The sequence below is a fragment of the Trichosurus vulpecula genome, chromosome 3, assembly GCF_011100635.1.
Source record: "Trichosurus vulpecula isolate mTriVul1 chromosome 3, mTriVul1.pri, whole genome shotgun sequence".
NCBI classification, from domain to species: Eukaryota; Metazoa; Chordata; class Mammalia; order Diprotodontia; family Phalangeridae; genus Trichosurus; species Trichosurus vulpecula.
This window is the reverse complement of record NC_050575.1, coordinates 161032906-161101688: the sequence shown is the minus strand read 5'-3', so window position 1 is coordinate 161101688 and position 68783 is coordinate 161032906. Positions and strand designations below refer to the sequence as shown.

The 68783-nt window shown below is 48.6% G+C and overlaps 5 protein-coding genes across 7 annotated transcripts in view; 3 read left to right on the top strand and 2 right to left on the bottom strand.

The window, feature by feature from the left end:
* Positions 1–8222: 8222 nt before the first annotated feature.
* Positions 8223–37059, top strand: SH2D3C (SH2 domain containing 3C). 3 transcript variants are annotated; one of them, XM_036752530.1, is made up of 12 exons: positions 8223–8259; positions 11691–12228; positions 20387–20426; positions 24909–25037; positions 26310–26758; positions 28389–28513; positions 30759–31327; positions 31808–31923; positions 32413–32584; positions 33889–34000; positions 34898–35104; positions 36212–37059. In XM_036752530.1, exons 1-12 carry the CDS (start codon positions 8223–8225, stop codon positions 36385–36387), a joined length of 2670 nt encoding a protein of 889 aa, XP_036608425.1. In that variant the 3' UTR covers positions 36388–37059. The 3 variants fall into 3 exon arrangements, with proteins under 3 accessions (XP_036608425.1, XP_036608426.1, XP_036608427.1); XM_036752531.1 differs by lacking the exons at positions 8223–8259; positions 11691–12228 and adding an exon at positions 13299–13423 and having other exon boundaries at positions 36212–37057; XM_036752532.1 differs by lacking the exons at positions 8223–8259; positions 11691–12228; positions 20387–20426 and adding an exon at positions 22128–22397 and having other exon boundaries at positions 36212–37056.
* A 4982-nt stretch (positions 37060–42041) lies between these two features.
* Positions 42042–48884, top strand: TOR2A (torsin family 2 member A). The gene is made up of 5 exons (XM_036750257.1): positions 42042–42291; positions 45324–45589; positions 46518–46693; positions 47374–47501; positions 47837–48884. Exons 1-5 carry the CDS (start codon positions 42138–42140, stop codon positions 48085–48087), a joined length of 975 nt encoding a protein of 324 aa, XP_036606152.1. The 5' UTR covers positions 42042–42137; the 3' UTR covers positions 48088–48884.
* A 36-nt stretch (positions 48885–48920) lies between these two features.
* Positions 48921–62131, bottom strand: TTC16 (tetratricopeptide repeat domain 16). Its single transcript, XM_036749861.1, has 13 exons — positions 61647–62131; positions 61193–61283; positions 60648–60791; positions 60107–60207; positions 59881–60007; positions 57877–58091; positions 56446–56693; positions 54814–54955; positions 52484–52649; positions 51852–51991; positions 51355–51566; positions 50475–50606; positions 48921–49230 (listed from the first exon to the last, which is right to left on the bottom strand). The coding sequence occupies exons 1-13, from the start codon at positions 61811–61813 to the stop codon at positions 49190–49192; spliced, it is 1926 nt and encodes a 641-aa protein (XP_036605756.1). The 5' UTR covers positions 61814–62131; the 3' UTR covers positions 48921–49189.
* A 1332-nt stretch (positions 62132–63463) lies between these two features.
* On the top strand, positions 63464–67963 carry PTRH1 (peptidyl-tRNA hydrolase 1 homolog). Its single transcript, XM_036751739.1, has 5 exons — positions 63464–63559; positions 66013–66232; positions 66459–66558; positions 66870–66915; positions 67443–67963. The coding sequence occupies exons 1-5, from the start codon at positions 63464–63466 to the stop codon at positions 67632–67634; spliced, it is 654 nt and encodes a 217-aa protein (XP_036607634.1). The 3' UTR covers positions 67635–67963.
* Positions 67907–68783, bottom strand: part of LOC118842282 (cilia- and flagella-associated protein 157-like) — a 9248-nt gene continuing 8371 nt past the window's right edge. The window contains exons 8-9 of the mRNA XM_036749860.1: positions 68228–68396; positions 67907–68092 (exon numbers count right to left, since the gene is read on the bottom strand). Of these exons, the coding sequence (XP_036605755.1) occupies positions 67907–68092; positions 68228–68396 (355 nt within the window). The remainder of the gene's footprint in view (positions 68093–68227; positions 68397–68783) is intronic.

Genomic DNA, 68783 nt, shown 5'->3' with positions numbered 1-68783 from the left:
ACTTACTAAAGTTGAACTGTTTTGTTTACATTCCTACATGGAAAGATGATGTGTATAATTCATGAGACCTCAGTATCAGGGTAGCTGAAGGGAATATATATATTATATATAATATATATATATAATATATATTATATATATTATGTATATATTATACACACACACACACACACACACACACATATATATATGGACAGAAGGCACAGGGTGAGTTGAATATGAAGGAATGGTATCTAAAAAAAATCAAATTAAGGGATGAGAAAGGAATATATTGAGAGAGGGAGAAAGGGAGAGATAGAATGGGGTAAATTATCTCACATAAATGTGGCAAGAAAAAGCAGTTCTGTTGGGAGGGAAGAGGGGGCAGGTGAGGGGGAATGAGTGAATCTTGCTCTCATTGGATTTGACCTGAGGAGGGAGTAACATACACACTCAATTGGTTATCTTACCCCACAGGAAAGAAGGAGGAAGGAGATAAAAAGGGGGGATGATAGAAGGGAGGGCAGATAGAAGGAGGAGGTAATCAAAAGCAAACACTTTTGAAAAGGGACGGGGTCAAGGGAGAAAACTGGATAAAGGGGGATAGGATAGGAAGGAACAAAATATAGTTAGTCTTTCACAACATGAGTATTGTGGAAGGGTTTTGCATAATGATACACATGTGGCCTATGTTGAATTGCTTGCCTTCTTAGAGAGGGTGGGTGGGGAGGGAAGAGGGGAGAGAATTTGGAACTCAAAGTTTGAAAAGCAGATGTTCAAAAAAAAAAGTTTTTGCATGCAACTAGGAAGTAAGATATACAGGCAATGGGGCATAAAAATCTATCTTGCCCTACAAGAAAGTAAGGGAAAGGGGGATGGGGGGAATGGGGTGACAGAAGGAAGGGATGACTAGGGAATGGGGCAATCAGAATATATGCCATCTTGAAGTGGGGAGGGAGGGTAGAAATGGGAAGAAAACTTGTAATTCAAACTCTTGTGAAAATTAATGCTGAAAACTGAAAGTATTAAATAAATAAATAATGATTAAAAAAAACAAAGAAAAAAAGAAAAATGAGTATGGATTATCATGGAGGAAATAAAGCAGAGGTGCACTTTAAAGGATAGATAGGATTTCTGTGGACATATTAAACTCAACATATCCAAAACGAAACCTGTTAACTTTCTCTTCCTCTTTTCTCAACTTCTCAATTACTGTTGAAGGTACCATCACCCTCCCAATCACCCATACCTGGGTGTCATTTTCCACTCCTCTCCCTCATCCCCCATATTTAATCACTTTCCACATCCTATCATTTCTGCCTTCACAATGTCTCTGCTATGCTCTGGCTTCTCTCCTCTCCTACCCTGGTGCAAGCCCTCATCACCGAAAGCCTGGACTATTGAAGTGACCTCCCTGGTTTGTCCCTCTGCCTCAAGGCTCTCCCCACTCCAGTCTCTCTTCCCCTCAGCTGTCAAACTTCCTAAAGTGTAGGTCTCAGCTTCTCACTCCCCCATTCAATCTGTTACCTCTAGGGCCAAACATAAAATCCTCCCTTTGATTTTTAAGGTTTTTTCACAACCTGGTCCCTTTCAGTCTTCCAATATTTTACTCACCACTATGTACCCAGTGATTCGGTGACACTGGTCTCCTTGCTGTTTTTCTGCACAAAACATCCATCTCTCAAACTCTGGGCATTTTCTTTATTTTGCTATTTTAAAAATAAATTTTTATTGCTGTTTTCTGGTTTTTACATCATCAAAGGTATACCCAGTGTCCCTCCCCCTTCCCTTCACCTCTGGGCATTTTCACAGGCTTTCTGGTCCCTGTCTCTGCCTCCTGACTCTTCTGGCTTCCTTCAAGTTCCAGCTAAAATCTTGCCTTCTGCAAGAAGCCTTTCCCTGATCCCCCTTAATGCTAAGGCCTTCCACTTGCTGATTGCCTCCAGGTTATCTTGTATAGGTGTCCTTTATACATGGCTGTTTGCCTATTGCTTCCCCCATTAGACCATGTGGTCCTTGAAAACAGAGACTTTTACCTTTCCTTGTGTCCTCAACACAGCACGATGCCTGACACATTCCCTGTTCTGTTTCTTTTTCAGTCATGTCCAACTATCCATAATCCCATTTGAGATTTTTCTTGGCAAAGATACAGGAGTGGTTTGCCATTTCCTTCTCAGAGATCCTTCTCAACAAGGTTGAGTGACTTGCCCAGGGTCACACAACTAGTAAGTGTCTGGACTGGATTTAAACTCAGGAAGAGGAGTCTTCCTGATCCCTACCCCTGTGCTCTATCCACTGTGCCACCTTGCTGCCCACAGGACCCATAGTAAGCTCTTATAAATGCTTGTTGACTCAACATGAGGAACAAGGATGTTCCAGGCAGGGCAAATAGTCATAGAGGTAGAAATGTCAAAGCATATTAGGAGAACAATTAGGAGGCCAGCTTAGCTCGAGTGAAAGCTGTAGGCAGATGAGTGGGAGAGATGGTTTCAAAGGTAGGTTAGGCTATGGAAGGCCTTGAATGCCGGGCTAGTCTGTCTTGTGCTTAATTCTGGGTTTACACTGAAAACCTGGAACATGTCCAAAGCAGGGTCACCGGGATTGTAGGGGAATGAGGGAGCATCCTAGACAAAGATCTACTGAGAACTGGTGAAGTTTGACCGGCAGAAGAGAAAACTTAGGGCAAGGATTTTTAACCTAGGGACCATGGATGGATTTCAGGAGGTCCATGGATTCAGATGAGGGGAAAAATACATCCTTATTTCAATATAATCAGTTTCCTCTGTAATCCTGTGTGTTTCATTTCTACATTTTAAAGCCTTATTCTGAGAAGGGACTGACAGGCTTCACTGGACTGCCAGAGGGGTCCATGACACAAGATGAAGAACCCTTGACCTGAGGGGACACCATTAGTATCTTCAGGTAATTGAAGGGCTGTCATGTGGAAAAGGTAGTAGCCTTGTTCTGCCTGACATCAGGGGGCAACGCTAGAAGCAAGTCAACAACAGTTTATTAATTGTTAATTATGTCCCAGGAAATATGTTAATTACTGGGAAGAGAAAGAAACAAAGGGGGGGAAGGGAGGGAGGAAAGGAAGGAAGAAAGGAAAGAAGAAAGGAATGAAAGGAAGGAAGGAAGGAAAGAAAGGAAGGAAGGAAGGAAGGAAGGAAGGAAGGAAGGAAGGAAGGAGGGAAAAGGAAGGAAAGAAGGAAGGAAGGGAAGGAAAAGAAGGAAGGAAGGAAGGAAGGAAGGAAGGAAGGAAGGAGGGAAAAGGAAGGAAAGAAGGAAGGAAGGGAAGGAAAGGAAGGAAGGGAAGGAAGGAAGGAAGGAAGGAAGGAGGGAAAAGGAAGGAAAGAAGGAAGGAAGGGAAGGAAAGGAAGGAAGGAAGGAAGGAAAGGATTAACAGTCCCTGACCTAATGGGCCTCACAGTCTAATGGGGGAGTCAGCATGCAAGCAATATGGATAAACAACATGTATATACCAGTGAGACTTTAGCTGAGACCTCCAGGAAGCCAGGGAACAGAGGAAGGGGGAAAGAGTTCTAAGAATGGGCAACAGCTGGTACAAATGCCAGAGTCAGGAGCTGGAGTCCCATTGTCACTGAATAGTGGAGAGTAGAATATAAGCCTGGAAAGACAGGAAGAGGCTTAAGGTCATGAAAAAATCTTTAAGAGCCAAACACTGCCCCCCCACCCCTCCACCCCCACCCCCGTGGCCTCCGCCTGCCTGCGTGCGTACACAAGCCTGGCTCCTGTAACCACCAGCCGGCTGTTGGAGGCAAGGCTGCTGCCGGCCTGCTCCCAACAGGTACATGCATTGAGCCTCGCCAACGGCCACTTGAGCCCAAACAATGAAGGCTCTGAGTGCAGCCACCTCCCCAGCACTGAGACTTCATTCATCCTTCAAGAGCTCCAGACAGCTGTGGAGGCGCCTGCCAGTAGCCAAGGGACCAGGAACTCAGGCTCAGCTGTTTCTTCTTCAACATCGAGGGGCCCTTTGGGGCTAGGGATATCAGGGACCCCCATGTCTTCAGTTAAAAGTTAGAAGTGAGGCTGTGTCCTTCTCGGGGGTTGATGCAGAGGGAATTTTGAATTACAGACCAGTGCAAATGGTGAGAATAAAAGTAAAAAATCTGAGCTTATCAGGGCCCAACAGAGCTGGAATAATAAAAATAGCTCGCATTTATATAGTGTTTTAAGGTTTCTAAAATACTTTATGTATATTATTGTCTCATTTGAGCCTTACAACAGCCTGTGAGGCAGGTTCTGTAATTATCCCTGTTTTACAGTTGAAGAAACTAAGACTTCTATAGGTCAAAATATCTATGATCATACCTCATTGAACTTTTTTGGGGGGCGGGGCAAGGCAATTAGGGTTAGGTGATTTGCCCAGGGTCACACAACTAGAAAGTGCCAAATGTCTGGGACCAGATTTGAGCTCAGGTCCTCCTGACTCCAAGACCAGTGTTCTATCCATTGTGCCACCTAGCTGCCCCCCATACCTATTAAATTTCTGAGGCAGGATTTGAACTCAATTCTTTATTCCAAGTTCAGTCTGCTGAACAACGAAACTTGGAGAACATTGAAGAATGTACGTTGTAGTGGAAATAGTCCTAGATTCACAGTCACAATCTCACCTCTACTACTTTCTAACCTGTGTGAATTAGGGTAAAGTGATTTAATCTCTCTGGGCCTCGATTTCCTCACCTCTTAAGGGAGGTTCCTTCCAGAGCTATGTTTTTTGATTCTGCCCAAGCCACTCCTACATCACAGACCTGAGGATGTAGAAAGACTTGGGGTCACACCTGAGCTAGGTATAGAACTAGAGCTCCAGTCACCTGGTTCCTTCCAGGGTTTCTTCCTTTCACCCCTTTGCCAACCACCCTCCTACTGGCAGTGCCCATTCCCCTGCCCCTGTCCTCCAAAATGCCACTTTAGAAATTTAATTTAATTTAACAAATACTTATTAAGAGCCTGCTATGTCTTAGGGTCCTGTGCTAGATACTGAGAATACACAGATAAAAATAAAATTGTCCCTGCCCTCTGATGGTTTATGTTTTGCTGGGAATATAGCATATGCCCTGATAAGTAAATACAAGATAATTTAAAGAGAGGCAGAACACTAAGAAGTGAGGACTTCAATATATTTATACAAAGGACATGATGCTTAAGCTGGACCCTGGAGGAAACTAGGGATTTTTTAAAAATTAATTTCTATTGATTTTTCTCTTTTGCTTTTGAACCATCTACATTTCCCAAAGCATCTCTCCCTTCTCCCCATCCCAGGGAGCCAACCCTTACAACGCACAATAAAAAGGACAATTTTGAAAAATCATCAAAATTAGCAAACTCATCAAAAAAAATTTCACATTATTTATGATGTGGTCCACACCTATATATTTGCCCATCTCTGCAAAAGGGGAGAGTGTTGCCTTTTCAAACATCTTCTTTGGGGCCGAGTTTGATCGTTATAATTTCATAGCATTCAGCTTCGACTTTTTGCTATTAGCCTTTCCACTTTATGTGGCTGTGGTCATTATGTATGTCATTTCCCTGGCTCTTCTTCGTTCACTTTGGATCAGTTTGTATAAGTTTTCTTAGGCTTCTCTGTATTCATCATTTTCATCAGTTCTTACACTATAGTAATAGTCTATCACATTCACATACTATAATTTGTTTAGTCATTACCGGGGCATCTACTTTATTTCTCGTTCTCTGATACTTCAAAAAAGTGCTGCCATAAATATTTTTGGTGTCTCTGGGGCCTATCTTTTTGCCATTGACTTCCTTGGGGTATATGTCTGGAGGCGGGATTTCTAGGTCAAAGGGAATGGATATTTTAGTCACCTTTTTAACATAATTCCAAATTGAAAGCAAAGAATTTCTAAGAGTCTGAAGTGAGGAGGGAATGCATTCCAAGCAAGGGGCACAGCTTGCATACATGCATGGAGATGAGAGATTGGGAGTCAAGATCAGGGATCTCTAGGGCAAAGGGAATGAATATTTTAGTCACTTTCTTAACATAATTCCAAATTAAAAGCTAGGAATTTTTAAGAGTCTGAGGTAAAGAGGGAATGCATTCCAGGCAGGGGGCACAGCTTGTGGAAATGCATCGAGATGAGAGATTAGAAGTCAAGATTAGGGAACAGCAGCAAGACTCGGTTAGTTGGAATGTCAAGTGTAAGAGGGGGAGTGATATCAAATAAGTCTGAAAAAATAAGTAAATGGGAGTCAGATTGTGCAGTGTCAGCCTGAGCAGGTTGTATTTTCAATAGCCATTGAAGATTTTTAAGTCAGGAAGTAAAATGGTCAGCTCTTTGTTTTAAGAAAATTTTGGCAGCAGTGTAGAGGAAAGATTAGGGAGCATTGAGCTGGAAGCAGACAAATCAATTAGTAAGCCAATTACCAAGAGCGCCAGGCTGAGAGTCAGGACTCCTGAATTCTATGCTTCAATGTGCTTGTGGTGTGTTGTTTTACCTCTTTATGGGACTCAGGTACTTATGTCCCATGCCTAGACTACCCCACCCATTCCCTGTCAAGACAACAATAACTACCCTTGCTCTGTCCTTAATCCTACCCCAAAACCCAACCTCCTAAGCTGGAACCTTGGGAAAGCCATGGTGTCAAAAGCAAAATCTAGCATCACAAAAGAAGAACTCGGTCAGGATTCAGAGGACCTGGGTTCAAAACTGGTCCTCCCTCTTTATATTGTCCTTCGGTAGGTCCCTTCCTTCCCTGTGATATTAGGATCTGATTGGCAGGTGATTGGTAGGTTCAGGTTCTCTCCCCAGATGTTTTTTCCAGGCTCAAGTTTTAGTTTCTGTTGAGCTGTTTGCAGTCCAGGTGCATGCAGGTGATTTTGAGAAGCAAATGGTGGAAAGTTTTCACTTCTTCATTTCTGCCCTGTCAAAGGCCTTAAGTTCCACTCTGGATGGGGAAGAAAGCTTCTCATGTTGATGGGACCAGAAGGCCAGGCCACCAGGTAGAAGTAATCTTCCCTCTTTAGGCCTCAGTTTCCTTATTTATAAAAATGAATGACTTAAACTAAATGATTTGTGAAGTTTCTTCAAGCCTGATGACCTGGCATAGTGGAAAGGTGATTGGATTCAGAGTTAAGACCACCTGGATTTGGAGCCTGGCTCTCAGTACATACTACCTATGTGATCTTGGGCAAATCATTTCAGTTTTTCTGGACCTTGGTGGCCTCCTCTGTAGAAGCTGGGGGTTTGAACAAAGGATCTCAAAGGTTCCTCCCAGTTCTTAAATCTATGATTCCATAATTACAAAGCAGCTTTAGTTCAGGGAGTCTTAACCTTTTTTACATCATGGACCCTTTGGCAGTCTGGTGAAGCCTATGGACCCCTTCTCAAAATAATGTTTTTAAATGCATAAAATAAAATAAAATATATAGGATTACCAAGAAAATCAATGATGTCAAAAATAAAGATGCCTTTTTTTCTCCAAGTTCACAGACCTCCCCCACCCCAAAATCTAACCACAGATCCCATGGACCCTAGGTTAAGAACGCCTGGTCTAGTGTGTGTTACTTCCCAGGAGGTGAACCCAAGTTAGCTTTGAGAACGGGGCTGGGAAGGCAGAACACCTGGGTTTTCATGCCATTTTAGTTAATTCTGAGAAAAAGAAGCTATTAGCTTCCTCCCTTTGGGCTTCAGATATCTTCCCATCAGATGAAACTGCCAATCCAAGATTCTGGCCGTCTGGTCCTTTCCCATGAATTCCCATGAGTATCGGGGGGCATCTGAGGAGCCCCCTCCTCCTCTTCCCAGGGGTTGGACACTCCACCCCCCTGACCCCATCCCCAAGAGCAGGACCAGGCGAGCTAAGGATACCAAAGCCAGGTTCCCAGACCCTGTGGTTACTCCTGGGTCCTTTCCAGGCCCTGAGGATGCTGCGGTCTCTTCTACTCCCTCCCCTTCTGCTGGCCCAAGCCGAGGAGGCTGCCCGGGGGAGGCGGGCAGGGGCCAGGGGCTGGAGGAAAGGTCTAACTCCCCTCCCCCCCTTCCCCTGCTGAGAGGGTGAGGAGGGTGGAGCTGTGGGAGTTTCACTCTGTTTAAAAATACACAGAGGAAGCGAGCTGAGAAAGTGAGAGAGCCGGAGAGGGGACGGGAGAAAAAAGGGGAAGGGGCTGGCCGGAGGGGGCAGGGGGAGGTTCCCACGAGCTGATGTGAAGACATTCAAGAGAGGTTTCTTCTCATCTCTTCGGCTCTTCTCGGCCTTCCAAAATGACTGAGGCTCCCAAGAAGACGGGGAAGAAATTCAGTGAGTGTTGGGATCTTTCTCCTTCCCCACTTTTGGTGTTCAGGGAGGGGGAGTTTGAGTGTGTTCATTCAGTTCCAAACACTACCATGGGTTTCCCCCATAGTTGTTTGCATGAGGCCTGCCTCCCTCACTCCTGGAAGAGACAGAGGTGGCTGTCTCACCAGCTGCCTCATGGCCCAGGTCACAGGAGCCTAGATCTAGACCTGGAAGCGATCCCAGAGGCCATCTGATCTAATTTCCTCATTTTACAGCTAAAGAAACTCAGGTTAAATGACTTATCCAAGTTCACACTGATAATAACTGGTAGAACCTGAACCCAGGTCCTTTAGCTAACAAGCTATTTCCTTTTGATTGTGCCATGCAGGGACAGCAGAGGCAGAATGGAGAGGGAGTGGATGGCTCATGGAGCCAGATTTGGGGAGAATTCTGTTGTAAGCTTTTCAGTTCGACTCTATAAACTCCTCGAGGGCAAGGATGCAGTCTGTTTCTTCTCTGCATCTCGAGGGGCCCTAAAATGATGTCTTGCTAGCAGTAAGTACTTGCTCAGTAAATAAAGATTGAACTTCAGTTCAGTTCATGTTACTAGCCATACTCTGAGTATCTACTCTGTCCCTAGCACTGTGCTAAGTTTTGTCAGGGATATACAGATTGTTAAGACTTGGTCCCTGCTCTCATGGGAGGTAGGACATATCCTCAAATAGCCAACAACAACCTGGGAGATGCCATGAGACGTAACAGCAGCAACCACTACCATCAAAACAGCAGTGATAACAGCAAAGTCCATGCCTTCCAAAGCAAATGGGCTTGGAGAGCTTAAAGGAGGAAGCGCCCTGATTCGGCTGGCAGTGCTGGGGAAAGTTTCAGAGAGAAAGTAGCCTTTGACCTTGACCTCATAAAATGTGTAGGAGATAGGGGCTGGGGGTACAGGATTACAGAGACAGAGGATCTCCTCTCCCTTCTAAGGCTATAGTGGCCTTATTGTAAGGTAGTGGAGGGCTCTCTCCCTCCGAGCCCCAGTCCCCTCTCTGCCCAGGACTAGATTCCTAGCCTCCTTGGCTTCCTTCAAGTCCCAATTAAAATCATACCTTCTTCAAGAAGCTCCAGTTCCACTTCATTTTAAGCCAGTGCCTTCCCTCCATTGACTATTTCCAACTTATTCTGCGTGCATCTTGTTTGTACGTAATTGTTTGCACGTTATCTCCCCCATGAGACTGTGGGTTTTGGTTTTTGCCTTTCTTTGTAACCCCAGAGCTCAGTATAGCCTGGCATACAGTAGGCACTTAAATGCTTGCTGACTGATTGATGGATCCCAGGTAGCAAGTACCCTCCCAACATTCCCATTCCCTCCCCCTTGGTGGATGACCTCTCCCATCCCTGGGCTTGTGCGTCGTGAGCCTCCAAAAGGTCATGGATGCCTAGCTCCCCCTGTGATAGACAGGACCATCAGGCTCACAGGGCCAGCCTCCCTGCAGGGTCTGGCTGGAAAAGATAACAGCAACAGAATCTTCAGCCTGGCAGTAATCTGATTGAAGTGTGTGTGTGTGTTTGTGTGTGTGTGTTTGGGGGGGGCAGGGGGGGGGAGAAGGTCAGAGACCCCTCTTCCCACCTCCCTGTAGTCTTATTGGGAGAGTTTGGCCTCCATTGGGTTAATTACCCCTCCCCCACTTTGCTATTTCCCCCCCAAATCACCCTTCACCTCCTCCTCACAGAGCTCTTTACTCCCTTGGTGCTCTTATAAACACTGTCTTCCTTCAAGGTCCCCATGGTCTGCCACTTCCTCTGAGAAGTCTTTCTTGGTTCTCTCCAGCTATCAGCACTCTTTCCACCCTGAAATAACTTTATATTTACTTATCTCTGTTGCCTGTCTTATCCTCTCAGCAGAAAGTAAGCTCTGGCAGGGCAAGAAGTGTCTCTTTTTCTTTGTGTCTCTCTAGCACCTAGCATATGGTCTCATGTGCAGATAAATGTTTGACAGAGTAAATTGAATGAATTCGCGCAATAACCTGGTGAAGGAGGCAGGACAGACCTATTTTACAGATGGGGATATTGAGATCCCGAGAGAAGTGACTTCCTGAAGGTCAAATAGGGATCTTCTTGGTCATGGGCTTTTTATTTCTTCCCAATCCTCGAATGCCTGAGGAGCTGGGTTGGCTTGGTGTAGATTGAGATGAGTGTGTGTGTGTGTGTGTGTGTGTGTGTGTGTGTGTGTGTGTTTGGTTTATGATGGTTCTTGGACTCAGGGTGTGGTCTGGCCAGTGTCATCCCTGCTGAAGACTTGGAAGGCCAGAGCTGGGGATGTGGAGGCCTGTGAGAACCGATCAGCTTGGGTCATTCTTGGCGCTCTAGGGAGGGAAAGGAAGCAGAAAATGAGGAGCTAGCCTCTGGCCTAGATTTAGCGATGTGGTTGTGAAAAGGGACAGCCTGGGAGCCAGAGGTCTGTACTCACATACCCCAGGATGTGGGGAGATGTTATCACCCCAAAGCAGGGGTTGCTGGGTGTTAGTGGCCTGGGCGGAGCCTGAGGGGCCCCCAATAGCAGGAAAGGGAGAAGGGCAACCTTTGTGTTCATGAGTGGATGAACATTTAGGCACACCCACGCATCCCCTCAAAACCTTCTTACTCACCCATAACCAGGTGTACAGTCTCCCACACACAGACACTAGGAATGCTCCCACCAACACAACACACTTCCGAGCAGCGCGCACGCAGGCACACACACACACACACAGGTTTTTCACCTACACCCATGGCTCCCCCCTCTTTTTCCCCAGTGAACATTTCCTAGAATGGGGCTGGGACCTTCAGTAACCAAGGCTGTATACTGACATTCTCATCAGGACTTGATGCTGAGATAGGCGGCATTGTGGATAGAGTATTGGACCTTAAGTCAGGAAGATCTGAGTTCAAATCCTACCTCAGATACTTTCTTAGCTATGTGACCCTGGGCACCCAACAGCTGTCAGCCTCCATTCCCTCCTCTGTCGAATGGGAACAGTAACAGTATCCACCTCACAGAGTTGTCATCAGGATCAAACGAGACAGTGCTTATAAAGTGCTTTGCAAACTTTGAAACTATGTAATAGCTAGAGTTTCACTAGTATTCTCTCGGCCCTGGGAAGCAGGCACTATTATCAGGCTCCTTTGTGTTATAAGACCAGCAGGAGTCAGATTGAAGGTAGAACGTTAGACAAGCTGGAAGAGGTGCTGCTATTAGACTGCTTTTCTGGAAGAGGCGGCTGAGTCAGGCAGAGGCTGAGGGCCTTGCCTGGGGTCACATAGCCAGGAAGTGTCTGGGGCAGATTTCGAGCCTCCGACCTCCATCCTCTCAGCACTGTACACACAGGACTCTCGAGACACATACAGGCTAGCCATTATCATAGACGCCTACATTTCAGACACTGACACCTCTTTCATTTATTCACTTCAACCAGAGTTCTTCAAGTTTAAGGCCTTCGGAAGCCTGTCTAACCTTCCCCGGACGTTTACCCTCCGTCGTTCCTCGGCACCGGTTAATAACCAGCCCCGCCTGCAGCCAGATGCCTTTGAGAACACACAAGATGACATGGGCACTGTACCCAAGAGCCCCGGGGCGTATGCCCGGTCCAGTGACATGTACAGCCACATGGGTACCATGCCTCGGCCCGGCTTTAAGAAAAGCAACAGTCGGCGGCAGGAACGGCAGCCTCCCAAGGAGGAGGGCTCCTCTGCTCCTAGTCCGATGTCCCGGGAGCTGCCCGAAGTCCCAGCTCCCAGCCCCTTCCTGGAGTACCGGGAGTTGCCTGACATCCCAGCCCCAGCCTCCCCAGCAGAGGAGGAAGCAGGTACTACCGAGGGAAAGGTTGCCCTCTGTCCCCCAGGGCTCTTGGAGGGCTCCCCAGGAACACAGCACATGGGCACCGGATCCAAGGCTGGACAGCCAGTAGGAGAAGCTCCCCAAGAGAAAGCCCTTGTGGATATTCCATTGGAAAGGTAGGTGCCTGGCCAGAGAGAGGGCAGGCATAAGAAAGGTGGATCCACCCCTAGAGATGCCCTTGTTGGGCCTATGAGGGACAGCTCGGTGTAGTGGGCAGAAGGCTTGCCTTAACCTTGGAGATGGAAAGACCGAGTCCACAGACCTGTCTGCTCCTTGAGGGGATTTGTTCTGTGAGGTTTGGATTCAGTCAAAGGGCTGCACTTGAGGACCTAGAGGGCCATGTGTGGCCTCGAGGCCAAAGGCTCCCCACTCCCGATAGGAGGAGGTCAGGCAGAAGAAATTCTGGGAACTCTATTCATTCACTAAATATTCCTTGTGCATTGTTAGGGAGGGGCCTCAGGATGGTAAATAAGAAGGGGTTCCTTCCCTCATGGAGCTCACAGTCTTGTAGGAGCAGGAAAACCAGCAGCACCAGCCATGTCTGCTAAGGGCCAGTGAGTGTTACTGTTTGGGCTTGGAGAGTTCAGGTGAGGGCACTTCATTCACTTATTTGGTCGTCAGTCAAAACACATTTATTAAATATTTACTATGTGCCAGGCACTGTTCTGGGGATGTGAAGAAAGTTTAAGAACCACCAAACAATGGTTCCTGCTTTCAAGGAGTGTACTTTCTAATGGGGAATGCAATATGTATGTACAAGAGATGATGCAGAGTATAGGGAGGTAATCAGGGTGGGCTTCACTGAGGAGGTGGGCTTACATAGAAAGTGAGAAATGGCAAGGGCCTTAGCAGCCATCATATAGGGCCTCCTCCTTTGAGAGAGGATGAAATTGGGAAAGGGGCCAACCAGGGTCCCGTAACTCCTGAGCCCAACGTCCGGGGCTTTCTCCATTACTCTGTGATTGCTGCCCTAATCCCCTCAGACCTGGGGGATGGGAGTGGGGGATGAGGGTCTGAGGGGGCTGACTGTTTCCTCCTCTTCTCAGGCTTCAGGAGTCAATAGCCAACATCCCAGTGTTCCAAGAGCGGGGAGGAGGTGAGGGGGAGGAAGTGTGGGCAGGCCAGCTGGAGGGGAGGGCTTCCTAGCTCCAGCCCAGCCTCCAGAGTTCAGCCCAGCTGCTCAGTTGCCTGGGAGAGAGGGACTTGAGCAGAGGGGCTAGAAGGTTTCTCTGGCTGGCGCTGGAGAGCCAGAAACCCACAGAGCCAGATGACGGAGGTGGGCAGGTGGTACCACACTATGGGCCACAGAGGGTGAGTAAGCTGGACCCCCCGGGAGTGAGAGGGAAAGGGGCAGCAGGAGAGAACCAATTCCTCTGTATGACAAAATCAGCAGGACTCAGATTTTAGGTAGGATGCTGGGGGAAGCTGGAAGGGACACTTGGGATCAAATGGACCAACCTGCTCATTTTAGAGACAGGGAAACTGAGGCCCAGAAAGGAGAAGTAGTTTCTCCAAGGTCACACTGGAGGAAGAGAATAGTGAGGGGGACAACCTGGGCAGAGAAATCTGAGAAGTAGGTAAAGACGGACAACAGAAGCAGGCATCCAGACATGCCTGCATCTGCCCCAAGAGTCCAGATGTACCAGACACCTCTCCTTTTAAGAGGTGACAGTCCCGCTGCTAGATCGAAGGGTCTCAGACATTCACTCGAACAGGAGAGTCTCCTAAATAACTGGGAGTACCCCTTCTTCTGGCAGCAAGGGTCTGTAGCGAAAGACTGGAGGGCTTCCTTGCAGGACTGGCAGGGTCTTGAGCCCCAGGGGTGTCCTGTTCTCAGGCTCCAGCCCAGGTCCTCATTTCCTCCTCTACTTCCCAGCCCTGCCCCAAGATCTTATTGGTCCCAAGAGTGTTGAAAATAGCAAACTCACTTTAGTTTCCTGTTGAAGCTGGGGAAACCTGCACAGCACAGAAAGCTGGAGACCAAGGCCTTAGGATAAGATCCAAGGTCCATGGTCTCTGGAGTCCCGGCTTTAGGAGGCACCCTGGGCTCTCTGACATTTCTGATAGCATTCATCCTCCCCCACCCCCACCCCCACCACGTAATAGAAAGAGTCAGGGCACTGCTAACATCAGTGCGTGATCTTGGATAAGTCACTTCCCTTAACTTCTTCATCCGTAAAAGGAGAGGTTTAGATTAGATGATTCTTAGGTCCCTTCAAGCTTTAAAATCCAGTGAGTCTCACCCAGAGTAGATATCCTTGTTCTGAGACCCTCAGGGTACAGTCTCAGACTCAGGTGTGGTGGGAGGGAGCAGGGGAATGGGACCCAAGTAGTGGTCCTGGTCCAATGAGTCAGATCCTGCCTGGCCTCGGAGTCAAGGTCCCCAGTACGGATCATAGGTTTTAGACCTTAGAACTCAAGACCAACCAGCTATGAGAAGAGAAAACTGAGGTGTAGAAAAGGGAAAGAACCGGGCCAAGGTCAAACAGAGAGTTTAGTTAGAGGCAGTACCCACCCTCTGTCTCCAAATCCAATACTCTTTCCATTTTATGTCAGCCTTCTCCATCCTGGGCTTATCCCCCTGCATTCTTCTCCTCCCCTCTCCTCCTCCTGCCCCCTCCTCCCCCGCTTCCCCCTCCTCCCTGAGGCTGGGCTGCACCTGGTTGGGAAGGAAGGAAGGTGAAGAGGTGAGGGCTTCAGAGGTTCCTCCCTATCCCTCTCCATGAGTGTCCCAGCGGAACTCGCTGCTGAGGTCACCCAATGAGGAGGGGGCAGGGTACAAGGGAGGCAAGCCTCCAAATAGAAGCAGGCTCTGGTTCGTCCCTTTAAGGAATCACCAAAGCCGAGGATGCCCAGGAGAAGAGAGAGCAACAGGAACAGGTCCTAGGTATCCTTTAAGAAGAACATTTTAGATTTTAGAATGCCATAGTTCGAAGATTGCTCCCATACAGATAGGCCCAGAGAGGGGCAGTGACTCAACCAAGGTCACACAGAAAATCACTGATAGAAATTGGACTTGAACCTTTGACTTGTGACCCTTATCCAGTGATCATTCTATTATACTACAGATCTCAAAGTATAGTCTGGAATCTAAACTTAATTAAAAAAAGGATTTGTTCTATGAAATTTATATTCAGTCAAAGGGCTGCACTTGAGGACCTAGAGGGCCATGTGTGGCTTTGAAGACTCCAGGCTCCCCACCCATGGTCTATACCAGGAGTCCTTAACCTGGGATCCACAGACAGATTTCAGGAGTCTATGAACTTGGATCAGAAAAAAATGACATCTTTATTTCAGTATAATTTAATTTCTTTGTAATCTTACAACATTTATTCTACGCATTTAAAAATAATATTCAGAGAAGTCCATGGGCTTCACCAAAGGTGCCCATGACATAATTTACTCCCCACAATCGCTCCGAGGCTGAGAACCAGGGTAGGATAGGTGACCTACTTGAACTAAAAGTGAAATTAGGGACCTATAGAAAGCAGAGCCATGCTCAGGGTCATCCGTAGAGTGGGGAAAGTGAACGGGACCTGGGTATTCTTCATTCCCTGGTCTATTGTGTCAGACCCTAGCTGGCCCCTAAGAAGAGGTCCAGAGCCTGAGTTACAGCTCCCACCTCAGGAGGATGGAGGGGTGGGGGTGGGGGGAGCTCTGGTTCCCCCTCCCTCATCACTATTTGGAATGTTGACTCCTGTCCAAGAATTCCCCAGCCCCGTGGAGTCCCACGGTCCTGACCCTCTTGGTCTCTTGGGATGACGTCAGTAACAGGGCATCTGTTAGCGATTACCAGTGAGGGGGGGGACTGAAGAGGAGGGTATATTTCCAGCCATCCTGTCCCCAGGCTGTGAGTGTTGGGGGGGGGGTGACACTCCAGAAGGAAGCCGGCAGCCCTCTTTGCCTCAACCCCCAGCCCAGGGCTCAGGGGCATGACGGCTGGGGCCTGTCAACTGGAAGGCCACCCCTCCTTCCCCACCTCCCCAGCCAGCTGCCCTCCTGCTCCCAGCATCCTGCCTCAGCTCCCTCCTCAGCTTTCTCACAATCCCTGAGACCCTCAGACAGATCTGACTGTGGGAATCTTCGGAGCTGGGGCTGGGGGATGGGGAGGAGTTGTCTTGCTTGGAGAACTCTGGAGTCAGATTCCTTGGCATTCAGGCTTCCCATATCCCTGTCTCCACTTAGAAGCACTTAAGCGGGTGACACGGATCCCAGCCTCAGGGGACCCAGTCTTGGTCAGCTTTCTCCTGATTCCTAGTAGGGCAGATACCCTACAATCTGCACTTCTCCCCCACACACACACCTTCAAAACACACAGACACATACTTACACTGCTTTGGCTGCTGCTACATCCAGACCCATCTCCCCTCTCCCATGGGATTTGGAGTTGATGTGGGCTCCAGGAGATTGGGCCTGCCTGAAATCTTAATACATTGCATAAAGTGAAGGAGCATTGACCTGACAGGAGAACAGTGTAGGGTAGTGGTAGGTAGAGGGCTAGATTTGGAGTCAAGAAGATCTGGGTTCAAGTCCTACCTCCAAACCTTACCAGCTATTTAACTCCTGGCAAGCCTCAGTATCCCCATCTGTAAAACAGGGATATAATACCATATAGCAGTGGTATCAAATTCAAATAGAAAGAGGAACCACTAATCCATACATAAATATCTTTGAAGGCACATACTGACTTGGTTTTAAAATGTAATATTATCAGTGCCCTGTTGTATTTTTATTTATTTTGTTAATTATTTCCAAATTACATTTTTAATCTGGTTCAGGTTCATTGGAAAGTGTTGCAGGTCATATGTAGCCTGTGGGCTCATGTTTGACCTTCCCGGGATCATTGGGAGGCTTAAATGTGATCATCTATGTAAAGTGCTTTGCCAACTTGAAAGCATGAAATAAATGCCAGTTACTGCTATTCGATCCTCAGTTCTGCCACTTATGTGTCCTTGGGATCTCTGAGCCTTACTTTTCCCATCTTTAAAATGGGTGGGTAACCTCTTTTGAGCACCAACATTTACATGTCAGCCCCTAATGGAAAACCAGGGGAATATAAAGGAAGGACATTCCTGCCTACTCAGAGGCTGCCTTCCATCTCTACCATTCTATAGTCATTAGTCCTCCATGTCTATGCCATCTCTCAAATCCCATCTGGCCCGGCTCCAAGAGCTTTAAAAATGCAGTTGGTACCTCTCTGGGCCTCACTGTCCACATCTATTATGTGGCACCAGTAACACTTGCTCTGTTGACCTCCAGGGATCTTTGTGAGGGTCAAATGAAATAATGGATACCAAAGTGCCTGGCGAATTTCAGAGTGCTAGGCAGACTAAGGCATTTATTATTGATAGTCTCTCCTGGTCTCCTGCGGTGCTGGGAGACTGGGATCTGTACGGATGGCAACTAGAACTTCATCCATTGGGAGTGGTCGCTGTTCTCTGGGTTCTGTTCTCTAAGGGTCATGGTAGTGAGAAAAAGGCTAGGTGGGGCTGAGCAAGGAACACAAGGAGCTGCAGCTCTGTGTTTCTCTGACCTCACAGGGGAGCCAGCCACCTGTGGGGAAACTGAGCTTCCTCTCTCTTTCTCTCTCCCTCCCTCTCTCTCTCTCTCTCTCTCTCTCTCTCTCTCTCTCTGCTAATCAGCATCATTGATTAAGTACCAGGCACTAGGTGGGGCAGTCACAAAGACCAAACAAGAACAGCAATAATCCCTCTTCTTAAGGAATTTGGATTCCCTTGGCCTGTGATGAGTTCAGCATCCGGTCTCCCTGGTGATGGTCAGACTGAACGTCTCAGCTGTCAATCCTCCAAACTACAAAGGTCCCTTACAAACCCCTAAATACAAAGGTCTCACAACTTTTGATACAGACAGACCGGAGAGCTGAGGGGTTGACAGACCTAGTTGTGTCCGACCTTGATACACTCTTTACGGCCAAGCCCTCAGCTCCCAGTGTAGCTGGGAACAGGGATTATCCCACAGATACACACTTACACAGCACTGATGCAGAGGAAGTCACCCAGATTGCCAGGGCCACACTAATCTGCCTCAGAAAAGTTCCCCTTGCTCTCTTTGCTCTGGGGTTCTCCTGTGGATAACTGGTGAGTAGCCCAGTAAAGGGAGTGGCCTGTATGATAAACACCAGCCCAGAAGCTTCTTGAACATTGAAGTGGCACATACTCTATGGTGCTCAGATGAATGAATGAATGAGGCATCAGATTTTCCAAGAGAAAATTTCCCTTCTGGCTTTTCTTTCTGGAAAAATACTTGATAACCATTTCAAAATATTGGCCACCACCACCCAGAATCTGGTGGATGGGCACTAGGAGAAACCTGGAGTTTCTGGGATTCTTTGTTTCACCAAAAGGAAGATCTCATCTTGGCTGTTCCCAGAAGGCTCTGGTCTGTCCCCTTCACTAATTTTTTGAGATGTCCTCCCTCAGTCTTAAGAACCTAATAAATACTCTCTAGTGACCCTTTTCCTCAAAGACTAGGGACAAGAACAGGAAGTGGCCAGCCCTTGCCATCCTTTGGCATAAGTCCAGATGGGACAAGGACAGGAAGATCCTCTCTTTTCATTGTCTCCCTCTTCCCCAGTCAGCAGCTAACTTGCTGAAGGAATTGAGGTTGGTTCCTTCTCCCTTCCAGGCCTCAATTTTTCCCTTCTCATCCATGTAGAGAGCCATCTCACTCTAGAAGCTGACGGAGGAACATCAGATTGAAAAGTGCCACGAACTCTCTAAAAAAGGGGGAAATAGGTTATTAAAACTATTTATTAGCATAATTATTTAAGCTAATGAAGGAATTAACAAACATTAATAATAAAAATAGATTGGCTAATGTGATCAATTAATGTAATTAATGCTGATTAATCAAATAATTAATTGAACAGATTTATCTCAATCTTTATTACTGAATAATTGAGCACCTTGTGAGTCTACAAAATAAAAATATAAAAATAGATGAATAGAGCCAGCTATTTTAAATAATTGCTATGTTTAATTACTGGAACTGATTTAAAAAAAAACCATGATTTTTTATTATTACTGCATTTGATAATGCTGGAGAAGAATCAGGTGAAAATACGGCAACTGAATTAATCTGCATAGATCATATTAGTGTTTGAGCAAAAGGAGGCCTTGGGGTTATCTAGTTCTATCATTCTCTTTTTAAAGAGAAGAAACTGAGGCCTAGTGAGAGAAAGGGACTTACTCATTGTCTCAAGGCCAGTGAGTAACCAAGCTGAGCCTGGAAGCAGGTTTCCTTGCAGGATGCAGCCCGGAGTTGGTGCTTCTGGACTTTCTGCCTGCCTCACACTCATTCTACAGCCTCATGCCTCACCAGGCCTTGGCCCTCACACTTGACAACTGTTTCTTGGCCCTGTCTGCCCTTCTGCCTTCTTGAACTCCCCAGGGCTTTGCCCTAGAGCCACCAGGCCCTAGGTGGGAGGAACCTAGGCAGGAAAAGCAAGAGGAAACACTTGTGTGATCCCAATGTCCCAGGCCCTCCCTGTTCCCAGAAGTGGAAGGATATCCGGACCTGAATGGCCGGAAACTGTAGGATGAACCACCTCACCCGGGAAAAACAGGGTGGGGTTGGGAGTGATGGTAGAGGAATGCATCATTCTATCTCCCTGCCATATACCCTTGACAGGGCATTTGGAACCATGCAGGGCATTCCTCTATCTACCTTAGATGGCCGTCTGTGGCTAAACTATAGGATGAAGAATTGGGGTCAAAGGTTGGGAAGGACTTCTGCTGCTGCTCATGGGTAGTGGTAACTTGAATCATAAAATGATAGAGCAGAGAGGGAATGTAGCTATGAACCAGGCCAGCTCCCTCAGTTCATAGATGGGGAAGGGGGACTAAGCGGGTACAGAAAAGGATGGAGCCTTGCCCAAGGTCACGTAGCATGTGAACAGAATCATGAGATTCTAGAGTGCTCACAAAGGCAGGACTAACACCCAGGCGTCTTGACACCCAGCTTGGTGACATTACACCCCTGTTTCAAGAGAGGTTACTGAGAAAGGTTCAGAATGCATCTATTCAGTACCTTCTGGCTCAGACCTAGTCCTGACCATAGAGGGAGATATTTTAACCCTTACCTTCTTTAGCCCCTCTCCTTGCCTTCAGTCAATTAATAAACATGTATTAAGTGCCCACTGTGTACCAAGCACTATGCTTCAGGGGGGTCCTCCAGCTGGGACAGCTCGGTGGGGTCTGGGTGGATGCACGAGTGGTGATGTTTGGGAGACTCACTTTCCTCTGTTCTTTGCAGTGTCCTTAGTGGTCTGGAGTCAGGAGGGGACTATGTGAAGGTGAGTAATCCTTTGTCTTTCTTTCTACTTTTCCATCAACTGAAAGGTAGGGTGGGGCTTGAGGAAGTTGTATAGGTCTTAAAGTGGGTTACCCCTTTCCAGCATGGTGCCTCAAAGAACACTGGAGGAAACACAGAACACAAGCCCTAGAGTCCGATCCAGCCTCTGAGATTCCCTGTGTGACCTTAAGCTCCCTGGGCCCCACCTCTCAGTGAGGGATGTTAGAGGAGATGATCTCTGAGGTCCCTTCTGGCTCTAGATTTATGGCCTTCTAGTGAAATCTCAGAGCTGAAAATTAGAACCCAGATCTCCTGACTTCTGGCCCCTTTTACTACCTGCCAATTGCTCCTTATACTTGAGATGAATTGAGGGAGGAGGGATGACAGGATGGTGAAGAGTCTGGAAGATATATATGAGCAATAGTCTGGAAGAGGGAGATGGCTTCATCACATGAGAGAGAAAACAGAGGGCAGGATGAACAAAAACTACGGCAGAAGTTACAGGGAGGCAGACTTCATTCAGCTCAGTAGAGGGAAGGATAATTAGAGCTGTCCAGCAGAGGAAATGGGCCACCTCACTGGACCTTACTGGAGGTAATGGGATCATGGGTCTGGAGTTGGAAGTGACTTTAGAGGTCATCTGGTCAAACCCCATCATTTTTGCAGATGAGGAAACGGAGGCCTAAAGGAGGGCAAATGACTTGCCCAATGTCACATGGGCAGTGACACGGCAGGAAATGAAATTTGGATCCTTTGACTGAGTTTCTTGAAAGCAGGGGCCATCTTTTCTTTTCTCCTCCTCCTTCTTCTTCTTCTTCTTCTTCTTCTTCTTCTTCTTCTTCTTCTTCTTCTTCTTCTTCTTCTTCTTCGTCTTCGTCTTCTTCTTCTTTCTTGGTATCCTAGCACTTAGCACAGTGCCTAGAATATAGTAGGTGCTTAATAAATGTTTATTGACTGACGGACTAACTCCAAATCCAACATTCTTTCCATTGTAACCTCTGTTGAATGTCATTTGTCATTGAAGGGCTGCCACACTGAGAGGAAGCTCAAATAAAATTATTAATATTAATAATAATAATGATAATAAAAATCACAGTAAAAGGGAGGTTTACTAAGTGACCTCTACTTAGTTCTGGAATTCTAAAATTCTATGCTTATAATATTCTAAAATTCTGTTGAAAAGGCCTATTGTGAGTCCCTTTGTAAGGCAAAGAGTTCCTTAATTTATTCTTTTAATGCAAATAGGATTTTTTTTATTCATTACATTTGATTTTGAACTCACTCCTTCCATAACATGTTCAGGGCCAGAAGTACGTTTATGTAGGGGAATCTTTAGCGCCGCCCCATCCCCCCAACACAGAGCACGAAATGCCCTTAGCCCGTTCTTCCACCAGGACCCCAGTATAAAGTTCTCTCTGGGGGTTCTCTCGTCAGCTCTCCCAGAGCCCTCCCCACATGGTAATTCCTACTAGGGGCATGACCCTTTCTTTCTCAGACCTTCCTACTGCAGAGCCTAGGAGACCCGGGATGGAGCTGGCCAGCACTCCGGGAAGGAGAAAAAGGAAGGGGGATGTAAGAGAGGGAGGGAGGAGGGGGCGAGTCTGGAGGCAGGCTGAGGGAGGAACAATAGCCCCCTCCCCTCTCCCTGGCTGGCTAGGGGGGTGGGGTCTCCCCGCCCCTCCCTCCCTCCCCCCACCTCCCTGCTCCTCCCCTAACAAGGAGATGAGGTAATTGGGGAAGAGGCACAGACCCAAGCTGAGCGGCTGCTGGTGGCCCCAGCCCTGGTCCCAGCCCAGCTCAGCCCCTCTCAGTGCGCCAGCCCCCTACCACCTTGCTAACCCCAAGCGAGTCCTTGGGCTCCTGCTGCCCCCGGGCCCAGAGCCCAGAGCGGCCAGCGATGACGGAGCGCTGCAGCCTGTGGAGTGCCCTGTCAGCAGCGGCATGCTGCTTCTACCGGGGCTCCTTCGTGCAGGTGAGGGGCTGGGGGCTGGTGGGAGGGAGGCAAGAGGATGCCCTTTGCCTCAGGGCTGCAGGGGGTCAACTGGAGTAATATCTTGGGCCAGGGGCCAGTTGTCTAGGAACCAAGGCAGCTGGGTACACCTCAGGGTTGTTCTTATAAGGGGACAGTGGCGGTAAGCAGGGGACCATGTCAGTCCTAGTCTGTGTTGTGGGGCTTGTGGCTGGTAGGGACCCCTCTTGCCTATTGGCTTCATGTTTGGGGTCAGAAGAGACAAATGGGTGCTGCCCACTTGGAGTGTAAGGGGGTGGGTGGGTGAACCTACTGCGGGGCTGACTGGTCTGCCGCAAGGTGAGGGAAAGGGGGAACCTGCCCCCACCCAGAAAGGAGAGGGTGCTGCTCTCTCACTGACCCCATCACCAAGCTCAATGTCCTTGTCACTTCTGGGTGACAGGGGGAACACCCTCCATTCCTTCTGCCTCCCCTCACCCCCTTCCCCTGTGGATGGAGGATCTGGAGGGAGCAGCCGCATCTCCAATTCTGGTTTCAGGAAACTGGTCTGTGCCTCCCCCGGTGCCAGCTCATCCTGCAGAACTAGAGCTCTGTGGGTCAGAGGGAGGCAATGGGGTCACTGTCTCCTGCCAAGTGGCTCTTGATGCCCAGAAGGAGTTCCCCTCTGCCCCAGCCCCGTCCCCTCCACAGCCAATCTGGAGCTCTGAGCCCCTTCAAACTTGGGGAAAGGGAGTACAGTAAGGAGGAAGGGGGTTGTTCTCATTGTATCCAGGAGACTCTGATCTCTGATTTCTGTTCTGTGGCCATGCTGGGGGCAGGAGGGTTGGTGAGGAAAAGCTATGGGGCTTTGGACTGGGCTGGTGCTTAAGTGCAAACCACTTACCTGCCCTTTGGAGAATTGCCTGGGGTCGGAGTAGGGCTTGGGTTTGGACTCTTTCCCCAATGGCACTGTCACATTTGAGGCAGGGATCTCCGAACCCAGCTTGGCAAGTGCAGGTGTGGGACTAGATCCTGGCACTGAAAGAGTTAACCAAGAGCCAAGGAGGCAGGGGAGGGGGAGGACCTCAGCCTCTCTGGATGAGCATCAATCTTGGATATGTTGGGCTTCCATAGGGTTGGGAAACTGAGGCACAGGAAGGGTTAAAAGAGAAACCAAGTAGAAGGGGGGGGGCTAGACAGGAGGAGACTAGTCACACACCCCCAGTCATTGCTTTGCCATCTTCTCTTCACTTTGCCATTTAGGCTCCAGCCTCTTTCAGGGAGACAGAGAGCTGATCATTTCTCCCTTTCCCCCTTTCCCCCTCTCTCTCACACACGCTCATCCCTGAGCCCTGCATGAATGACTGGCCCCCATCCAGCTGACAACAGCATCCCTGTGGCCTTAGCCAATCACACACCAGCAAGCTGGGAAGCAGTGAGATCATCTCTGGCCAATGACAGGGCAGAGAGCGGATGCAGCACCGGGGACTCTCCTCTATCCATCCAGTCAGGCCTCCAGCATCCCCTCCTCCCCTAGACCCTAGGGGCATAAACCCTCTGGGTTTAATGTAAGGACCCTTAAGGACAAGGAGGTGATAAGGACTCAGGTGTCCTCTACCCTAAGCTTTAGGGGGATCTTTTCAATTGTAGTCTGCATGGGCTGGGTCTGTTAGCCCCCTTCAAAGTCTTCACTCAGAATGTCAGAGCTGGGACAAGCTAAGGTTCAGAGTAGAGATGTGACATAAGGTGATACACCCCATCAGTAGAATAGACCCTGTCAGGGGCTCATTTCCACTGAAACACATCGTCTCTCTTAATTCTCTGGGTCTTGAATTTTGGAATGGAGTTGCTTAAAGCAATGACCAAGGTAGGGGCTAGAGAGGGGAAGATTTCAAAGCACAGCTTTCTCTTGCGTCGCTCCAAGCTAAGTCAGAGCAGCTGCTTTTCTTCCTGCCCTATCCTGGTAAGGGAAATAGCAAGCCCTCATCTCCCTCCCTCCTGGTGCTATTCTCCCAGGCCCTGGGTCTCTCCAGGATTCCGTCAGCCTCCTGCCCGCTGGGGATGGAAGAGCCAAGAATAACCTGTCGAGTTCACACCTGTGGCAGAAAAAGAGGGAGGAGGGAGGATGGGGCATCAGGTGTCCAATCATAATGACAGGAGAGAAGGAAGAGGCATCTAGGTGTAGTGGGAAGAGGCTTGGCTTGTGGTCAGGAGCTCTGGGTTTGGAAAATCCTGGCTCTTCCACTAACTCTTCACGTGACCTTGGGAAATCCCTTTCTTCCTCTGGGCCTCTGCTTTATCATCTGTTAAATGTGACTCCTCTTTTCTGCCCTGCCTATATCACAGGGTGACATTCTGGATGGGAAAGCTCTGTCCAGAGACAAGCAAGGGATTCTCCTTGCTGGGGAAATCACCTTCCAGACACTGGGCCTCTGTGCCTCCAGGGATGGGGGAAGCCATTTGCAAAAGGCTCAGATAGGAGGATGTGAGGAATTCCCAATCTGTGGCTAACACCCCCTGTCTTCCTTTTCCCAGTTCTCAAAGGAGAAGTACATATTGGACTCTTCCCCAGAGAAACTTCACAAGGAACTGGAGGAGGAGCTCAAACTGAGTAGCACTGACCTCCGAAGCCACGCCTGGTACCATGGCCGCATTCCCCGAGAGGTGAGTGGGGATCCACATGCCTGGGGCCTGGCTCCAGCTCTCAGTGCCCTGTGTCCAAATGAGCCCAGCTTCTGGGGATTCCAAAATGATTCTTGCCTCTGAATCTGACTGGATGCAGGGGAAGAGAAGAAAGTCTGAGTGTGGTGATTGTCAAAGCTGTGTGGAAGGGATCTCAGAGACCATCCAACCTCCTTATTTTAAAGATGAGGAACAGAGACCCAAAGAGCAAAAATGACCATGATCACATGGGTAATAAGTGCCAGCCTCAAGTGAGGCCTTTCCACTCTGGAGCAGGTGGGATAGATGGTACGTTTGGTCTCTTCACCATGTGCCTCCCCTGGGAAGGACTCTGGTTTTGTTCTCCAAAGAGAGAGCCAGACAGATCCCCAAACCCAGGGGTCAAAAACTGTGTTATCTGGGCCAGGAGGTTTTATTTGTGACTTGGGTATTATTGGCTTTCTAGATGGTGGTTAGAGGCAGAAAGGGCCTTAGTAATCCAGTATTTCCAAAGGCTTAAGAATCTCTGGAAGGGGCTAGGCTTTCTGTAACTGATGCTCCTACCTCCCAGCCTTCTGCTCCAGCCCTGGTCCCAGCCCACTGTATTTATCAAACTCACAAGATAGAGCTTACCTCTGTACTCGAAAAATATAGTTCAATAGTATAATTGGTGTAGACTTGCTAGACTAGGAAGAAAACTTCCATGTAGGCAGAAGTGAGGTTTCTGTGAGCAGGAATCAAACAGTTGCTTCATACAGAGTACCCCGAAGAATGCTCTCTCTGGAGAAGTGTTTGAATACTATTTGGTAGTGGTTATGGTCGTTTGTGAAGAGGATGGTGATTATGATGTTGGCAGTAATGGTGGTATAATAGTGGGGTTGGACAGTAGATGGTGATGATGGGGATGGGGATAACAATAGTGACGGTCATACTTATGGAGGTAATGGCAAGAAGCCTGATGATGGAGGCGTGATGAGGTGGTGAAGTGGCTGCTAGCAGTGATAATGAGGATGGTGGCCATGGGAGTGATTTAGTGATGCTGGTGAGATAGGAACAGGGATGGTGATGATGGTGCTGGCAGTGGTGACAGTAATGTTGATTACGATGAAGTGACTACGGACGTCATTGACTTTCTCCCTTCTTCCCCCAGACACTTAGATCTGAAATGAACTTGCTCGGCCCCTTGTACAGTGGGTCTGTTATCGATGTGCCCCTGCCCTTCTCCCCTCTCTTCCCTTTTCCCAAATGCCCGGTTCTGAATACGTTTCTCCACAGGTCTCAGAGAGCCTGGTTCAACGGAATGGTGACTTCCTCATCCGCGACTCACTAACTAGCCTCGGTGACTACGTCCTCACCTGTCGCTGGCACAACCAGCCCCTGCACTTCAAGGTCAACAAGGTTATGGTGAAGGCCAGTGAGAACTATACCCATATCCAATACCTCTTTGAACAAGAGAGCTTTGACCATGTGCCTGCCCTGGTCCGCTATTATGTGGGAAGCCGCAAGGCTGTGTCTGAGCAGAGTGGAGCCATTATTTACTGTCCCATCAACCGCACCTTCCCCCTGCGTTACCTGGAGGCCAGCTATGGGCTTGGTCATGGCAAGTCTGGGGGCCCCGCCAGCCCCTCCAGTCAGAAGGGAGGCCACATGAAGAGGAGGAGTGTCACCATGACCGACGGACTGACAGCAGACAAGATAACCAGGGGCGAGGGCTGCCCCACCAGGTAGGGCGCCTGCAGCAAATCTCTTTTTTCTGTTTCTCCCTCTGTAAAATGTAGCAGTTGAGCCTGGTGATATCTGAGGATCCTTCCAGCCTTGGCATTCCATGTTCAGTGGCTCTATGCTGCCCACCAGTGTGCCTACTCTTTTGAGGGGAATAGGAGAGGTTCCTTGTCTGCCTGGAGTCTAGGCCTTACTGAGCTAAGATGAGAGTCTCCTTGATCTCTCAATACCCTGTATCAGGGCTGTCCAACCTTAGGTTTTTATTGAAACAATAGACAATATATTTTGATTTGCCATTTTAGTGAGAGTTCTGTGATAGCTTGGCTTCATTTACTAAAGCATTTGTGTAAATTGCTATGCTTGTAGGTGGGCCGTGGGCCACATTTTGGACAGCCCTGCCCTATATCACCTGGTGGCAAAGCTAGGAGGAGGAAGTAAGGTCTTCACAGTGAGTCTGTACACACTCCCGTTTTCCCCAAGGAAGGGACTAACAATGCCCAGGACATTGGGCACGGATATAACTTTATCCTAGGAGACTCTTATTGTGGATAGGACCCAGGCACCTGGATCCTAGGACCCCCTTCTTCTTCCCTGATATATTTTTCTTGATCTCTTCTCAAAGACCTTTCTATAGTTTATCAAAGAACCCCAGAATCCTTACTCCATGGGGACTCATCCCATGGCATGCATGAGAGAAAGACGCTGCTGGGTCATTTCCTCTCTGTGCCCCCTGGGCAAGGAGGTACCTCTTTTCATCCTTGCCTGAGAATGCTGGAAAAGGCCTGGTGCTGCTTGAGCCTGGATCAATCCTGGGTGGGCATCAGCAGAAATGCTTGTGGCCTGGAATCAAAGGCTGAGGCTTGTGCCAAGAACCGCAATGCATGCAATGAAGCCAGGTGCCAGAGAGCATGGAGGCCCTGATGGGCTCAGGGAGCTCAGAGCTGTAGCTTCCTCATCATCCCTGCCAGCCTCTCTGCCTTCTCCATTCCAAAGGAATGGAGTGAGGTCTTTCAACCCTGAAGCTGGTGGGATAGATTGTGCATTTGGTCTCTTCACCATGTACCTCCCCTGGGAAGGACTCTGGTTTTGTTCTCCATAGACAGGGCCAGACAGATACCCCAAACCCGGGGGCCAAAAACTGTGTTATGTGGGCTGGTTTCAGAGAGAGAGGTTCTGTGGGTGAGGGGTTAAGTAAAGGGAAGAAAGGGAGGGATAAAGGGATTATGTCAACTGGGATTCACTCTGAGGAGTAGAAACTCAGGCACATGATCAGGAAGAAACCTTGCAGCCTGATCCTAGAAAGGGGTTCCCCGCTGCGGAGGAGAGAATCGGTTGCAGACATGCTTCTTGTTTCACTGGTCCCTGAATGAACCAGCCTCCTGATCTCAAACCTCCAGTGTTCAGAATGATGGGTCTAGACTTCATAAGGATAGAGGAAGGGGATGTGGGGAAGGGAAGACATCCTAGGGTTAGGTAACCTGGGCTAGAAGGATGGGGAACGGTGGAGGGCAGGGTAGGGAAGGTCAGGTTGAACAATGGAGAGGCCCAGGACAAGAGGACAAGAAGTGGGGATAACCAATAGTGGAAGACGTCCAGCTGAGGGGATGTGCTCTGCTCTTCTCTGGTCTACAGTGTGTCTCTTCCCCCTCACCGGGATGCCATCCGCAACTGTGCCCTCAGCATGGACCAGATCCCAGACCTGCACTCCCCCATGTCTCCCATCTCTGAGAGCCCTGGATCACCAGCCTATAGCACTGGTATGGCCCTGCAGGAAGGGCAGGGAAAGGGAGGGCAGGCTGCCAATAGCTTCTCTGGGCATCTGACTGTGTGTGTGTGTCTGTCTGTATATCTGTATATGTGTGTATGTATGCGTGTGTGTGTGTGTTTGTGTGTGTGTGCGCACTATTGTTTCAGTCCCGTCTGAATCTTTTGGTCAGAGCTTAGATGGGTCTGTCTCTAGATCTGCCTCTCACATGAGTTAACCTTCCTTAAAATAGCTGATGTAACAAAACGACTTATTCTTCAAGCTCTCTTAGGACTCCAGAATGTGTGCACTGACCAAATCAACAAACTTCTAGTGGGAAATAATTTAAATCAATAAGTAAGATGCCCACAGGAAATGGAGAGGTGTTCAAAAAAGAAAGTTCTTAGAGGTACACATGTTGGGGTGGATAGGGGGCCAGGCCTGGAGTCAGGAAGACCCGAGTTCAAATGTGACCTCGGACACTTACTAGCTGTGTGACCCTAGGCTAGTCACTTGACCTGTTTGCCTCTGTTTCCTCAACTGTAAAACAGGAATAACAGTAGCACCCACCTCCCGAGATTGTTGTGAGGGTCAGATGAGGTAATATTTGTGAATCCCTTAGTGCAGTGCCTGGCACATAGTAGGCACCATATCAATGCTAGCTATTATTACTTCCAGTGCATTACACACAGTCAGGCCTTCATTGTGCCATTTTTTTCAGGCTATGTGGCAAGCCTGTTCATTTTTATTGGGCATAACTGTCTGTGACTCAGGATGCACTAAATGGGACCCTGCTCCTTGAAACATGGTCCCTAGGCAAAGGGGTTCCTGTGAGTAATTTTCAATGCAGAAAAGTTTGGGTTTCAAAAATGCATTCTTTCTTTATTGAAGTCTCTAGAGGATTGTTTGCCTTCAGAGTCCAGTAAGGGGAGGCAAAGTCCTGCGGAGAGAACGTGCCTGGGGACCAAGGGTCTAAGGAGGCAGTCTGTTTTTGGACAAAACCTTTGGTTTAATCAGTGTTTGCAGTTCCTGGTGAGGAATTCCCTCTACCGGTGCACGTTGGAACCTTCTTGTCTTAGGGAGTTAATTGACTAGAGCAGGGGTGGGGAACCTGAGGCCTTGAACGAGGCTGGCCACACGTGGCCCTCTAGGTCCTCAAGTCCTCAACTTTAAGTTGGATTCAATCAGAGGGTCCCACTTGAGGACCTAGAGGGCCACGTGTGGTCCTGAAGCTGCAGGTTCCCCACCCTGGACTAGAACAAGGAAAAGGTAGGCAATTGAGACAGAGCTACACAGACACGCTGGGTCAGAGGCAGCAGCTAAACACAGATCTTCCTGATTCCCAAGGGCAGCCTTCTGGCTACCTACCCACTCTGTTTTTGTTTTTAAAACCTTATTACCTAACTTTGTTGTAGATGATTACACTGTGCCTTATGCAAAGCAGACAAACTTCCCTTCTGAAAAACCCTCATATGTGAAAGTTTATTTATCTAGACGAGATTTCATTGCTATGGGGAACTACCAGTAGGAAAACTCCCACCACTATCTGTAACTTAGAGTCTTCAAAGTGTTAGTTGCCTGGGGAACTAGAAGGTCACGCGATTTCCCCATGACCACACATCTAGTTATGTTTCAGGGCCGAGTCTTGAACTCAGGTCTTCCTAACTCTTAAGTCAGCCACACACTAAGATCTCTCCACTAAACCCATCTCTCAAAGCCTCTCTTAGAGATTACATGACTCGACAAATAATATTGACTATTTTTAAACAAGCCTCCAAAAATAATCATCGGTGTTTTAAATACCAAACAACACAAAGTTGCTGAGTGGTCTTCAGTCCTGCTGCGGCTCCCGGGGGTACCATTAACAACTCACAGGTTATGTATTCTGAATGTCTAGGTTTCAGGGTGTAATGCCAGGCTTGGTCTCAGTCACTTGGATCAGCATCTCCCTCTTCTGTGTTGGAGACCTCGGCCACACCCATGGAGGCAGATCCACCAGGATAGGATGAACCAAAGTCAGCTTAACCAGGGTGAAGGGAAGGGCGCCGGGTCCCAGTGTCTGTACCTAGGGTTCTCAGCCTTAGTAAGTAATGTAAGGAAAAGAGTGTGAATTTGGAGTCAGAGGACCAGGGTTCAGATCTTGGCTTGCTGCTTATTTCCTATGTGAAGCATTTTCCTAATCTGGCTAATTGACCTCTAAGGTACCTCCCAGCCCCAAACCCTCTGATTCTACGAGTTTTTCCTTTATCTCCCTACAGTGACCCGTGTAAATGTTCCAGGCATTCCATCCTCTGGCATGACGCCTGCTTCCCCTGTCATCCGCCGTTCCAGCGAGCCCCAGCTGTGCCCAGGAAATGGCACCAAACCACCTAATGAGCCAAGCAACAGCGTCCACCCCACCCCTTGTCATAGCTACCGCCAGGCCTCCCCATCCCCATCCCTCAACAGCTACAGCGACCCGGACTCTGGCCACTACTGCCAGCTTCAGCCACCCGTAAAGGGCAGTCGAGAACGTGTGGCACCTGAACCCCCAACCCGACTTGGTGGGGTCAAGAGCTACGTAGAACGGCTGAAGGTGGAAGAAGGACAGCACTTAATGGGTGGGCGGGCAGCGGAGAATGGACCCCATGAAGGGGACCAGGGCGGAGGCTTCGTACCGCCCGTCATAGAAGTGACTTCTTCCTTCAACCCCACCACCTTCCAGTCAATATTGATTCCCAAGGACAACAAACCCTTGGAGATGAGCATCCTTAAGAAAGTGAAAGAGCTGCTTGCTGATGTGGATGCCAAGACGTTAGCCCGGCATGTCACCAAAGTCGACTGTCTGGTACGGGCTTGAAATGGGACAGGAAAGGGGCACAGCCTGCCCTACAGGCTACACCCTGCTATCCCCTGGGGGGCTGCTCAGAGAGGTGGTTTATTCCACTTCCCCTCCTGCCTCCCCAGGTTCTGCTACTTACAACCTATGTAACCCTAGGCAAGTCACTTAACCATTTGGGACCTTAGCTTATTCATATATAAAATGAGGGGGTTGGATTGAACAACCCCTAAGGTCCTTCTAGCTTAAAATCCTATGACCCTGTGATTGAACAGGGACACCCCAGCTCTGCCACTAACTAGCTGTGGGACCTTGGCAAAGTCTTTTTACTGTATCACCAGTAACTTATTTGTGAAATGAGGGCTGTGGACTAGATGACCTTCCAGCTTTCATATTTTATAATTCTACGATTCCTCTTCCCCTGACCCCTTGCTTCTGGCCCCTTCCCCAATGAGAGGAGATTAATCAGCTCTCTGGGCATCCCGGCAGGTTGCTAGGATACTGGGCGTTACCAAGGAGATGCAAGGGCTCATGGGAGTCCGCTCGGGCATGGAGCTGCTAACACTCCCCCATGGTCGGCAGCTCCGACTGGACCTGCTGGAACGGTGAGAAGGGGCCTCAGAGGCTGGTGGGGAGAGGAGAGGTTGGGCACACATGGGAAGTCCCTGGATCTGGTATCCCCAAGATCATTTACATGGAGGTTCCCCAAGATACAGATGGACCTTTGAGACTATTCACATCCCAGAGTATTTTCAGGAACAGGTCACTTTTGTCCATGGTATGGTGTCCAGAGCACTGGGTTTGAATTCCAGCCCTGCTCCTTACCACTTGGGTGACCTTGGGCCAATCAGGAAACCCCTCTAGTTTTCACTTCATCTATAAATGATTGGTTTGAACTATATTAGCTGTAAGGTCCTTTTCCAGAGTTTCTCATTTCCCTAGTCCCACCCCTTGTGCTCAGTTGACCAATCTCAGTTACTCCCAACTCAGTCCTGGCTTCCAAGCAGCCCTTCCTAGCCCTCCCCACCCCTCCCCACCCCTCCCTATTCAGCCCCTCCCTCTTCTCTGAACCACCCCCTCTCATCCTCTGACAGGTTCCACACCATGTCCATCATGCTGGCTGTGGACATCCTGGGCTGCACAGGCTCTACAGAGGAGCGGGCGGCCCTGCTGCACAAGACCATCCAGCTGGCGGCAGAGCTCCGAGGAACTATGGGCAACATGTTCAGCTTTGCTGCGGTCATGAGTGCCTTGGACATGGCCCAGGTAGAGGGATCCCCCTCCCTCCCTGCCCCACAGTAGGCTGGATCACTGTGTGAGGGACTCACTTAGGTCAGGGCACTCTAGGGTCCTCAGTCTGCCTTGAGCAGGAACAGCTGAGTGGCTGCATTGCCTAAGAGAAGCACACAGCTAGCCAGGAATCTCAGTGTAGGTTGGGGGGCAGACCAATTCCTCTGCACCATCTGTAAATCGAATGAGACCAGTGGAGAGCAGGGGAAAGAACAATTGATGTGGAATTAGAGGAGCTCAGTCATTCTAGTTCTAAATCCTATTTTAAAACAGCAACATTTTAAGTGCAGTGAAAGGTGCTTTAGAGAGGCAGCCTGATATAGTGAACAGAGTCAGGTTCAAGTGTTACTATTTGACAGTGGGCAAGTCCTATTCTTGGACAAGTCACATAACCTCTCAATGCCTCAGGCAGTTCCTCCAAGAGTATAAAACAAAGAGCAGAATGCAAAGAGCAGATTGGTAAAGGGAGTTAGTTCCCTATCTCAAAGAATTTACCCCACAGACAAGTCTTATTGTTTTAAGGAAATTTGAATGGGCATCTTCTTGTCAAAATGAAAAATGCTTTTGTAATATAAGTAATGAGTAGCCTTCCCTCCCTTTCCCCACCCATCCCCACCCTTCTCCTGCCAAATTCATCAGTTTTATAAATTTGGATTTCATAATATTAAGGACTTGAGAGGCATAGCTGGGTAGGGTGCTGGTCTTGGAATCAGGAAGACCTGCGTTTGAGTCTAGCTTCTAAGATATGCAAGCTGGGTGATGTGGAGAAGCTGTATAACCTGTCAGTGCCCTATGTCCTCCTCTAGAGCAGTGGCATCAAACTCGAGTAGAAACAGAGGCCACTAAACCATACACAAGGATCCCTGTGGGCCACACATTGACTTAGAAAACCACACGTTAACATTATCTATGTCTTAATGTATTTTTATTTATTTTGTTAAATATTCCCCAGTTACATTTTAACCTAGTTCAGGCTCCGGGTTCCTGCTCTAGATGATAAGGTACAGGGTAGTTGTGGCCCTGTATCATGAAAGAACTGCCCTCTACTGGTGGAACCACAAATATGGACCCAAAGTAGTGGCAGGTACTCAATGGGAGCTCATTGAATTAAAAAAAAAATCATGATAAAATACTGAGGGCTTCCTATGTCAGGTTTTCTGAAAGCAAAAATCCACCTACAACTGGCAGCTGCCAACAAAGACCCTTATCCCTTCCCTCTCCTCTGACTCGTCTACCATTCCTTGTGTCCTGTGTCCACTCCCCCCTTCTCCTACACCCAGATCTCACGACTAGAGCAGACCTGGATGACTCTGCGGCAGCGGCACACAGAAGGGGCCATCCTGTATGAGAAGAAGTTGAAACCGTTCCTGAAAAGCCTCAATGAGGGCAAAGGTAGGCTGCTTCTGGGTACCTCCCTGCTCCCACTCCCATTCCAATGGGCCCGAGCTGTCACACGGTTACAGGCATAGAACTACTCAGGCCTCAGAGAAGGGCAGCCATAGACCAGGGTCAGACAGGGCCCAAGTCAAGGGGGCCCAGGAAATGAAGTAGCTTTTGGCCTTCCCTCTTCTCTAGCCTGTGGTACCCACGGCCTATTTAGGTGCAGATAATTCATAATAATAACGAACATTTACATGGTGCCTACTATGTGCCAAGCATTGTGCTAAATGCTTTACAATCATTATCTCATTTGATCAAGGTTTGTAGGGTATAGGGAAGGAAGCTCCCACGATACTCCCATCTAGTGCAGTGTAGTTATAGACTTGGGATTTAAGAGATCCGAGTTTTTAATCTCAGCTTTGCCGTGAACCTGGCTATGTGATCTGGGGGCAAGTTATTCCACTGGCTTGGGTCTGTTTCTTCAACTGTAGATGACCTCTAAGGTCCCTTTCTTTTGTTTCTTGGCAGAGCAATTGGGGTTAAGTGACTTGCCCAAGGTCACACAGCTAGTACATGTGTCAAGTGTCTGAGGCCGCATTTGAACTCAGGTCCTCTTGACTCCGGGGAGGGTGCTCTAAGGTCCCTTTCTGACTGTAACATTTTGTGTTCTAAGGTCTCTTCCAGCTCTCACCCTCTGTGATTCTTTCTGAGCCTCTCTTTAGTTCAATTGATCCAAAATGAAGAAGACAGGGGTATTTAGGTACCAGGGATGGAGGTTGAGGGACCCTTAGGAGCACAGATCCAAAATGGCACTGACATTTCTCCCCCTACCTTCATGTATATCTAATGCACTAGGAGGTTGTTGTGAATGGAAGCCTGAGTTGCCTCTCTCTTTACTCTCAACTACAGACAGCCCCCCACTGAGTAACACAACCTTCCCTCATGTGCTACCCCTCATCACCCTTCTGGAGTGTGACACTGCTCCCGCAGAGGGCCCGGAGCCCTGGGAAAGCACAGAGCATGGCGTGGAAGTCGTCCTTGCACACCTGGAGGCTGCCCGCACCGTAGCCCATCATGGGGGCCTGTACCACACCAATGCTGAGGTCAAGCTTCAAGGTAAGGCACCGTGAAGCCTGAAGATGGAATCCCAGGGAGTAGGCAGACCCAGGCCAGTTCCCCAGAGCACAGGGGATCCTTGGACACTGGGGATGCTCAGCCTGTCTCAAGGCTGATAGCTGGGAAGAGCTCTTTGGGGCAGCTGACACTTGTGGGCCATTTTCTTTTCTGTCTCCTTTCCCACTGGGTCTTGCTCTTTTCCTTTCTCCTATTTTCCCCACCTTTCTTCTGCTCTCTCTCTCTCTTTTTCTCTTTCTCTCTCTCTTTCTCTCTCTTCTGTCTGTCTCTTTCTCTTCTCTCTCTCTTTCTCTCTCCTTTTTCCATTTCCTCATCCCCTTTTCTTCATTTAATTTAACATAGACCATGTCGAGGTTAGTACTCATCTCTTTCCAAGATATGCCAGTTGAATTCCCCCGCCCATTCTTTAAGGCACAACTGAAACATCACCACCTCTAAGAAGCCTTCCCTGATCCCTCTAGGCAGTAATGACCTCACTTGGGCCTCCCAGAGCACTTGCCTTTGTATTTATTTCTCCCACTTAACATGTCATATTATGTTATTGTGGTTACATGTGTTTGTATCTTATACTCCCATTAGACTATAAGCTTCCCTAAGGGAGGGACAGTGTCTTAACTAGGTTTTATAACCCCCCAGCACCCAAAGAGTGCTCTTCATGGGGTAGGTGCTCAATGGATTTAAAAAAATAAATAAATAAGATAAAATCCCTATCTTCAGGAAGCTTATAGTATAGTTGGGGAGAGATATGCACAGATGTGAAATATTTAAGAAATAAATATAATCTCCATTGCTTTGCACATAGTATGGTGCTTAATAAATACTTTTTCATTCATTCTTTCAAAAATGGTGTGCCCAGGGAAGGGAAGAGTCAGTGACATAGGTGTCCAAAGGTGGGAGCCATCTCTAGGTGCTAGAATGACTATAGAAGGCTTTGTAACAGAAGGCTGGGACCTGAGGGATGAATAAAATGTAGCTAAGCAGAATAGGAAGGCAGACACCCAGGCTTCCAGGCTGTGAGTCCAAGGTTTGGGTTTTGGGGATGGGAGGAGATCCTCGGGACTGGACTTCACCTGATTTTTCTCCCCACAGGATTCCAAGCCCTCCCAGAGCTCCTGGAAGTGTTCAGCACAGAATTCCAGATGCGCCTTCTCTGGGGCAGCCAGGGGGCAGCCAGCAGCCAGGCCCTTCGCTATGAGAAGTTTGACAAGGTCCTCACTGCCCTCTCCCACAAACTAGAGCCCGCCATCCGTTCCAGTGAGCTGTAGCCTTCCTGTGCTCTCCATCACCCCAATACTCCCCACCCTCATGGCTGCAGGCAGCATTTGGGGAAGGAGAAAAGGGGAGAGACAGATATCCCCTGCAGGCCTGGGGCTGAACACAAACCAAAACCCTTGCAATACAGAAAGCAGCCAGACTGTCCAAATACACACTGGAGGCGTTCATCGGAGGGCCATGGGGTTGTTAGAGCCTTTGGGACTTGGAAAGGGCCATGTAGTGCCCAGGACAGTCCCCCACTTCAGCCCTTATTCCCTCCCTAGTACCCCTGACCGACACTGTTCAAGGAATACCTCCTAAGCCTCTCCTCTGGTGTCTTCCCCAGCTTCCCTGAGCACCTGTGATGGTCCTCGACATTGCTCCCAACCTACCCCTCTATCTTTCCCCTTACGCGTTTAGTGGACCTCCTGAGAAGAAGGCCCCAGAGCCCCTCCCCCTCACTCCTTCCCTTACTTCTCCTTCAATTCTTCCCTACTCCCTGGTCCCCTATACTCCAATTGGAGTCCCTTTTATTCCTGATTCTGGGTCTCCGTTTCCCTCCCTCTCTTCTTCCTCTCCCAGGAAGAGACTCAATTTTGCTGTAAATAAGTCCAGTTCATTCTGTAAATAGATGTACAGATGTTGTGTTCTTTCTTTCATACAATAAACCTTTCTGGATCTTTTTCGCCTTTCCTTGGGGGCTGGGCAAAGGGTGGGGGAAGGGAAGCTACTCCCCTTGGATGGTGGTCAAGAAACACAGCCTCCTCTGACCTGGAGCCTCTGGGGCAGTGAGGTCTGCTGGCACCCAAGAGGTTGCTTGTGGTCATCCAATCCTCCAAATCCATTTGGTTCAGGTGCACTAAGTGCCTACTGATTATTGATTTGGTCTTGGAGCCAATAATTCCTTGGGCCCAGGGCCAAGAAGGCCCTGGGAAAGGGTGGAACTGATTTTGATCTCCAAAGGAAGATGTTGTAATGCCCATATTTTACAAGTTGGGAGAAATCCATGGCACAACAGAAAATACATTGGATTTGAAGTCATAGGACTTTGTTTCATTTCCTAGTTCAGCTGCTTGCTACCTGCACAACCTTGGGAAAGTTATAACCTCTCTGGGCCACGGTCTCCTCGTCTGCAAAGTGAATTGCTTTGACTGGACAGCCTCTGAGGTCCCTTTCAGCTCTAAATCTGTGCTCTTATGATCCTAAAGTCAATGAAGGTACCAGGCAGGGGTAGAGACAGCAAGAATCTGTTCCTGGGGCCCTTCTACTTGAGGACCCTGGATGCAAGAATCTCTCCTCATAGAAAAAGGATGCTTTGTGATCCCTACTCTATATGTTCTTATCAATTCTATTTTTCTTTCTAATAAACTTCCTGCCCTTAATTACTTTAAACCCATTTCTTTTTTATTTAATATTTTATTTTTCCCCAATTGCATGTAAAAATAATTTTAAATATTCATTTAAACCCATTTTTGTAGAAGGAATATGTATATTATAGAATTTAGCTATATAAATAAATTCATATAGCTAAATTCCATATTATACATGTCATATAATATTTAGATATAAAATATTTATATCTAGAATTTAGAGTTAAAACTTTTAGAGGTGACCATCTCCTGTAGTAGAAGACCATCTAATCTCATTTTGCTGTTGGGGAAACTGAGCCCCAAAGGAAGGGAATTACCTATCTGAAGTCATATAAGCAGTAAGTAGTGGTCAGAATTCAAACCCAGGTTTTCTGCCCCTGAACTCAGTGCTTTTTTTTTTTAGGACACCATGATGCTTTTGGCTTGTTTTCTATTTGTTAGTTACTCAACATTTTCTAATTGAAATTTCATTCTGGTCAAGCAGCAGCTTGGATCACTTTTCTGGTCCTCTCAGAACAACATATGCTGTGTTTCATTGTACCAAGTCCTGAGGGCCTTGAGAGGGAAGATGCTCAGTGCCTGGAACAGGAGTCACCAAAGGGACTGAGAAACACCCAAGAGGCCCATGGGCAGGCCTACAACCTAAGCAGAGGAAGAGGAAAAATGGAGAAAATGAAGCGGGTGGAGATCACCTAAGTACAAGACACTCATTTCACGGACAAGGAAACCAGCCAATTGACAAACAACAAACGTGAAGCACTAAGTGCCAGGCACTGTGCTGAGTGCTGGGAATACAGACACAAAAGTGACATGTTCCCTTTTTTGTTTGTTTGGAAGCAAGGTAACTGGGGTTAAGTGACTTGCCCAAGGTCACATGGCTAGTGTCTGAGGCCAGATTTGGAGCTTACATTCTAATAGGAAGAGACAACACAGACTTAGATAAGAATGTATAAGATACACACAAAGCAGATACGAAGTAACCTTGGATGGAAAAGGACTAGCAGCTGGGGCATGAGGAATGATGGCTTTTTGCAGAAGGTGCCACTTGGGCCCGTTTTTGAAGGAAAGCAGGAATTCCAAGAGGTGCAGGTGAGGAGAGCATCCCAGGCATGGGAAACAGGGTCAAGGCAGAGATAAGAGACAAGCCTTGTGTGTGAGGAGCACAAGTAGGCTAGTATGGCTGGATTGTGGACGGTAGTGATGTGTAAAAAAGACTTGAAAAGGGCCAGCTTGGGAAGAGCTTGGAATGCCCCAAGGGAGGAGTTTACACTTAATTCTAGGCCTACTAGGTAAGTGCTGGAATCCAGAAGGTTAGGGTTGAGTGTGGCAAGGTTGGGGCCTGTGCTTTAGAAAAATCACCTTGGCAGATGTGTGGAGGATGAATTGGGGTTGGAGAGAGATTTGAGGCAGGGAGACCAAACAGGAGGATCCAGCAATAATCCAAGTGGAAAGTGATTAGGGACTGAACTAGTTGGGCAGGGACTTGTGAGTAGAAAGTAAAACCAAGCCTTAAACTGAATTGACTCTGGAGCTCTTAGATTGGATCTCTGCCCTCCTAGCACAGAGTGAACATAAATACTAAATAGTAACTGCTTCTCTTTTGGCCAGGAACCCTGAGAGTCTTCCCCTCCCAGTTTGATTTTTTTTTTTGAGTTTTGATTAAAGGGGCCATCCCTTGATTAACTTTTTAGAGGCCTATTCACTGAATGGGCATTACCTCACTTAAAGTGAGAACCTGAAAAGACCTTAGCCTGAAAAGGCCAGGGTCTCCCATTGCATCCTGGGCCATCTCCAATTGCCCTGATGACTATCAGGCCACTGGAGCCAGATGGCTCTGGAAGAGAAAGTGAGGCTGGTGACCTAGCACAGTCCTCCCTCATTCAAATCAAAGTCAACTGCAAGTCATATCATCATCTCCCTGATGTCGAGGACAAAGGACAAACACAACACATGCAATGGATGTGGAGTTAGAAACAAGATTTAGCCACTGATAAGATACAAGTAAGGGAGAGTGAGGAGTCGAGAATGACTCTGAGGTTGTGAACATGGGATGGGAGTGCCCTCGAAATAGGGAAATGTGGAAGAGGGGTGGGTTTGTGTAGAAAGACGACCGAGCTCTGCTTTCGATATATTGAGTTCGCAATGCCTACGCAATGCCCGTTTGAAATGTCCGATAGGCAATTAGTGACGCAGGATTGAACCTCAGGGGAGACTGAGGCTGGATATATAAATTTAGTAATCATCTACAAAAATATGATCATTAAATCCATGGGATCTGATAAGGTTACCCAGAAAAGAGAGTGTATCAAGAAGAAAGAAAAAGGCCCAGGAGAGAGCCTTGGGGAAGCTGAGTGACTGAGTCTCACAGATCCAAAGTAATAGAAATATGATTTGAATTCAGTATCCTTTCCTCATCTCCATTCTGTATCTATTCATGGTGATCTGTTAGGGCTCTTTGAATTCTAGAATTAAACATATGGCTAAAGAGGTAGGTAGAGATTAATAGTCTATGGAGAGCATTCAATGCCAGTCTGAACAGGAGGGTTGATCCTGGGGGAGAGGTTGGGCCTGACCAGTCCCCAGAGGTCTGTGGCTATTTCTGGATTGATGTTCTTGACCTTGGTTCAATCTAGAGGATACAAACCATAATCACAGAATTTTTGCCTTGGAAGGAACCTCAGCAGCCATCAAATCTAACCCATACTGGAAAGGAATTCTCAGTATAATACCAGAGGAATGGCTATTCGACAACCTCCTGGAAGACCTTTAACAGGTAGGAACCCCTACTACCCCCTGAGGCAGCCCATTTGACTTTGGGATAGTTCTGACAACTACAAAGTCTTTCCTGACATCAAGTCTTATTTCACTTCTTTGCCATTTCCACAGATTGCTTCTGGCTCTTTCCTCTGGGTTCCAGAGGACAAATCTTATTCCTCTTCCCCATGGCTTCTCAAGTATTTAAAGACAGTTGGCATGCCCTTCCCCACCAGGCTTCGAGTAACCAGACCAAACACTAGCACTTTGAAGCAGTCATCATGGTTCTCGAAGCTCTTCACGATCAGCATCACCCTGGGTTAGACACTAGATGTTCCCCAGTTTATCACTGCCATTGTTAACCTGCAGTCTCCAGAACTGAATACAATTTCAATTCTCCAGATGTTGGGGATAGGTGGGAATAAGGGGAAGTGAACAAGGATTTTTTTTTTTTGAGATCATCCCAATATCATTGAATCAAACCCATGCACTCTATCTATGTAGATTCCTTTCAACTACCCTAATAAAGTTCTTAGGAGTTACATGTATCATTTTCCCATAGAGGAATGTAAACAATTTAACCTTCTTTAGTCCCTTGTTATTTCTGTCTTTTTTCTTTTACCTTTTTATGCTTCTCTTGAATTTTGTGAAAGAATGCCAAATTTTCTATTCAGCTCTGGTCTTTTAATCAGGAATGCTTGAAAATCCTCTATTTCATTAAATATCCATTTTTCCCTCTGAAGAATTATACTCGGTTTTGCTGGGTAGGTGATTATTCCTTGTAATCCTAACTCTTTTGCCTTCTGGAATATCATATTCCAAGCCCTCTGCTCCTCTAAGGAGGAAGCTGCTACCTATTGTGTGATCCTGACTGTGGCTCCAAGCTATTTGAATTGCTACTTTCTGGCTCCTGGGAAAAAGTATTTTTTAAAACAACTATACAAATATTAAATGACTTATTTGATTCTCACAACAACCCTTGGAAGTAAGTGCTCGTTTTATCGCCATTTTACATTTGAGGAAACTGAGACACGTTGAGGTTAAGCGACTTGCCCAGGAAGCCTCTGAGGCAGGACTTGAAGCCGGTCTTCCTCCTCCGGGCCACCTAGCTGCCGAGATCCACACCGAGATGCACACCGAGCTACTATTAATTTTTTGGCTGCCATTCACCCTTCTGACCCTTATGGACAGTTTGCAGTCTATCGTCTGGAGAAAGGAGGCTTCCCCTCGCCCCCCGCCCCCCCCCCCCCCCCGGCAGGTTGGGCAGTGAAACAGCTCCCCCTGGTGGCCGCTTCAAGGCTCTGCCTGCTCGACCGAGGCATCCCGGAGCCTTCCTGGCCTCCTCCGGGTCTGTTTCCTCATGTGACACTCAGAAGATCCCTAATCCCCGCATTCACCCTAGGACTATCTTCCCGGGGTGGGCTCTGGTTTCTGTCCTGCCCCTAGGAGAAAGGGGAGCAGGGGGCGGGCCCGATCCTGGACCCAGATGAGGGACAGCCCCGCCCCTCCTCTCCCCGCGGTGCACTCTGGGAACTGTAGTACAAGTAGTAGAGGGACAGGCGGGGAGGTCTGCGTCGTTGGTGGACGGGGCGGGGCTGAGGCGCCGCGGCCCCGGCTCGAGCTGTTGCGGGTCGGGGATGGCGGAGGGAGTCGGTCCTGCATGGGCCAGACTGCTCTGGTTCCTCCGGCTGCTGGGGCTGGTGTCCGCCGCGGCCGCCGCCTGGGACCTGGGCTCGCTGAGCTGCAGTTTCCGCGCCTTCTGCGAGTGCGACTTCCGACCCGACCTCCGGGGTAAGCGCGGGGCCGGCGGCTGCGGGGCGGGCGGCTGCGGGGCAGGGCACCAAGGCAGGGCTGAAGGGCGGGCGGCTGTGGGGCTGGGCCCCGGGTGCAGGGCTGCGAGGAGGGCGGCTGCAGGGCAGGGTTCCGAGGCAGGGCTACGGGGTGGGCGGCAGGGGCCAAGGGCCCGGAAGCCGGGGGGTCGGGGGCTTGGGGTCCGGCTCTGCGGGGCAGGGGCCGTGGGACCCGGATCCGAGGCTTGGGGGCTGCTGGCCCGGTGCTGCTGAGACCCGACTGGGTCCGGGCGCTAGGGGCTGGAGAACGTGGGGGGTAGGCGGGACCAAAGGGACGGGGACAGGGGACTCAGGGAAAGGGGGTCAGCCAGGAGCAAGAGTTTGGGGACTGGATGTGGGATCGCGGTTGGAGAGGCTTTAGGACCCGCTGAAAAGAGGCTGGATTTGGGGTTCCCGGAGGTGGATTCTAGTTCTGGTCTGGCTAACGATGCCCTATGTAACTTTAGGCAAAATGGGACCGATGTCCATTGGAACAGATGTTCTCCAGGAGCCTTTCTAATTCTGAACCCTGTGACTGGGGCCCCGGAAGAGGTTGGGGTAACTCTTTAGCAAGGGCAGACCAGGAGTCTAAGGCCAGAGGGAGAGACAGGCTCCTCCTCTTCTCCCATAACCATCAATTAAGGAGTCTTGTGGATTTCACCTCTACATCTCCTGCATCCATGCCTTCTCTCTCACATGGCCACTACCGCTTTGATTCTGGCCTCCTTCACCTCTAGCCTAGGCTACTCCACCAGCCTCCTAATTGGACTCCCAGCTTGTAGGCATTCTCTCCATCCCTCTCCATCCATTCTCCACATAGCTACTTTGTAAAGTGCAAGGTGATCCATGTTACTACCCTGTTCAGGAAGTTCCAGGGGCTCCTTCTTGTCTAGGAAAAAATTTGGACCCCATAATGTGATATTTAAAGCGCTCAACCTGGCTCCTGTCCACCTTTCCACATTTATTGCATGCTACTCTCTCCTTATGCACTTTAACTGGCCTTACAAACAGAAGTGTTTCCTCATCTCCAAACCCAGAATCCCGAGGATCCCTAGCTTCCTTCATGGCTCAGTCCCTGTGCCAATCCCATGACTGTGAGAACACTCTCCCTCCTCAAATTATCCTGTATATATTTATCTATTTATGTTTCAGCTGCTTGCCCCCTCCCCCCTCCAGCAGAATTTAAGCTCCTTGACCAGGGACCATTTCTTGTCTCCCAGGCTCCTAGTGGTGTCCTGCATAGAGTAGGTGATGAATTAATGCTTATTGGATTATGTTCAATTGGTTGGGATTAGGGCTAAAGCTGGGGAAATAGACCCTTGGACTGGAAAAGAGAGGGACTTGATTGGAGTCAGTGATTGGAGGTTTTGGACTAGTGAGAAGGACTGAGGACTGGTGAGTAGGAAAGGCTGTAGTGAAGGGTACCTGAATTGGGAATTGGAGGCCTTAGGGACCAGCGGAATGGAAATAGACAGGGAGAGTAGGAGATTGGACTGGACACAAGGAGGACTAGAATGAGGTGAGGAGGAGAGCAGAGCTGTAATGCTCCCGGGAGTGGAGATGCAGTTAACAAGGAACTATAATGAGGTAGTATATCATAGGGCAGCTAGGTTGGTGCAGTGCGTAGAGCACCATTCCTGGGAGTTCAAATCCAACCTCAGACACTAGCTGTATGACCCTGGGCAAGTCACTTAACCCTGTTTGCCTCAGCTCCTCACCTGTAAAATGAGCAGGAGAAGGAAGTGGTGAACCACTCCAGTATCTTTGCCAAAAAAATCCCAAATGGGGTTACAAAGTCAGACAAGACTTTAAAAAAAAACAAAAAACAAAAACACATCATAGTGGATAAAGACTGGTACTGAGGGCCTTGAATTCTACTCCTGCCTCTAATAGCCACATAACCCAGGGCAAGTCATATAACTTCTCTGAATTTGTTTTCTCATCACAAAATGCAGGTTTTATAGTGCCCCAGAAAACTCTCTAAGATAAGCTGTAGAGCGTTGCTGATCTGTGTTGGTAGGAGCCTACTCATTGATGGGCTCCTATGCTGATAAAATCATAAATCCAGATGATCTCCCCTCCATCCCACCCAAAACCCCCAAAAAGTGACTAACAGTAGCATCTACCTCAAAGTGTTGTTATAAAGATCAAAGGAGATCATGTCAAGTGTTCTGCAAATGTTAAAGCACTATATGAGATTTCTTAAGATTTCGGATTGATTGGGAAATTGGGATTGAGTCACAGAAATAAGGAGGACTAGAGAGGCCCCCTCTAGCTGGTGTTGAGAGTCCCTGTTAGTTTAGCTAATCTGTTAGTTTCTGGCAGGTGACTTTGAGGGAAGGGGGTCTGTGAGTTTGGATGGGGATACTAGGCCTCTGAGAACAAGGCATTGTAAAGGTGGTAATAAACATTGAGTTTAGGACCTAGTATAGACAAAACATGCCGGCCAATTGGTTAATTGTTGACAAGCTAGTATCCGATGACCTATGGAAGGCTCTGTTTTCTTCAATATGCTTGTCAGTGGCTCATATGTAAATACAGACAGCTATCAAATTTGTGTATAACATGAAGATGGGAAGGATAGCCAAAATGCTGGATGACAGAATCAGGATCTAAAAAGGAGCATGGACTAAAACCAATAAAATGAAATTTTACACAGAAAATGCAAAGTCTTGCATTTGGTTCCAAAGAGCAAATTATCAAGTACAGAATAGGGGATTTGACTTAGCAGCAGTTCATAAAAAGATTTTGGGGAGAAGGTGGGTGTTAATTGACCACAAGTTCAGGGAGGCTGAGATATATTATCCAAGGGGCTTTGTTTTTATGTAGATGGAGGAGCCAGCAAGACCAGGGGGTCCCTGTGGGGACAGAGGAGCCAGGTCATTAGATCCCCTTTCTGGGATTGAGATCCCTCCCTTAATCAGAGATCCCCATGGGGACCAAGTGAGTGTTCCCCTGCCAGCCTACCTGGAGCCTCTTTTTCCTCTTCTCCAGGCCTAGAGTGTGATTTGGCCCAGCACTTGGCCGGGCAGCATCTGGTAAGACAACTGGTAATGAAGGGGCTGAAGGCTTTTGTGGAGAATCCTGCACCAGCCAAACCCCTAGTGATGTCCTTCCACGGCTGGACTGGGACAGGAAAATCCTATGTCAGCTCCATGCTGGTCCAGTACCTGTTCCGAAACGGGATGGCCAGTCCTCAAGTGCATCATTTTTCTCCCATCATCCACTTCCCCCATGCAGACCAGATAGAGCGCTACAAGGTAAGCCATTCACCAGCCCAGCCTTCCTTCCACCAGGAGCAGGCTGAGTGTCGGGGGCCCAAAGCACAGAATGGGAAATCAGCTGGCTTATGGCCACAGAGCAAGTTGGGAGTTTGGTAAGCCTGGGTAACAGCTGGGTCTCCTTCCTCTCTGCCTCTAAATTAGCCAGCCCTTGTCCGATCTAATTTCAATCTGGGTGACAATACTTACTGGCATTTTTGAATATTTATTAGACACTCCCAGGGTGTGGTATTGAGTGGGGTCTATAGTATAATGGAAAACTGAATTTGGCGTCAAAGGACCTGGGTTTGAATCCCAGCCCAACTACTCACTCCCTGTATGACCTTGGTAACTCATCTTTCCCAGGCTTCAGCTTCTATACATATAAAGAGAGGGGGCTGGACCCCCTCTGACCCTTCTTGCTCTGAAGCTGCGATTTCATCTGTGGCCTGTTCCTCTAGGACACAGTGCCTGTGAGCTTAAGGACAGACATTTGGGCTGTAGGTTTTGCTCTTAAGCACAGCTTGCACCGCTACCCCTGGCCAGCTGTCTCGTTCTTGTGGCCAAGTGACCCTTCTTCCTCAGTTTCATCATCTATAAAATGGGGATAAGGCCTGCCCATTTGTCCAGAGAGTCAAGGGAGAGGATGAGCTTTGAGAAGAAAAAATCATTATTAAAAAGTAGTAAGAGGTTGTAGTATAATTAGTGAAAAAGTGTGAGTCAATACAAGCCGCCCACCAGCCGTGGGACATCATTGACAAGGGCATGTGCCAGTGAAGGCAGCTCTTCCCTGGCAGGTCTGAGGTTCCTGCCCTGGGGAGCTTCTGTCCTCTGAGGGCAGGGCACACTTCTGCCTCACACTGGATGGACTCAAGGGTCTCCTCTCTCTGGCTTTTTCTCGCCCTGCCCCCTCCTCTTCCTCTTACAGAGTGACCTAAAGCAGTGGGTCTTGGGGAACCTCACAGCTTGTGGCCGTTCCCTCTTCCTCTTCGATGAGGTGGACAAGATGCACCCAGGGCTGTTGGGGGTACTCCGTCCCTTCCTGGGACCTTCCTGGGTGGTCTATGGTACCAACTACCGAAAAGCCATCTTCATCTTCCTCAGGTAGGGAAGGGACTTCTTGGGGTGGAGCTGGAAGGGTTGGGTTCTGTTCTCCCAGCTGTCAGTGCTGGTCTGTAACAGCTGTCCCACCAGTCTGAATGAGGCTTACCCTCAGAACCAATTACATGATGCCCATAGAAATGGCAGGACAACTCCTCAGGGCCCTTGAACCCTCGTTATAGACACATCTTTATACACAGTGATGTGTTTATCCTTTGAAGATCTTCAAGCACCATATTAACCTAATCTTGTTTCATCTTCATGGCACTGATAAATGAGAGAGCAGGTAAGAATCCCCTTTTATAGAAGGCAACACTGAAGACCTGGGTTCTGGTACCAGGACTGGGTCTTTCTTATCACCGCTAATAGCCTCAGTTTCCTCACCTGAAAAATGGCAATCATGCACCCATCCCTGTGGCCTGCCTTCCTCACCAGGTTGTTGTGAGGATCAAATGAGACAAAGGGTAAAGTCAGCTCTAAAGGACTATTTGGACACATTTGATAATTATTATCCTAAGGCTAAAGACAAGTCCTAAGGTGAGAAGATGCTTCCCTCAAACGTTTCACAGAGTCTGGGGAAGAGCTAGCTTTCAGACCTGTGTCCATGTACTTTGAGATGACAGCCCGCCTCCCTCCCCCACCCATCTGATCTGTGACCTGCCTTTCCTGCTTTGGGATTCCAGCAATGCTGGTGGGGAGCAAATCAATCAGCTAGCACTGGATGCCTGGCGTGCTCGGAGAGACCGAGAGGAACTCCAGCTTGGGGATCTAGAACCAGCCATCTCGAAGGCCATCGTGAACAACCCCCAGCGTGAGTCCTCTGCCTATCTATCCACTCACCCCACTTTCCTGAGGCCCCATTCAGAATGGAAGTCAGAGCTTAGAACTGGAACAGCTCCAGCCACTCAGGCCTCAGATCTCATGTCCTCATCTTGTATCCTTGAAGGAGAACTCAGGACCTAATGCCACACCCCCCCCTCCCCAAAGTGGCCCAGCTCAGCCCTCCATTCACTTTGGCTCAAAGCCAAGAGTACATCACCCTGTTCAGTCAGCATAGTTCCCTTCCTGTGGAGTGTTCTAGGCCTGTACCCTCGGCTGATGACTTCTCTCCTGACCCCCCTCTTTTTGCTTCTCCCTCACCCCTAGATGGTTTCTGGCAGTCCGGAATTATAGAAGACCAGCTCTTGGACTTGCTGGTCCCCTTCCTGCCCCTCCAGAGCCACCATGTCCGGCACTGTGTGACCAATGAACTGGCCCAGCTTGGCCTGGCCCAGCAGCAGGAGGAAGAGGTGATCCAGGCTGTGCTGGATGGAATTGCCTTCTTCCCTGAAGAGGAACAGCTTTTTTCTTCCAATGGTTGCAAGACTGTTGCTTCTCGAATCACCCTCTTCCTATGAGTGGGCAGGAGCAACTCCTTTTCCTCTGCTCTCCACCCCTCCACGTATTATCAAGGAACTGCCTGGGAGCTTTGGTCCAGACTTGCTGCTGGCAGAATGACCTTTGTCCCAGGCCTTCTGGACAGTGTAAACAGGGCAGGCCTGGCAGCCCAGGGAGCAGAGGGCTACAGGCAGACAGGCAGTTCTAGCTTCTGCCACTTTGGGTACCTTCCAGACTGATGGGACGGGGAGATTTGGATGTTGCTCTGCTGGTTTGAGAACATCTTGGCCTCACTTGCCTTCTTGTCCCTCCTCAAACTCCACCTCCCCCACACCCCCATGCCCAAAGCTCCCGGACAGAACACAACTTCATCTGAGCCAAGTCCAATTCCCCTTCTCCCAACCCAAATCTGAGCCTTATTTTAAATTGATGCTGTGATTTGGTGACTCAGGGACCACATATGTCAGTCATCTTCCCTACCCCTACTAGAGGCTTGCAGGACCCCCTGGGAGGTTCATGTTCTCCTCTCCAGTCTCATGAAGAGGTCAGCTTCCCCCTCACAGAGACACAGACACAGACACACACACAAACACCCTTTCTCTCTTCCCCTGTTCCAATTTCCCCATTGCCTGGGGGAACAACAGGAAGCCAGGGAACTTAGTAAGACCCAAACATCTTCCCAGCTTCCCACCCCAGCAGCCACAAAGATAGAGATTCTGGGGCTACAAACTTTGCTCTTTAACAGAGCCTGCTTTAAATGTTTTTAATTTTGTAATGAAGAAAAGGGGGAGGATACAAAATAAACTTATTTAAGGGACCAGGGAAAGCATATCTAAGTGTTTATTGCCTCGGCTGGAGAAATCCTGGCTCTATTTAGAAAGGAGGCCAGGGGCAAGAAATGATGTGTATGAAGACAGGCTGAAGGCCCAGGGCAGGTGGAAAAGGAGCTGAGGGATTTCCTTCAGTGTCAAGAGGTCTATCTCATAGACCTACCCTTTTATCCCCAAAAATGCAAGGGTGGACATAGACGGTGCCCACCTGTTAGGATTGGGGAAAGAGAAGCCAGGGCCGTCAACATCCTGGTTCAGGGAAAGGCCATTGTGCTTTTGCCTTCACTTTGGTCTATGTGGCAGCAGTCTTGGCCTCCAAGGAGGGTGTCTGCCCTATGAAGACATTAAAGTATGTGAAAGAGGGCTGCCTCCTTGCAGATGGTGGTCAGGTTAGTTCCTAAGAGGGAGATATTTCTGTTTGAGCCTAAGGCCTCATCAGGCCTTAGCCTCAGGAAAAGCCAAGTCCTCTGGTTTCCTTTGGGGCCTCGGTGTCCTTCGGGCCTTGAGCTTGATTTTCCTTGCCTGACCTAGAGTCGATTTCCAGGAATTCCCGTCATAAGTTGAGAAGAGGGCTGGAAGACCCAGGAGTCCTCACTGCCAGCTCAAAATACAGATACTGCACCAGTTCCAGAGAGTGCTGATGCAGGATTATGGAAAGGGTAGCTATAGAAAGGCCCTGAGTCAGGTCTAGCCTCCCTGTTTTACTACATGGCTGACACAAAGGGCCCTCGCTGGCTTTGGAGTCAGGAGGCTGGTTGGGTTCAAATTCTCATTCTGACACTTACTAGCACTTACTCTGAGTCTGTTTCCATGTTCGTCAAGCAAAGACAACACTTGCACCACTTACCTTAGAGGATTGTAGATTTAAGAGCTGGAAGAGATCTCAGATGCCATCTAGTCCTATGGCCTCATTTTATAGATGAGGAAACTGAGGTTAAGATATCTGTCCAAGGTTCCACTATTAGTGTCCTCTGAGTCCAGGTGTGCACCCTCCACACTGCAGCATGCCCTTTCTTGTGAGACAATGCAGCAGAGTGGACAGAGCACTGGACCTGGGATATCTCCCTTCTCTGGGCCTCAATTTCTTCATCTGTAGAATGGGGAAAGGATCCCTGCCTTGCCTCCCACAGAGTTATGGTAAGGATCAAATGAGACAGCACACATCAAAAAGCTTTGTCACTGAAGGACACCATGCAAATGTGCTCTATTAGTGTCCTCCATTTCACTGCACCATTGTGGTCTGGGGATGCCCTTGGGGACTTGTGCTAAGGGCCCACTGACCACATACTTTGGCAGGTCAGGTACAAGTCTGGTGGCAAATGGTACTCCTGAGGACCAGCCTGGCTACAGGCAGAAAGGCCTGTGGTGACAGAAGGGCTCCATCCACCTCACAGCACTATCATTATATATGAGCGTGCTCACTGCAAATAGGGAAACTGAGGCCTGGAGATGAGAAGTGGCATATGCAAGGTGACTCTGAAAGGCTAGAAATTTGTTAAGCCTCTGTCTGCAGGAGGAAAGGAGCCCAGAGCTCATTCTCCTCCACCTAGTGAGGAAGACGCAGGTTCAGAACTTACCAGGAGAAGCTTGGCCCATTGAGGGGCTTCCAGGCTGTTCCTCTTGACTCGCTGCTTGCTCTGTGTTGTCCTCGATCAGAGTCTGATCCTTAAGGAACCACAGAATCTCAGGGTTGGAAGGGACCTTGTAGACCAGTTAGTCCCAACAACCCTCTTCCCCCAGGCAGTAAGCATTTCACCCTTTGCCAGAGGCCACTCCCTCATTTTCCATGGCTGGATAGCTCCATTAATTTGGAAGCTTCCTTGTCTAGCTTAAATTAGCCTCCTTATAACTTTCAAACATGGATCCCAGAGTAAGCTGTATCCTCCCATGTGACAGCCCTTCAGATATTTAAGGTCCTCCCACCAAGTCCCCAGCTAAGTCTTCTCTAGGCCAAACAGCCTTTTCTTTTTCAATCCTGTATAGCATTTTTTTGAGGCCTTTCCTATCCTAGCCACCGTCCTTTCAATGCACCTCTCAAGGATCTCCGATTCTGCAAGTGTGTCTGCTTAAACTTGGCCCTTGCAGGTGGAGTTTAAACTGTTTAAAACTGTGACTGAGTAATAAACTGTGATTTAGTAGATGCAGTGTTTTGAGAATGCCACATAGGCTAGCTGGTGGTTAAGCTGTTCCAAACTTAACTAGACCAGTCCTTGGATGACAGGCAGGCAAGGCTGCTGCTGGGTCTATATTTGAAGTCTTTCCAGCTTGGCAGATCCTGCCAGCAACAGCCCGAGAGAGCCCGGTGTCACTCCACACCATGAGCAGGTAAGAGAGTGGGATGTTGGTGGAGTCTATCAATATCCCTCTTAAGATGAGGCCGGAGCCCTGAAGCCTTAACGGTGTGGCCCTACCAATCCAATCCTAGTAGGATGTTAGAGCTGGGAAACAAAGGTTATCTTCCCTCCAGGGGTCTGAAATCTATAAGGTGTGAGGTCCCAGGGAGCAAAGCCATCCAACTTCCTTCCCTTGCCTGGATCCCTGACGTGGGAACCACAGGAATGTTGTCGGGGAGCCCTCTCTCTCCAGAGTAAGGGGCCTGCTCTGGAGTGGGTATGGTGTCTGGCTTCTCATTCACATCTTTCTCTGTGGAAGCACCCTTGTTCAAGAGTCTGCAAAAAGGGAAAGGTCAGTGATATGAAAAGAGTTTAGTGGACTTCTCTTCCCCACTCACAATCAGCCTGGGTGTTTGAACCAAATTTCACGTGGATAAACATGGAGTACGATGGGATTAGCCCAGCAACTCAAGTCTTTATATGTCCCAGAGATGCCTAACCATGAGCTCAGAACCCGGTTTTCTTCATCAGGAAAGCTAATTCCCCCCTTCCTCCACTTTTACACCACCACCTTCCCATATAGCATTGCCCTCTGGGTAAGTCCCCTGAGAGGAATCTGACCCCAGGATATTCTGGGGGCACTGGAGAAGCTGGTTCTTCATCGCCCTCTCCAGGAGGGTTTTAACCATCACCATTGTCTTGCTGTTCAGCACGGACTTTGTGGACTGGCCAGGAAAGAGGTTCGCCATCATAGGAACCAGCTGTGAGGAAGAGAGGGAAGGTGAACCAAGAGATCCAGATTTGGGATCCCCAAGTCTAGCCTTGGGAAACTGGACTCTTCCTGCATAACCTGTGAAATTAAAAGAATAATCCTTCATAATCAGGTGTTACTAGAACAGCCAAGGTTCTGTGGCCATGGATAACATCTAAAATCTATAGGAAATGCAAAATCATTCTAGTAACTAGTCTCCATCTTTGTTCTCCCCCTAATCAAAATTGCTATGAAGGAGTGAAATGTTTTCCCCCTCAAATTTTCACAAGACACCTTTCCTACATCTTTTCTTTATTACTCATACACTTATTTAGATATAGGTCATGCCCCCCACTTAAAGTGTAAGCACCTTATGGATGGGAATTATATAATTTTTGAAAAACCTTTGTATCCCCAGGGCCAAGTACAATGCCTTATGACTTGTTTGATGAAGACCACTGAATTGGGCCAGGTTGAAGGAAGGCAGGTGTGCACAGCCCACCTGGGGGTGTTTGGGGTTGAGAAGCAGCAGAGTAGCAACATCTTGCCGAGCCCCAAAGATATCCTGCAGCATTAGGCGGCTCCTGGCACGGAGGAGGTACAAGTTTGCCCTCTCTGGGTTGTACTCGATGGCTGAAGAGAAGTGTTTTTCGGCCTTGTGGTATTGTCTAGAAATAGTAGTAAGAATCAACCTTTGTGGGAGCCAATGGAACCATGTCTGAACCCACACATGAAAACTAATCTTAGTCCACATGCTTTGGGCCTGAAAGAGGTCTGGTGTGACTAGGAAATTGTTTTAGGCCTAGCAGGCAGCTCCTTCCTTCCTGGCCCTCAATCCAAAAATCACCATCAGTAGCAGCATCACTTGACAGGTAGCAGAAAAACTCATTTCATCCTCACTTTTTATATTTTGTCAATATTTGTTCTCAGAGATATGGTTTTTCCTCTGAGAAATGCTTTAGCTGCATCCCAGAAATTGTGGTATATAATCTCATTATTATTCCTTTTCACATCATTATAAACTATTTCTACGACTTGTTCTTTTACACACTTATTAGTTAGGATGTCATTATTTAGGATGTCATCTTTGGTTTGTGTTCTCTATATTGATTATTATTTTTATTGTGCTATAATCTGTAAAGGATATGCTTAGCATTTCTTAAATTTATTTATAAATCCTCTCTGCCCTTAGTACATGGTCTATTTTTGTAAAAGTTCCATGTGGTACTGAGAATATGTATATTCTTTAATATTCCCATTCAGGAAACACTTTAAATCTTGCAGCTCTAATTTCTCAAACAGTTTGTTTAGTTCCATATTTTCCCTTTTTGTTTATCTTTCTGTTAGGTCTGTGCACAGCTCTGAGAGAGGAACATTAAAACGGCAGCACAGAAAATACGTTTTCAGACTTGGTCAATGTATTGATCAATATGCTGATCTATTTTGCTTGACTGTACTTATCTGTTATAAGGAAGGACTCTTGGTCAGGGAGGAAACATGGAGGATTGACAGTAATATAAAGAAATAAAAAAAAAATTAAAACATGTTAAAAGGAGGAAAAAAGGAAATGCATGGGATTGAGAGCTGGGAGACCTGGGTTCTACTCATGGTTCTGCCCATAATTCTGAGCAAATCTCTTCCCTTCATTGAGCCTATTTTCTCTCTGAAATGAATCGGTTGGATGGGATAATCTCTAGGGTTGCTTTCAACTCAATGGTCCCTAAGTTTTTTATAGCACTTTCTGCCACATGAGTTCAGAAACATTTCTCATATATCTTCTTTTAATCTCACATTGACTTTGGTGGGAGGGGAAAGAGTCAATGAGCACTGCTCCAATTTGTGTATTTGTTTTATTCCCCCTATTAATTCAATTCAAAAACAAATATTAAAAATTTTGCCTACCGTATGCAAAGCACTGTGCTGGACAGTGAAGACGTAAAGACAGAAATGACACGGGCTCTACTCGTGAGAAATTTGGAATCCAGTGATGGTAGTGGTGAGGGGGGCAGGGAAAATAAGTACATACACATAAACTATACTACAGGGAGTTCGTGAAATATTTGGCAAAGGAGAAATTCAGATAGAGTACCAGGAGAAATTTTAGGGGAGTTTCAATGAAAACTTCATGGAAGATACTTTGAAGAAAAGGAGAAACTTCAACAGATGGAGATTTGGGAGGGGGGTAAGGAAAACAAGAAGCCGTTCTGCACGTGAACAAATAGATTATAAACTCCTTGTGGGCAGGGATTGTGTGATATCTCATCTTTTGTCTTCCCAGCTTCCAGCAGAAGGCTTTGTACTTTGCTTAATTAGACCACAGATTTAGAGCTGAAAGGGACCTTAGAGGCCATCAAGTCCGGCCCTCTCATTTTAGAGATGAGGAACCTGAGGCTTAGAATGGGTAAATGCCTTGTCCATATTCACCCATTAATAAGTCTAAGAGGAGGGATCTGAACCCAAGTCTTCCTCACGCCAAGTCCTGCACACTCTCCAAATTAACTGAACTAGAAAAGCTGAAGCTTAGGGTTTCCCAAGTAGGTATTGAGCACCTTTGCTGGAAGGGGTGTAGGATGAGAAGGGGAGATAGGAGTCTGCAGAAGGCAAGCTCTGGGGCTGCCATGTCTTAAGAAGCAGTAATTGGAAGCAACTAGAAGTCACTCTACTGAGAAGTTGGCAGGTGCAGGCAGTGGCTCAGGCCCCCTGCAAAGTCTGCCCAGGTATTTGCCTGGCTAGTCTAGTGTCAGGCTGAATCACCCTGGAGAAAGGGCTTGTGAAGACCCTTTGGTCAGTGGCTCTTCCTCGAGACTCATCATTACAGGTGCCCCCACACACCTCAGCTGATGCTTGCGAAGCCCCAGCTTCTCCTGAAGCATTCCCATGCGGTACCGAGCACCCTGGTCCCCAGGGGACAGGGCCAGTGCCTCCAGGTAATCAGCCTCAGCAAAGGCCAGCTCTCCAAGCTTGAAGAAACAATCTAGGAGGGAAGGCAGAGAGGAAAAAGGGGGAAACCATGTGGCTTCTTTGTCTGACCCAAGCCCCACCACCTTCCTCCTCATTGGTCAGTGAGGTCTGGTCAGTTCTTCCACTCACTAGCCTCAGACCTTCAGCATTCTCTACTTAGCTCCCATCAGAGATTCTGCTCTCCTCTGCCCAGTGCCCAGTTTGCCCACCCCTTCACTGGCCACAGGAATCATCCTTAGGGATTTTGTAACCCCTCTGCTGCCCCCCCTACCCAGATTCAATCCAAGCTTAGGGGGCTTGGGCAGATCCAGCTGGGAAATAGGACAAGTGTAGACTGTGGACTTGTGAACATGTGTGAGCACATGTGTCTGAGCCTAGCCCCATTTCCAAAGCCAAATACCACTGATTTGTTGATCATCTGTTGTTTTGTACTGTCCGTGTCTCTTCCTTCTATTAAGGCAAATAATGAAAATCTGTACATGTGAGAGGCAACTGACAAAGGGCTGGCCTTGTGAGGCAAGAAGATCTGGGTTCGAATCCCTTCCCTGACCCATCCTGGCTGGGTGACCTCTCAACGCCCCAGTCTAATCTATAAGATTATAAATTGCAGAGCAGGTACCAATCCATATTAGCAGAGAGAATTTTCTTCTTGTGAATCTCACCTTCTGGGTCTGGGTACCTTCTTTCCCCTCTAAACACCTCTCCCCATATCCCCCTTAGCCCCCAAAGATGGATGTTGTGGTAAGGGATGATGAAATACTAGTACTCTGGATCTCTGATTTCATTGTCTGGGCCATCTCCACAGATGCAAATTGCAGCCTCTCTGTGACTTAGTGAATAGACTCTTTGAGAGAGGCCACCCTGGGGTGGCCACCCTGGTCAGAAGCCTCTCCAAAGCTTAGCAAGGCTGGTGCCCAGAGGATAGGCATAGCCTTAGAGCCCCGGGGGAGTAGGGGGAGGCACAATCTATCAGTTAAATCCCCAGCAGTGTGACATTAAGTACTATAATTCTGAGGAGGGGGGAAACCAGAGGTTACTTGGGGAGGTTTTCCCTAGATGAAGTAGAATATGAGCTGAACCTTGTAGAACTGGTAGGATTTGGAGAAGCAGAAGGGAGAGGGAAGGGCATTCCAGGAGAGGAGGAAGTCATGAGCAAAGACAGAGGTAAGGATGAACTCCAGGAGTGAGATGTGAGGGGATGGGCCTGGCTAGAAAGAACAGGGATGTGGGGGGGAGACAGCTAGCTATTGGAATCCAAGAGTTCAGTCAGCAGCACGCAAGATACTTGGACCTGGGGCTAGAGGACCTGCATCTGGAGCCCTACTCTGCTGCTGCTATATCTAAGCTGCAGAATGAGAAGGGACCCAAGGACCCCTCAGGTCCCTTCCAACTCTCCACCCTCTGAAGCCCTTCACATGCCCCTGTATACAAAATGAGGTACCTCCCCTGGCCCTGGCCCCATCCCACCCCCACCCCCCAGAAGGATCATCAGGACCTACTCACCCCCTCTATTGATGTAGATGCCCTTCTCTCTTTTTTCACCCCGTAGGGCCTTGTTGAGGAGCAACACGCCTTCTTCATAGGCACCCTTGGTATAGCAGAAGACTGCAAAGTCATTGTAGGTGAGCAGCAGCTGGCGCTGGGCCTGCCTGGAGATCTCGTTATCCTCATCATCCGGGCTTAACTCCAGGGCCTTGAGAAAGTCTTCAATGGCTGCATCAAAGTCTCTAAGCCTCCGAAACAGAGTGCCCCTGGGAGGAGAGGAGGCAGGAGGTCTGGCTCACCTCAGCCATCAGGCGGCAGGAATACCAACCCTAACAGGCCCTGGACTTAAGAGTCAGGAAGACTCCAGCCTTTGAAACACACCAGCTCGGGGATCCTGGGCAAATGACTTAACTGTGCTCAGTCTCACCTTCCTCATCTATAAAACGAATAGCAGCATCACCCTCAGGGGCTTGTTGTGAAACTACATAAACTTGGCAATGAGACCCAGCAAATTTAAGTCAACCAGTCAACAAGCAGTTATTTTGCCAGCTCATACTAGATTACAGATACTGTGCTGGCCACTGGGAATACAAAGACAAAAAAAAGAAACACTCGGCGCCCTCAAGATGCTTATATTCTGTGGAGGGTGCATGCGTGCGTGCGTGCGTGCGTGTGTGTGTGTGTGTGTGTGTGTGTGTGTGTATGCAGGCGCGTGTGTGGTGTGTGTGCATGTGTGGTGTGTGTGTACATGCAGGCGCATGTGTGGTGTGTGTGTGTGTGTACATGCATGTGCATGTGTGGTATGTGTGCATGTGTGTGTGTAAGACCAGGGGAAAATAACATGTTCACATATAAGTAAATGCAAAGCATATGCAAAGTAAACACAAAGTAATTAGGAAAGACTTCATAAAGCACTAGATAAATGCCAGCAAATGTTACTGGCAGTGAGGTGGCAGAATCCTACTTACTAGCCATGTATAGTCCCCCTGATCACTGTCTGCCTCGGTTTCTTCATCTGTGAAATGGGAATAATACCTATCTCACAGGGTTATGATGAAGATAAACTGAAATATTATTTGTAAAGGACTTTACAAGGGTTAAAGTGCTGCATGTGAATGCTTGCTACTATTGTGTCATTTTTTCATTTATTATTTGTCACTCAGTTGTTTTCCATCACATCTGATGTCGTAACCTCTTTATGGGGTGAGGATTTTCTTAGTAAAGATACTGGAGTGGTTTGTCGTTTCCTTCTCCAGCTCACTTTATAGATGAGGAAACTGAGGCAAACAGGGTTAAGTGACTTGCCCAGGGTCACACAGCTAGGAAGTGTCTGAGGCCAGATTTGAACTCGTTTTCCTTATTCCAGCATTCTATCCACTGTGCCACCTAGCTGCCCCTTTTACTATTTCTTATGTTATTTATCATTTATTACTACTATTGTAATTGTACCTGAATAAGTAGTAGCCAGGGTCCATTGGGCTGTTCTCGATGGCACAGTTGATTCGGATCAAAGAATCCTCCAGGCTCCCCTTCAAGGCCATGACCACTGCTTCCTCCCGGGCCTTCCTGGCCTGGACCAATAATTTCTCCAGCAGTGTGTTGGCCTCAGGGTGCTCAGGATTAATGGTGAGGGCCCGGTGCAGATCCTGATAACACTGATTTGGCTTGCATCAGGGGTGGGGAGTGAGGCAAGAGGCAATAGTTAGAACTGCTCCCCTGAATAGTCAGGGATCTCTTCCCCCTACCCCAGTTTTGTGTCCTTTGTGTCCTGACCAAAATGCCGGCAGGGCTAAGTCACAGACATAGCTTCATCCTTGACAATTCATGGGTAAGAACGATGGCTAACATCTACATGGCTCTTTGTTAGAAAGTGCTACTATTACTGTTCAGCCATTTTTCAGTCATGTCTGACTCTTTATGACCCCATTTGGGGTTTTCTTGGCAGAGATAACTGGAGTGCTTTGCCATTTCCTTCTCCAGCTCATTTTACAAATGAGGAACCTGAAGCAAACAGGGTTCAATGACTTGCCCAGGGTTACACAGCTAGCAAGTGTCTGAGGCCAGATTTGAACCATAAAGTGCTGTATATATGTTATTAATCTTTACAATGACCCTTTAAGGTAGGTGCTATTATAATCCCCAATTTACAGATTAGAAAATTTAGGCAGAGAGCGGTTAAATGACTTGCCCAGGGTTATACAGCCAGTATCTGAGGGAACACTTGAGCTAGGCTGACTTCTGGCCTAACACTCTAGCCAGCCACTGCACCACCTTGCTTTCTGTCTCAGGATGAGGCAAATCAGAACCACAATGAGCTGATTCATCAGAATGTTAGGGAAGGATGGCACCTTGGAGACCATCTAGTCCCAGCACCTTGGTTTTATAAAGAAAGAACTGGGGAGCAGCAGCTTGCCCAAGTCACACGGTGAGTGTGGAACAGAGGCAGGGCTAGATCTGGGGGTCCTGACCCCTGGTGCAGCAAACTCTAGCGCACCTCAGACCACAGCTCACTAACAGTAATTTAGAAATACTCCACTAGGCAGTGGAAACATCACTGGACTTGTCAGAAGTCTGAAGGACCAAGGATGAATCCAGCTGTGTGATCCTGGGCCAGACACCCCATTTCTCTCTGCCTTAGCTTCCTCATCTATAAAATGGGGATCATTTTTGTTCTACTTCTCTGAAGATTATGATGATTAAAGTGCTTTGTAGATCCTGAAAAGGTAAGCTATAATTTTGGAATCATTCCTGACTCTCTTCTCCTTCATTTTGGACATTCACCCAGTGGCCAAATCTTGTCACTTCTACTTTCAGATCTGTTCATTAGCAGGGCCTCCCACTCTCCCACTCTATTCCAGGTCTCATTCCTTTCTCAATAGCCCTACTGCAATGACCTCCTAATTGGACTCCAAGCTTCAATTTCTTCCCTCTTTAGTCCTTCATTAGACTGTGAGCGCCAACTGTATTTTTTGCCTTTCTTTTTATCCACGGTGCTTAACACAGTGCCTGGCTGTACATAGTAGGCACTTGATAAATGCTTATTGACTTGAATTCCTCTACATAGTTGTCAAATGTTTCCAAAGTACAGGTCTGACTATATGTCACCCCCTACTCAAAAGCCTTCAGTGGCTCCCTCTTGCCTTCAGGACAAACTATAACTCCTCAGCCTGGCATTTAAAGCTTAACCTTATTTGATATTACTACCCTTTGAGACATCTACATCCTGAACTGTCTGAGGCTGGGGTGGGGCTGAGAGTAAAGCTGGGGTCCTGAGGATTGACTACCTTAACTTTTCCAGAAGAATCTGGGAACAAGAGTCCTTGGACTCCCTGCCCATACTAACCTCTGGGGGCCGAGCGCCACTCCCATCCAATCCTAATTATGGAGGTGAGCTCAGGGACTGAATTGTGGTCCCATCTTGCCTGCTGAGGAGGGGGTTGGTTTGGGTTCTACCTTTAGGAAGTAGTTATAGAGTCGAGCACGGAGGATGTAGACATCAGGGTTGGAACTCTGTTTCAACTCTTTTGTGACCATCTGGAGGCATTCTTGATGTCGTTTCATGGCCAACAGGCAAGCGATGCTAGAATGAGGTGGAGAGAGGGTGCCAAGGTGAGGGAGACCTCCCTCTCAGCCTTATTCTCTACCCCTTCCCCTCCAGCCCTTAAGGCCCCAGGGTCACCTGCGGAAGCGGTAGGAGGGCTTATGAGGCTGCAGCTCCGAAGCCTGGGTGAACAGGTCTAAGGCTTTCATGTATGCTTGTTGTTCAAAGAGACACTGGCCCTGGTGGGGAGGCAGGCATCCACAGGTGGCTCTAATCCCCTCCCAGGCTGTTAGGACAGCTGGCTATATACTGAGAGGTGTGAGAGATGCAAGAGGAGAGAGGAAGAAGCAACGGAGAGACAAACATCGAAAGGGACAACAACTCAAATGGGGAGAGACAGGAGACAGAGGAAGAGGCCAGAAAAGCTAAAAGAGACAGAAACGAGAAAAGATAGGAAAGGGGAGAAAAAGAAACAGATGTTGGCACGGGAGAGAGAAAAACAGACTAGGAGAGAGATGGGGAGGAGAGAGTGAGAGGTAGAGCCACCAGTGGGATAAGCACAGCAGATGGTCAGAGACAGACTGAGCCAGGAAACCTCAAGTCCTTGAACTCCCTCTTCCCCTCTGGAAGGGGACAGAAGAGGTGGTTCCCTAGCCCCCAACAGTACTAAGCAACTCACCTGCAGGTAAAGGACAAAGCAGAGGCGCTCCATAAACTGCGACCGGTGTGGGGCTAACAAGGCAGCCTTTCGAAGGTTCTGGGCTGCTGAGGCAAAGTCGCACAGCTGGAGGTAGGCCTCTGCCCGAAGCACATAAGATTCCACCTGTGTGGCAGGGGTGGAGAGGGAAGACACCCAGGGAAAGCTAGTTTTTACTTGGTCCAGGCAAGTCTAGTCCAGCCCACCCTGCAAAATAAGCACCAGGCTCACTGAATCTCAGATAAAGAAAGGATCTCTGAGATCCTCTAATCCAAACAAGGACTGGAGGATTTGTCAGGAGGTGAAACTGAAGTCCAGTAAGGGGAAGTGACTTTCAGGTTAGAGAATGAGTGTCCATGTAGAAAGTACCAAGGAATCCATGGGCCCAATGGGGGCGGCACCAAGAAGGGGGATTATTCTTTGGGTTTGGGGGAGGCCTATCACCCAATCCTTGGCTGGGAGGGGATGGCAAAGGGGGTTGTGGGGAGGAAAGAGGTTTTGCTCTCTGCATTGTCTCCCATTCTCACCAGCTGGGGATTAAGGTTGATGGCTTTGGAGAAGGAGAGAACAGCCTTTTCCCACTCCCCTTTGGACATGGCATCCTGCCCATGTTGAAAACTGTGGACAGATTACCAGGCAGACAGGTGGGTTGAGAGTGACGGGTCAGAGAAGGACCAAAAGGTAAAGGGCAAAAGCGGACAGTGTTCCTCAGTCTAACATGATGGGGGATTCAGGGAAGGAAGGGCTGGGCAAAGGGCTTCCTGGAAGAAATCATAAAATCATGGAATTTGGGGTGAGAAGTACCTTCTGGCAGGTATTATCCCCATTAACAGATAAGGAAACAGGTACAGAAAAGTGTCTAAGGTCACACAGCAACTGGTAAGTAAATCTTAGACTAGGGTTTCATGAGATCTGGATCCCCAGGAGATATGGGCTGGGAGCAGGGAGGAAAAAGGGGGGAGGGGTAGAGGCCACACTTACTGCTCTTTGATCTTGTTTGGCAAGAGAAGGCCCCTGATTGACAATTTTCGGGGTTCAAGTCCCCTGAAAACAGTGCTGGTCCCAAGGAGCCGAGTCAAGGTCGGGTCCTCTACCTCTTCCTCACATACCTTCTCCAGTGCCATAATGCCGGGGATCCTGAGAACCATAGAATCTTAGAGGCTGAGATCAGCTGGACTTTTCAGCTTGGCATTCAAGGCCTTATCATCATCTGGCCTTAGCCTACCTTTCCAAAGCTTCAGAATCATAAAATATTAGAGCTTGAAGAGATCAGCGCTAGCTAGTCCAAGTGATTTACGTAACAGAGGAGGTAACTAAGGTAAAGTGGGGAAAGGAGTCTCTCGTACACCCAGTCAGTGGCAGGGACAAACCTGAACTCAGGTTTCCTAATTTCCAGCCGTGGACACCTTGCTTGGTCTTCCCTGCTGCTCACTTCTCGTGCAACTCTGGATATTCTTTTCTGAGCTCTCAGGACCCTTGACAACAGTCCCCAAAGCCCTTTCCTCATTAAAGACACCACCTCAACGCTCTACGAGAGTCTCCCTGCCACAGGGTAGTTAGTTAGTTACTAAGCAACTGGGACAGAAGGCCACGCCCCTCCCACTGGCCACGCCCCCGACTCTGCTCTCCAAGAATTCTACGCCTTCACCGATAATAGCAACTAAAAGGGCTTGCAAAGTAACCCGCAGAACACTTTGTATACACTTTTTAGGCTTCACTCTTTTCATATCTCAGTTTCACCCGTTATAAAATAATAAAAGAGATTTAAATTCGTCTTCCTCAGTTGTGCACATACACACACTCCCCCCAACCCATCTGGTAATACAGATTCAAAAGACCCGCTGGCAGTGCGAAATACTATTCCAGTCCGCGGTTGCAAATGAGGGCTGGCATCAGTGAATCGATAAACATCTTAAAGCGCCTACTAAGTGCCAGCTCAAGTTAGGTGCCGGAGGTACAGGATCAGAAAGGAAAATGTTATGGCTGCCCCGAGGTGCCCTCGGGGATCTCATAATTCTGTCGGGGGAATATTCCTCCAGCAAACATGCCACTGGCAGAGCTTGGAGGCATCGTTGGGGATGGGGGATGGGAAGAGCCCTGGAAATGGGAGCCAAAGGGTGGGGTTGGGGAGGAGAAGTTGGTCCGGGACTAGGTGAACACTAATTGCAACAATCAGACTCAATTTCCTGAACAGTAAAACGAGATAATCCGCCCTCTCCCGCCCCCAGCTTCTTTCTTAAGAGATGAAAGGGATCTCATAGAGCTCACGCCCAGGAAACAGGTCAGGCGACTCGCCCAAGGTCACAGAGCTGGCAGGACCTTCCCCGCCTCCCCACGAGGGGGCCGAGGGGGTCGCGCACAGCCCACGCGCCCCAGGGGGTGCTGGGCTGTGTCCCGCAGACACACACTCTTCACCTTTTGGGGGCAATTTGCTTCCGGAGGGTCCTGGGGCGGGCGCGGGCGCGGGGGCGGGCGGTCGCCCGGCTCTGGGCCGTCCTGCTCCGGTAAATGTCATCTCTCAGCGTAGACGGCCACGCGTGCGGCTTCAGACCTTCCACCGCTTCCGCCTTCCACAAACAGACGCCCCCCCCCACCGCAGACCGGCACCAGGGCGCCCAGCCGACCAGGACAGTGCGCAGGCGCCGCCCTAGATCCCTCCCGACTGAGCCCGGGGGTGAGGGAGGAGAAACGGGGCGAGGCCGTCATTGGCTGCTGGCCGCGCTGACGTCGAGGGGCGGGACCCTCGTGGTGAATGGGGGGCCGCCTCTGAGTAAGAGGAGGAGGTGCGCGAGGAAGACATGACTCGCTCGGGCCTCGGGCTCCTGCGGAGCAGGCTGAGCCGGGGGATGAACCGAGCCGGCCCCGAACCGCGGCCTCCTGGGAAGAGGTGGCTGGTGAGTGTGCGGGACAGGGCGGGAAGCTTCCAGGGCTACGAGAGAGGGCCTGGGGTCAAAGGGACCTCCTGAGGTGCCCGGGCCCCAGCGCCCAGTGCCGGAGGACCGCAGGGAGAACTGCAGGGGGCTCCGGAGTCCACCTTACAAGTTAAGGAAACTGAGCCCCCCTAATGCTCCCCTCCCCAAGTCCAGAGAGTTGACCAAAGGCTCACAAGTAGCATCTGGCAGAGGCTGGATTTGAACCCCGGCCCTCTGACTCCACTTTAACATACTCTTCTCCCTGGGGATGGGGCAGGGGATTCGAGGGGACGCTTCCTTTGGTCTCACATTTATGAAGTGAGTGTCTAAAGTGTACAGAAAAAACGAGCTAAGAGCTAGAAGAGTTACAAAGTTTGGGTGAGGCATGCTCCTTGCCCTAAAGCAGGGGACGGATTTCAGGGGATCCGTGAATTTGGATGGGGAGAAAAAAAAGAGCTTTAATTTCACTGATTTCTAAACGAAATCTGGCATTTATTTCAGTTACGAATCCTTAAAAATTATGAGAAGAACATAAGCATCACCAAAGGATTCCGTGACAGCAAAGAAAAAAGTTAAGGACCTCTGCACTCACTAGGATAGGATACAAGCCGGTATCTCATGTAATAGTGCATATTAGAGCTATAATATCTAATGATATAACATATGTTGTTAAAGAGTAACAAACAGTGCCCTGTGAGGTCCGAGCGTCGTGGTCAGCCTCAAGAAGGCTTCATTTAAGTTCAGAAAAGACTCGCAATAGGTGAAGAGAGGGCAGGATGATATGCCAGGAATGAGGGATAGGTTAAGCAAAGACACAGAGGTGTGAGAGGATGTGGGACAGAGTATTTTTTTTTAACAGGATGTGAAAGAGGGGAGAAAAATGAGATGAAGCAAGAAAGGTAGGGTGATGCCTGGTTGGTAAGGTTCTTGAATACTAGGCATTTAAGGGTTTAAATATTACTCACCAGTTAGTCAAGAATCATTGAAAATTTTTGAGCAGAAAATTGATCAGGAAAAAATCTCTGGATGAGAAAGATTGTTTGGACCATATTAAATAGGATGGATTGGAGTGGGGAAGAGAGAGAGACAGAGAGAAAGAGAGAGAGAGAGAGAGATCAGAAGCTACTGTGATAATCCAGACAGGTGGTGGTAAGGATCTGACTGTACTTCAGTGATACCAATAGGAATAGAAATAAAGAGACTTCCACAGATGATTTGGAGAAGTTCCCAGCAGAGCCTGTTAACTGATTGTGAGAGGTCAGAGTCAAAGAGAGTGAAGTCAGAGTAGGTTTGGGGGGAAAAGATGGAATGAGGTCATTTCTGGAGATGTTGGGACATCCAGGTGGACATGGACTGGTGGAATTTAGCAGTACTCAGAAAGAGAGGTCAGGGCTGGAGGTACAGATCTGGGAATTCTCTGCATAGAGGTGGTTATTGGAGCTGTCACCAGAGGAAATTGTGAAGAAAGTATAAAGACAGAAGGCCCCCACTTTGGGGAATGTTCATAGTAGGGACATAGGAAGAACATAAGAAACCTTCTGGGAAGAGGAGAAACAGTTAGAGAGACTAGAGGAGGATCCAGGAGAGTGTGATAACTAAAGCAGGCAGGCAGTAAGCATTTATTAAGCACCTACTGTGTGCCAGGCACTGTGCTAAGTGCCTGGTAAAGAGAAGGAAGAACTTCGGCAGCCCCTGATCTCAGGGAACTTAGAGTGTAACATGGGAGCCGATATGAAAACAACTATGTATAAACAAGATATAAACAGTCCATATAAGGAGGATCAAGAAGGCTTTCCAAGGCTTCTTATACATGGAGTTTTAGCTCAGACTCGAAGGAAGTCAAGGGAGCCAGGACGCTGGAGATGAGGAGGCAGAGCATTCCAGTCCTAGGGAGGTGTCACTGAATCACCAGAGTACTTTGAGGGGAATAAGGAGTAAGAAGACAAAAGGTAAGAAGGGCTTTGAATGCCAAACAGAGGATTTCTATATTCAGTACTAGAGGTGGGCCACTAGAGTTTATTGAATAGGGAGGTGGCATGGTCAGATCTGTTCTTTAGGAAGATTAATTTGACAGCTGAATGAAGGATGGATGAGAGTAGGGAGACCCTGAGGCGAGGAGGTCAACCAGAAGGCTATTGCAGTAATCCAGGTGAGAGGTGATGAGGTAGCAGTTTAAGAGAAGGGGACATAAATGTTAGAAAGGAAAATCAATAGGATTTTGGGCACCAAAGCAGTGGAGCTAGTCAGTAGTGTCAGAAGGATTAGGGAGGGGAGGGGTCTAGGAGAATGAGACCTGGAAAAAAATAAAAGCCTTTGGATTCGGTGAGTAGCTCAGTGGTAACCTTAAAACAGTTCCCATAGAGGGGTAGGAGTTCAGAAGAAAGTGGGTGGGAATGAGGAAGCAGAGGGCAGCCCAGTTCTCCTTTGATCAACAGGTGGCCGGCCTGGGCAACTATAGGTTGCAGGGCACGCGGCACAGCGTGGGAATGGCGGTGCTGAACCACCTGGCCAAGCGCCTGAATGTAGCTGACCAGTGGAAGAGGCAGCATCAGTGCTGTGCGGATGTGGCTGTCGCCTGCCTCGGAGAGGCTGAGCTGGTGCTTCTCAAACCCCGCCAGTTTATGAATGTCAATGGGCTCAGTGTGGCCCAGGCTGGTGAGAGATCGGGGATTGGCAGGGCGCCACCTGCCCAGCCTTGGGGGGAGAGGGATTGCTGGCACTCGGTTCTGTCCCCTAAACATTCATTAAATGTTAGAGATAACTTCATGGCAGAGGCTAATGAGAGTGCTGGATTGTTTTAGCTTGGTGGGGAGGGGGTATAGAGTGAATCCTGCTTCTCCTCCTTCTCCCTCATCCATCTTACTCTTGTTTCTTTGGGAAGCCAAGATGTATCAGCTGGTGGCCGAAGACATCTACTTGGTACATGATGAGCTGGACAAGCCACTGGGGAAGCTAGCCATGAAGCTGGGGGGCAGTGCAAGGTGAGGGAGCCAGGGGCCTCAGAGACCCTTGCCACCCCCAAAAGATTCCCATCTTGGGGCCAGACTTGGCCCTGGGAGTGTTAACCCCAATTTTCCCATCTGTAAAATGAGCGTGCTCATCACTGCCTTATTTTCTTGGAAATGCTAGAAAGAGAAGGCGTGAAGCTTACATGTCTTTTGTAATGTTGTGGAAGAAGTTATGCCGTCCTGGAGTCTTCTCATCTTCCCACTCTGAGTTTACCTTGCCCCATCCCTGCCCTGGCCTCTAATGAATTTCTGACACTTGCTTTTTCTGGGTTTTGTCTTAAAAGAGGTCACAACGGGGTGCGATCCTGCATCAGCTGTCTCAATTCAAATGTAAGTCTTCCCCACTGGGGTAGTGTAGCATTCCCTACGTCTAATGGTCTCTGCTGGAGCCTGTGTGCCCCATCAACCCCCCGTGCTCTGAGACCTTAGTGCTGAGGTGAGGGTTTTGAAGGGAGCTGGTGATAGCCTAAGTCCCGGCCTTGCTGTCCTCCTGTGCATGTCCCTTCCCATCTGTCTTCCTGATTCACCAGTACTGGCCACATGGGACTCTGGAGGAAAAGAGAGTAGTATCCTGGCATTCCAGCATTATCCTTCCCCCCCCATCAAAGGGCCACTCTCCTGTTTGCTTCTCCCTAAAGTAGTATTCCTTCCATCTCTTCTGGGCTGCATCCCTTTCACACTGCCTTGAGGGGCTCCTGGCACAACTTTGCACTGGTGTCTGGGTAGGGGCTTCAAGGTAGAGAGCTAGGGGTTAGGCAGGAGGCCATAATAAGGAGAGCCTTCTGCTCCAGGTGAGAGGGTTTCTCTTTTGGGTGGGCAGCTGCCAGCACTGTACCACTCACCCCTCCAATCCACAGGTCATGCCCCGGCTCCGAGTAGGCATTGGGAGACCAACCCACCCAGGGGCTGTGGAGCAGTATGTGTTGGACAGGTTCACAGCAGCTGAGCAGGAACGGCTGCCCCTACTTCTGGAGCAGGCGACAGAGCTGCTTCTCAACCACATCCGCCAGCGGAGCCTGGCGGGGACCACATGCACAAGCCCCTCTTGACGTGACATAGCCCACCATGGTGGGCCAGGGCACAACTCATAAAGGACTATTCCCCTGCAGTGGCTGTAGGTGGCCTCTCCTTGCCTTGCTGGAGCAGCAGCAGAGCAGAGTCTTGGCATTCCAGCCCCACTGGGGAGAGCCTTGATCCAGGCTTGAGATAAAGGTTGGTGAGGAAGATGGCCCCGGATTCACACAACCTACATTGTTGCGCTCTCCCCACCCTCCCACATGAGACATATCCACACCTGTGTAATCACTAATTTATGGGACATTTAATTAATGTTCTCTTCTCCCTGCTCAGGGAATAAAGGTTTGTCTTCCAAGGGTGAAGCTTGCTCTTCCTCCTCTGTTTCCTTCTCCATAGGGTCTGAGGGCACAGAGGAGGCAGAAGAGAGCTGTCTCTTCTTCAGGGTGATAGCAGGCAGTGTGAACCGGCTGAAGGAGTTTGGAAAGGAAATCTGAAAAAAGAAAATTCAGGGAAAGTGATATCTAAGCTTCCTTCTCCTTAGTTCCCTCCCCACTCCCTGCCGGCAGATGACAGGGCTCTTCTCTGTTGCCATCATTCCCTTCCTTCCTGCTTCCCCCTTTGGCACTTCAGGGACAGTGGATACCTTGAACTTTCTGAGACGAGTGGTTTGGGAGAGCATTTCAATGTCTTTTGGGTTGAAGGGGATGTGAGCTGGTTGGAACATTGCACTCAGGCCCGACAGCCTGTATGGCGTGCTCTTGGTCAGCTGTTGGATGGGTTTGAGGTTCTCACATCTGAAAGGGTGACAAGTCAAGGCCATGACGTCCAGCAAAGTAACAGGTGCTACAACAGTAACAGTTCCTGCCCCCACCAACCACCGGCATCCTTTAAAGGCCATCGAGGATCGCTCTCCCATGAAGATTTCCCAGCCCCACTCCATCCCCAAGCGATCTCTTTTTAGACTAGGTTGGACAGTGTGGTGCGGTAGTTTTAAGGCAGGACTTGGAGTCAGGAGATTAACTTGGTTCAAATCCTGCCTCAGATGCTTACTGGTTGTATGACTGTGGGTAAAGTCACTCAATTTCCTCTTCTGTAAAATGGGGTAATAATACTTAGACTACCCACCTCTGAACTTTGGTAAAGCGCTTGGGCAAATCTCATCGCATAATACGAATGTGAGT

Coding starts and splice junctions, on each gene's coding strand:
- SH2D3C (XM_036752530.1), top strand. CDS start 8,223: ATGACTGAGGCTCCCAAGAAGACGGGGAAGAAATTCA. Junction 26,759..28,388: donor GGCGAGGGCTGCCCCACCAG/GTAGGGCGCCTG, acceptor TCTGGTCTACAG/TGTGTCTCTTCCCCCTCACC. Junction 28,514..30,758: donor ATCACCAGCCTATAGCACTG/GTATGGCCCTGC, acceptor ATCTCCCTACAG/TGACCCGTGTAAATGTTCCA.
- TOR2A (XM_036750257.1), top strand. CDS start 42,138: ATGGCGGAGGGAGTCGGTCCTGCATGGGCCAGACTGCTCTGGTTCCTC. Junction 42,292..45,323: donor CTTCCGACCCGACCTCCGGG/GTAAGCGCGGGG, acceptor CCTCTTCTCCAG/GCCTAGAGTGTGATTTGGCC. Junction 46,694..47,373: donor GCCATCTTCATCTTCCTCAG/GTAGGGAAGGGA, acceptor TTGGGATTCCAG/CAATGCTGGTGGGGAGCAAA.
- TTC16 (XM_036749861.1), bottom strand. CDS start 61,813: ATGGTTCTCAGGATCCCCGGCATTATGGCACTGGAGAAGGTATGTGAG. Junction 54,956..56,445: donor CATCTACATCAATAGAGGGG/GTGAGTAGGTCC, acceptor CTTCCCTCCTAG/ATTGTTTCTTCAAGCTTGGA. Junction 52,650..54,813: donor CTTCGCAAGCATCAGCTGAG/GTGTGTGGGGGC, acceptor TACTATTTCTAG/ACAATACCACAAGGCCGAAA.
- PTRH1 (XM_036751739.1), top strand. CDS start 63,464: ATGACTCGCTCGGGCCTCGGGCTCCTGCGGAGCAGGCTGAGCCGGGGG. Junction 63,560..66,012: donor CTCCTGGGAAGAGGTGGCTG/GTGAGTGTGCGG, acceptor TTTGATCAACAG/GTGGCCGGCCTGGGCAACTA. Junction 66,559..66,869: donor AAGCTGGGGGGCAGTGCAAG/GTGAGGGAGCCA, acceptor TTGTCTTAAAAG/AGGTCACAACGGGGTGCGAT.